The following is a 72,089-nucleotide window of genomic DNA, read 5'->3' on the forward strand; positions in this document are numbered from 1 at the left end:
TAAACAACACAAGGGGACAGACCCGGCGCCCGAACAAATCAGTTGGACGGGCATTTGCTTTCCATAGGCAGGCCCGTTTTTTTTTCACGGGACCACATATGTGTGCAGGCGCTAGCAACGTCCACAATTTTTTTAATGGGTGTAATTGTAAAGATCATAAGCAGCCCCTGAGTTTGAAGTTTGGGGAAGCTTCCATTTTATCCTACCCTTTTTTCTACCAATCTGTGTGGCCGTTATGATTATTTTAATATGCACATTTTGTGGAACAGTTCAATTTCAATAGCCTAATAATGTTGTCGCGTGGTTAATCCTACAAATTTGAAGTCATTTTATAAAAATATAAAAGTTCAAATTAAACTATTAGCACTAGCCTCTGCCATATGGACACATTGATACACTGTGATCCATTGGCAGCTAAATAAACGAGAGAATAGAACTCAGAGAAAGCATATAGGCCAATGTAGCAGTAGGCCTATAACTTCCATCGTCAACTAAGTAAAATACACAGGCCAAAAGCCGACGAATAAAAACTGTAGAAAATATCCTGACGAAAAATCTGGTTCTTTCAGTCGCATTCATGTCTTCTCAGCCTGTCTGCCTCCCTTTCTATCTGTCTTGAGCTATTGGTATTGAAGTTCAACATTGAAGGGCCTCCCGGGTGGCGCAGTGGTCTAGAGCACTGCATCGCAGTGCTATGCTGCGCCACCAGAGTCTGGGTTCGCGCCCAGGCTCTGTCGCAGCCGGCCGCGACCGGGAGGTCCGTGGGGCGACGCACAATTGGCTTAGCGTCGTCCGGGTTAGGGAGGGTTTGGCCGGTAGGGATATCCTTGTCTCATCGCGCTCCAGCGACTCCTGTGGCGGGCCGGGCGCAGTGCGCGCTAACCGAGGGGGCGGGTGCACGGTGTTTCCTCCGACACATTGGTGCGGCTGGCTTCCGGGTTGGAGGCGCGCTGTGTTAAGAAGCAGTGCGGCTAGGTTGGGTTGTGCTTCGGAGGACGCATGACTTTCGACCTTCGTCTCTCCCGAGCCCGTACGGGAGTTGTAGCGATGAGACAAGATAGTAATTACTAGCGATTGGATACCACGAAAAATTGGGGAGAAAAGGGGATAAAAAAAAAAAAAAAAAAAAAAAAAAAGAAGTTCAACATTGTATTAAATCATCACAGGATCGGCCCTAAGCAGTCGCTAACAAACTTGCAACATTGTATCAACTAGCCTATTCCGGGCCCTCAAAGTTTCCTGCGCCAGTGAGCTCGGGACAGAAAGCATTTTCCACTCGATATATGGGATCATTAGATCATGATATTTTGCCCTTTCACACCGAGGCTTGATGATTATCGAGGCCGGGAGTGTTGAAAGATTTTTCAAATACTGAGGAACTATCATTCGCAATGGATGTTAAAAAAACACTTTGTTGACTTGTGTGAGGCGAAGAAAAAATGTGTTAAGACAATCAGAAATAAGACATTGACAAAAAGGGAACTTTCCTACATATGCATGTATTCTAGAGAGACACACCATATCTTCACCATACCCACTTCCCCTTCTCCTTGATGCAACATTTTACATTATACTCAAGACACGTTACCTTCACACATATTTTAGACACTTTTTACTGACAGCGACAACTCAATCAGCTTGATCTATTGCCATGCACACCACCCAAATTGCGGGCTTCCCAAACACACTTGTGATTTGAAACAATCCACAGCTATTTTTTAAAATAAGCTAAAGTATTTTGAATGATTTTATTTAGACAGAGTAATTATATAATTTTGGCGAAACATCAAATTACTTTAGTGCAATCCACCTTCCTAACAGTGCACCGGCCAACTTTCCTTTCCAATTTGCAAGAGGCTGAAACCAGAGATCTGTATATAATGATGAGATGCTCATGTCTCCGCCCTAACAATGGGAGTCTTTGTCCCAAAGGGTGGAAGGTAGGCGACAAGCTTATGTCTGCATATTATTCCCATAGAAAAGCATTGGGCTTACCCTGGACAGATTTTGGCGAAAGTGAGCCCTCTCGCTTCGCCTCTTCCTCTCTGATGAAACTATATCATTGGAGAAAGCATCAGAGCGAGCAAAACAACGCCCCTCTGTATGTAGTCCATGTACTGTATCTGATGCTGTCTGGACAGAAATAGTATGACATGCCATACTCTTTTGGTCCAGACAGCATCAGATACATGGTGTACACATACTGAGCCAGATGGGTGCTGTTTCACTCAGATGATTTAACTGAGATTGATGCGTCTTTCTGTCAGCGTGCATCTTGGTCAAATAAATGATCAATATTTCAATATTTTATTTGAACGTGCAAGGAGGTACAGTAGGGCAGGCCAGGCCCCCTAAGGCCCGCCAATAACGCTGACCCTGCAAGGTGTATTGTTGTCTCTACCTTCTTGCCTTTGTGCTGTTGTCTGTGCCCAATAATGTTTGTACCATGTTTTGTGCTGCTACCATGTTGTGCTGCCGCCATGTTGTGTTGCTACCATGTTATTGTCATGTTGTGTTGCTACAGTGGTTGCTCAACTAAAAGTTTTGAGATTATGCTGCGGGATTTAGAGGTAATTTGTGGTTTAGTACGGTACTCTGCGTCACTACTTCATTGCTCCAGACCAACACAAAGGGGAGTTAGAAAACTGATTATGCTTTTGGGTCCCAAGGCGCTACTGTGTCTCTAACTGACAATGAATGGGCGACATAAACCAAATAGAAACTGATAATTGTGCACGACTTCAAAATTTAATTTCAATGAACTGAATGATGAAGATGAAGAAGGTGATTGAATTTAGAACAATACTGTAAGAATTACTATTCCTCTGTCCTGTAGGCCCTGAGAAATACACTTCTTTTTTTGTTACTACTCGTCAGTGTTACTTACTAAAACTGTTGTTACACTAAGGTTTTTATTCTAAGAGAAACTAAAATGTTCAATTACAATCCATGATATGCTTAAGATATATGTGTTGACTGAATATAAGCAAGTGATGTCTGCTAAATAATCAAGTTGATGGCGCAGTCATATAGCCTCGGCACCTACATAAAGCTGAGTGACTCACTCATTCATGGCTTTGGATCAAAATAAATAAGTCTTTAATAAAGCAATGTTTTGGTTATCCTGACCTGGACACCATGTATTATAATAGCCCATTCTTGGCTATTAGCAGGACAATAGACTCTTGCCAACACCTCTCTTTATTTTGATACTTTGTGCAAGGCAATGGAACTTTGCAGATGGGGCCTCCCGAGTGGTGCAGCGGTCTAAGACACTGCATCGCAGTGCAAACTGTGTTGCTACAGATGCTGGTTTGATTCCTGTGCCGGCCACGACCGGGAGACCCATGAGGCGATGTTGGGCTTTTGGTTTCTCTCCCTCTAAAAACAGAAATCATTCTAAATAACAAACTGGCTTAATTTACAAATTAGTGAGAATGTCTCACCCCATGTTCAAGAACGGCCTTTTTCTCGCTCACTCTAGGTTATTTGAAAACGAAATAATCTCCAAAATATCGTTATTTTTTAAACAAAGCGATTATTATTATTATTAATAATTAATTTAAAATTATATAAAAGCCCCGTAGATATTCTCACAGATTAGATTTGCCCTATAGAAAAATGCCCCTTAGATATACATTTTGAATCCTCCAATTCTCTAAATCGAATTATTGGCGGAGAGTCACGTCATTGAAAAAATATTTTTCAATATACTGTAGGTCTACCGTAGGCGAAATGAGTCTCACTAGTGTTGAGTAATGTGCTGTTAAAAGTGGTGTAGGTCTTATTTATTTAGAAAGCATATTGAAGTTAGAAGCAATAGGATTTGAAGCAACTTTTGGTCAACTATTTCAGCGCCGTTTCGCGCTGCACTGAGACAAGCATGGGGACTGGTCTTGATAAATCAATGAGATTTTTATTTTCACTGAATCTCCGTTTGGGTATTGGTTAGACTACAATTAGGGTGTGGAAATGTTATGCTCTCAGTACTGTAGCCTACTCCCGACCGTCACATTGTACAGCGCCATATTTTCCTAATGGAAAAACCCCGAGGGTTTAATTTTTCATTTTTTCTTGGAATAGAAACACTATAATATTAATCTAATTAATTAAGCTACATTTCTTAAAATCAGTCCCATATACTATGTTCTTACAAAAAAAAGGTTTTAAATTCTCTAGTACAGCCAATATTGAAGACTATCAAATGCTTCTCAAAGTTGCCCTCTGGTGGTCAAACTAGCACTAACTAGCATTAATGGTAACAATGGCTGACAATTAAATAGCGTGCCATAGAATTCTGCGGCAGCCCGCAAGGTGTTAAATATATTGTTTTTTATAAAAAAAATAAAAGGGGAATGAACCTAGGTAAGCTTCATGTGAATATACTTAATGGTTCCCCCTAGTGAAATCCAACATGTATTGCAGTTTGCAATGAAAAGCGTTTGCACCAAGGTTATTAAAGTAAACAAAAATGTAATAGAAACTAAAATTGTAAAAACGATTTAGTTAACTGAAGTAAAATAATTAAGAAAAACATTTCAAAAATTAAAACTATAATGAAACTATTATATTTGACTGCAAAACAAACTAAAAATGAAACTTCTAAACTTTGGGCATAAATCTAATGGGATTTTCAAGCCCTTTTTCTAATGGGGTTTTCAAGCTTCTGAATCTGGCGGTTAAATGGCAATGTTTCAAATAGGCCTAGCTTCTGTATCACTATCACTAGCTAATAGAGAAGAAATCCAAGGGCGAGAGCGCAGAGCATGAGCCTAAACCATAGGTGTGAACAATGGCGGCAGCAAACCCAACACCAACAGTAGTCAGGCGCAAAAGGCAAAGCTCTTTATGAGATTATTTTGAGTACATTGCTGGAACGGACAAAAGCAAATGTATTGTAGTTTCAGAAGATGGCAGTGTGTGTGGAACAGAGATAAAAGGGGAAAACCCAACCAACCTCAAAGTTCATCTGAACAGCACCCACAAAGAATTTCAGGATAAAGACAAGGTGAGACCGCTATTATTTTATTTCTGCAAATTGGTCAGGATGGGGTACCATATGAACACACATAAGATGTGGAAAGTTTGTAGAATTGCAAGAAATTAGCTTTAAAATTCCAAAATGTTCTAGTAACACAATGGCATAATGTTTAGAATTGCAGAAAATGTATTTAAAACTGCACATTTTTCTCTCTGTCCACAAGAATGGTGTGAACATACCATGAAACTATATGTTGGAACAAAGATAAATTATATAAAGTATGATAGTAAAAAGCTCTGGAGTACCATAAATGAAATTCAAGGCAAAAAGAGCTAACTCAACTCCATCCTTCATTGAGCCAGATGGCTTGTTCATAACAAAACTCTTTGATATTGCTAACCACTTTAATAACTTTTTTGTTGACAAGATTGGCAAACTTAGGCATGACATGCAAACAACAAAACGCAGAGCCTTCATATTCATGCATAACAGACCAAATAATGAAAGACAAGCACTGTAGTTTTGAATTCCACAACATTTGTGTGGAAGAGGGGAAAATTATTGCTATCTATAAATAAGGACAAACCACCTGGTACCGACAACGTGGATGGTAAATTACTGAGGTTGGTAACGGAATACATTGCAACTCCTATTCGCCACATCTTCAATTTAAGCCTAGAAGACAGTGTGTGTGCATTCAGGCCTGGAGAGAGGCAAAGGTCATTCTACTACCTAAGAATAGCAAAGTACCCATTAAATTGTTCAAACAGCTGACCAATTTGCCTGTTACCGGTGATTAGCAAAATTTTGAAAACAATCGTATTCGACTAAATAAACTCAGCAAAAAAAATAAATGTCCCCTCTGTTGGAATCGGCTAAACTGAACATTGAGATATCAAATGAATGATAGGAAATGAAAGAGACTGGGTTATGTTAGAAGTTAATGGTTCTCAGAAGAAAGAAGGCTTTGGAATATGTTTGATGGAGGAGAGGAGAGCGATGTGTTGATACAGGGGAGACAGATGGACATCTGTGTATTGGATGAAAGAGGGGTTGAGGTCAGGAGGTGAGGATTGTAAGGAGGTAAGGATCGGAGAGAAAAGGGAGTGTCTTAAGTAGGATGCATATAAACTGTGAAGTCTGAAATCTTTTGCTGTCTTATTTCAGCTGTACAGAACCTTTAGGAAGAATAAACTTGGTTAAAGCTTCTCTAGTGTCCGTGGGTTATTTACTCTGAAAAATAAGAACGTAACACCTCACTGTCAACTGCGTTTATTTTCAGCAAACTTAACATGTGTAAATATTTGTATGAACATAATTCAACAACTGCGACATGAACTGAACAAGTTCCACAGACATGTGACTAACAGAAATGGAACAATGTGTCCCTTAACAAAGGGGGGGAGTCAAAATCAAAAGTAACAGTCAGTATCTGCAGTGCATCTCCTCCTCATGGACTGCACCAGATTTGCCAGTTTTTGCTATGAGATGTTACCCCACTCTTCTACCAAGGCACCTGCAAGTTCCCGGACATTTCTGGGGGGAATGGCCCTAGCCCTGACAACAATCTCAGTCTGATGATGCTGTGACCCACCCCCCCAGACCATGACGGACCCTCCACCTCGATCCCGCTCCAGAGTACAGGCCTGGGTGTAACGCTCATTCCTTCGACGATAAACACGAACCCGACCATCACCCCATGTAAGACAAAACCGCGACTCGTCAGTGAAGAGCACCTTTTGCCAGTCCTGTCTGGCCCAGCGACGTTGGGTTTGTGCCCATAGGCCGATGTTGTTGCCGGTGATGTCTGGTGAGGACCTGCCTTACAACAGGCCTACAAGCCCTCAGTCCAGCCTCTCTCAGCCTATTGCGGACAGTCTGAGCACTGATGGAGGGATTGTGCATTCCTGGTGTAACTCGAGCAGTTGTTGTTGCCATCCTGTACCTGTCCTGCAGGTGTGATGTTTGGATGTACCGATCCTGTGCAGGTGTTGTTACTCATGGTCTGCCATTGCGAGGACGATCAGCTGTCCGTCCTGTCTCCCTGTAGTGCTGTCTTAAACGTCTCACAGTACAGACATTGCAATTTATTGCCCTGGCCACATCTGCAATCCTCATGCCTCCTTGCAGCATGCCTAAGGCACGTTCACGCAAATGAGCAGGGACCCCGGGCATCTTTCTTTTGGTGTTTTTCAGAGTAGTAGAAAGGCCTCTCTCCTAAGTTTTCATAAGTGTGACCTTAATTGCCTACCGTCTGTAAGCTGTTAGTGTCTTAACGAACGTTCCATAGGTGCATGTTCATTAAGTGTTTATTGTTCATTGAACAAGCATGAGAAACAGTGTTTAAACCCTTTACAATGAAGATCTGGGAAGTTATTTGGATTTTTATGAATTATCTTTGAAAGACAGGGTCCTGAAAAAGGGACTTTTCTTTTTTTGCTGAGTTTACAATGTTATTTGACAGAAAACAAATGAACAATAGACTTTCAGCATGTTTATAGGGAAGACCACTCAACATGCTTGGCACTGACACAAATTACTGATGATTGGCTGAAATAAATTCATACTAAGAAGATTGTGGGAGCTGTTAGACTTCAGCGCAGCTTTTGATATCATTGATTATAACCTATTCCTGAAAAACACAAGTGTTATGGATTTGCATCCTCTGTCATATCATGGATTGAGAGTTAGCAATCTAATAGAACACATAGGGTTTTCTTTAATGGAAGCCCCTATAATGCAAATTCAGTTGAGTGTGGTGTACCGCAGGGCAGCCGGCTTAGGCCATTATTGTTTTGACTAATGACCTTCCATTGACCTTGAATAAAGCCTGTGTGTCTATGTACTCTGATGGCTAAACAGTATACACGTCGGCTAAGTTCCAAGTTCTGACTGTGACCTTTCATATCCAAAGAACAAGTCCTTTTAATGGCATCCACTTGCCCTACATTTCAGAGATGATTAGCTCGTCCAACCTTTCCAGAACTTGAATGCCGGAAACATCTTCATACATTTATGTGGAAACATTTTCTATATCGGTGTCTTTTTGTTTTTCTCATAATGTTTCTGCTGTTACCATCTGTTTGTGTATTTTTTGGGGAGCTCAGGTCGAGCGGAACCGTACCGTACGGCACTGTAAAGAGTAAACGGTAAATGGAGGGAAGAGAATGTGAAACATTAGGGTGTTTATAAGGCTTGTTTGTGTTGAGCCGAAGCAGGTGCAGGTCATGTCGCTAAACTGCTCCTGCTTTCCTCTCTCCTCTTCTCCTGCTCTTTCTCTCTGCCTTTTTCTTAACAGTCCTGCCCTAGCAGGTAGACAGCGCAGGATGTCTGGCCAGGACTTTATACACACCTCCCTTTCCTCCTCATTTCCCTCCCCACTTCAATCAGCTGTAATTTTATTTTGCTTGGCAAAATGTACACTTTGACAACAAACTCTGCTGGCCAGACACTTCCCTCTTATGTCCAGTACTCAGACAGACGTAGGAGAGGAGGGAGGGGAGAGTGGGGGAGAAGGGGGGGCGTTAACTGATATAAATAAGTATTTCCACTGCGTCGGGGCAGAGGCATGACAGGACAGGAAGATCTCCGGGGGTCATGTTTGTTTACACAGACAGCAGAGCTCTGTAAATAGGAGAGGTACAGCTGTACTAGAACTTCTGTCATCCACCGCCTGTCCTGCTCTATCGCCCCACTCCACAACTTTTCCAACTCCCCAACAACACTTCCAGTTACCAATTGTGCAATTGGGAGGATTGGAACTGGCAGTCATGTTTAATTGTTATACACTCATGTTTACCTCAACTAGGACTGCAGTTGTGTAGGTTACTAACCTATCGAAAACAGTGTAACAATGTTTAAGTCTCTTTTATTAAGACAGCTATTATGACTGATAATTTCATCTTTGTAGAGTTTGCCCAAGTTCTATGACCTGAATATGTCTCTGGGTTGGTTTATGATATGATGAATAGGGTTGGCATTGGCAATGACTTAAATATACAGGGTCCAAAGACTGAGGCCAGGTTCTCCACAGGATTGTGATTTGATTAGCTGTGAGAGGCAACCTTTTTTAGTCCGGGTTACCAGTTAATTAACTATTTAGTAGTCTTATGGCAATTTAGCATTGGTCCGTTGGTCCGAGAACCGATGCTCTGGTACCGTTTTCCAGGCGGTAGCAGAGTGAACAGTCTATGGCCTGGGTGGCGGAAGTCTTGGCAATTTTCTGGGCCTTCCTCTGACACCGCCTGATATGCCATAACATGCCATAATTTTATTTTCAAACTAGTGGTTGATCTGCATGTAAACACAAGCGTTGCATATTGCGAGTTCTTAAACCCAAATCATGAAGCAGAATTTGCAGACAATGGTGGGAAGCATGTTTGTGGCGACCAAAGGTTACACTGTGATAGATTAACATTCTGCCTCTCACCCCTTATGTCAGCTATAGGTTAGCAGAAACACACATTTCATATGGAAACTGTAACCTGGATTCAATCTACAGTGCTTTCAGAAAGTATTCACACCCCTTGACTTTTTCAAATTTTTTTTGTGCTACAGACAGATTTCGAAATGGATTCAATTGAGATTTTGTGTCACTGGTATACATACAATACCCCATAATATGTAATTATGTTTTTTCGAAATGTTTACAAATGAATAAAGAATTAAAAATGGAAACGTCTCGAGTATTCAATTATTCAACCCCTTTGTTATGGCAAGTGAAAAAAAGTTCAGGAGTAAAAATGTGCTTTACAAGTCACATAATAAGTTGCATGGACTCACTGTGTGCAATAATAGTGTTTAACATGCTTTTTGAATGACTACTTTGTCTCTATACCCCACATATACAATTATCTGTAAAGTCCCTCAGTCGACTAGTGTATTTCAAACACAGATTCAACCACGAAGACAAGGGAGGTTTGCCTCACAAAGAAGGACACTTATTGGTAGATGGGTAAAAATAAAATGAAAAGCAGACATTGGATATCCCTTTGAGCATGATGACTTGCCTAGTTAAATAACGGTTAAATAAAATGGTGAAGTTATTAATTACACTTTGGATGGTGTATCAATATACCCACTCATTACAAAGATACAGGCGTCCTTCCTAACACAGCTGCCAGAGAGGAAGAAAACCGCTCAGCGATTTCACCATGCCAATGGTGACTTCAAAACAGTTAGAGTTTTTCATTTTTAATTTCACCTTTATTTCACCAGGTAGGCTAGTTGAGAACAAGTTCACATTTACAACTACTACCTGGCCAAGATAAAGCAAAGCAGTGTGACACAAACAACAACACAGAGTTACACATGGAATAAACAAACATACAGTCAATAACACAGTAGAGAAAAAGTCTATTGCAATGAGGTAAGATAAGGGAGGTAGGCAATAAATAGGCCATAGTGACGAAATAATTACCTATTAGCAATTAAACACTGGAGTGATAGACGTGCAAAATATGAATGTGCAAGTAAAGATACTGGGGTGCAAAGGAACATAAAAATACAAATATAAATAAATAACAGTATGGGGATGAGGAAGTTGGATGGGCTATTTACAGATGGGCTATGTACAGGTGCAGTGATCTGTGAGCTGCTCTGACAGCTGGTGCTTAAAGTTAGTGAGGGAGATATGGGTCTCCAGCTTCAATGATTTTTGCAATATATTTGTTTATTGGCTGTTATTCGAGAAAACTGAGGATGGATCAACAACATTGTAGTTACACCACAATACTAACCTAGTCAACAGAGTGAATAGAAGGATGCCTGTACTGAATACAAATATCAAAAAACATGCATTCTGTTCGCAAAAAGGCATGAAAGTAATACCGCAAAAAATATGGCAAAGCAATTAACTTTTTGTCCTGAATAAAAAAATATATGTTTGTGACAAATCCAATGCAACACATTACTGATTACCATGCTCTATATTTTCAAGCATAGCTTTGGCTGCATCACGTTATGCGTATTCTTGTAATCGTTAATGAATGGGGAGTTTCAGGATATAAAAGAAACAGAATGGAGTTAAGCACAGGCAAAATCCTAGAGGAAAGCCAGGTTCAGTCTGCTTTCCACCAGACACTGGGAGATGAATTCACCTTTCCGCAGGACAATAACTTAAAACACAAGGCCAACTCTATACTGGAGTTGCTTAGCAAGAAGACAGTGAAGGTTCCTGAGGGGCTGAGTTGCAGTTTTGACTTTAATTTACTTTAAAATCTACGGCAAGACATAAAAATGGTTATCTAGCAATGATCAACAACCAATTTAACAGAGATTGAAGACTTTTATAAAGAATAATGGGCAAATGTTACAATTCCAGGTGTGGAAAGCTCTTAGAGTCTTACCCAGAAAGACTCACAGTTGTAATTGCTGCCAAGGGTGATTCTAACATCTACTGACTCAAGGGGTTGAATACTTATTTAATCAAGATATATAATTGTTCATGCATTTTTTTTTTTTTATGTTTGACTATATTTTTCTTCCACTTTGACATTTGACTATTTTGTGTAGATCGTTGACAAAAAATGACAATTAAATACATTTTAATCCCACTTTGTAACACAAGAAAATTTGGAAAAGTCAAGGGGTGTGAATGCTTTCTGAAGGAACTGTATATGGCTTAATATACAGTTGATAACTGAGTGATAAAATCTGTGCATGACCCTGTTGCCCATATTTCAAAGCATAATTCCATACCTGTAAGGCTGAGAACCAGGTCCTTGTGCTGATGCTCTGGTATGAGGGGTCTATGCAGCTCCTTGAAGAAGAGTTGAGCAGGGAGGCCACACTGGAAACATCCCCCTCCACTCCAAGATCCACCCTCTCTCCCTGTCCCACCTCAGCTATCTGGTTCTCACCACAGAGCCAGACAGATGGAATAGACACCTCTGCTGCACACCTGGAGGAAGGGCAGGGGATGGACCGTAAACAAACAAAGTTGCATGAATGCATACATACATACATACATACATACATACATACATACATACATACATACATACATACATACATACATACATACATACATACATACATACAGTGAGGGGAAAAAGTATTTGATCCCCTGATGATTTTGTACGTTTGCCCACTGACAAAGAAATGATCAGTCTATAATTTTAATGGTCGGTTTATTTGAACAGTGAGAGACAGAATAACAAACAAAAAAATCCAGAAACACGCATGTCAAAGATTTTATCAATTGATTTGTATTTTTATGAGGGAAATAAGTATTTGACCCCTCTACAAAACATGACTTAGTACTTGGTGGCAAAACCCTTGTTGGCAATCATAGAGGTCAGACGTTTCTTGTAGTTTGCCACCAGGTTTGCACACATCTCAGGAGGGATTTTGTCCCACTCCTCTTTGCAGATCTTCTCCAAGTCATTAAGGTTTCGAGGCTGACGTTTGGCAACTCGAACCTTCAGCTCCCTCCACAGATTTTCTATGGGATTAAGGTCTGGAGACTGGCTAGGCCACTCCTGGACCTTAATGTGCTTCTTCTTGAGCCACTCCTTTGTTGCCTTGGCCGTGTGTTTTGGGTCATTGTCATGCTGGAATACCCATCCACGACCCATTTTCAATGCCCTGGCTGAGGGAAGGAGGCTCTCACCCAAGATTTGACGGTACATGGCCTCGTCCATCGTCCCTTTAATGCGGTGAAGTTGTCCTGTCCCCTTAGCAGAAAAACACCCCCAAAGCATAATGTTTCCACCTCCATGTTTGACGGTGGGGATGTTGTTCTTGGGGTCATAGGCAGCATTCCTCCTCCTCCAAACACAGCGAGTTTAGTTGATGCCAAAGAGCTCCATTTTGGTCTCATCTGACCACAACACTTTCATCCAGTTGTCCTCTGAATCATTCAGATGTTCATTGGCAAACTTCAGACGGGCATGTATATGTGCTTTCTTGAGCAGGGGGACCTTGCGGGCGCTGTAGGATTTCAGTCCTTCACGGCGTAGTGTGTTACCAATTGTTTTCTTGGTGACTATGGTCCCAGCTGCCTTGAGATCATTGACAAGATCCTCCCATGTAGTTCTGGGCTGATTCCTCACCGTTCTCATGATCATTGCAACTCCACGAGGTGAGATATTGCATGGAACCCCAGGCCGAGGGAGATTGACAGTCCTTTTGTTTTTCTTCCATTTGCGAATAATCGCACAAACTGTTGTCACCTTCTCACCAAGCTGCTTGGCGATGGTCTTGTAGCCCATTCCAGCCTTGTGTAGGTCTATAATCTTGTCCCTGACATCCTTGGAGAGCTCTTTGGTCTTGGCCATGGTGGAGAGTTTGGAATCTGATTGATTGATTGCTTTTGTGGACATGTGTCTTTTATACAGGTAACAAACTGAGATTAGGAGCACTCCCTTTAAGAGTGTGCTCCTAATCTCAGCTCGTTACCTGTATAAAAGACACATGGAAGCCAGAAATCTTTCTGATTGAGAGGGGGTCAAATACTTATATCCCTCATTAAAATGCAAATCAATTTATAACATTTTTGACATGCGTTTTCCTGGATATTTTGGTTGTTATTCTGTCTCTCACTGTTCAAATTAACCTACCATTAAAATTATTGACTGATCATTTCTTTGTGAGTGGGCAAACGTACAAAATCAGCAGGGGATCAAATACTTCCCCCCTCACTTTACATGTTTAGCAGTGTGATCCTTACCATTTCTATCCAGAAAATCCCACCATGTGTTGCAGCATGTGGAGAACTCCAAAAATTAGCTGTTTATCTTTCCTCAGCTTCTAAGGGGTTACCCCAAAGACAGGACTGGTGTCAGGGCCTGGGTCTGGAACAGTTGGCACAGGGCTGACTTCACATTGTCCATTTGAATTCTCACAGCGGATGAGTGGGTCTGCATAGAAAAGACCAAAAAACATCAGGCTGTATGAATTTTTTTGTCATTATTATCATTATTTTCTGAGGCCTAATAGGGTAAGAGGCAACTGGATGGATTAATCAACACAGTATAAAAGTCAGGTATCCCACAGTTGTAATTCCCTAAATTGTAACTTTCTTCAAATCAACAGACATGTTAAAACCTCTTTGGGCAAGGCGTGCCGCTAGCGACCCACCTCGACAACATCCAGTGAAATTGCAGAGCGCCAAATTCAAATTGTAGAAATAGTAATAATAAACATTCATGAAAATACAAGTGTTATACATCGGTTAAAAGATAAACTTCTTGTTAATCCAGCCGCTTTGTCATATTTCAAAAAGGCTTTACGGCGAAAGCATACCATGCCATTATCTGAGGACAGCGCCCCGCTTACAAAAGCATACAAACATTTTCCAACCAAGTAGAGGAGTCACGAAAGTCAGAAATAGCGATAAAATGAATCACTTACCTTTGAAGATCTTCATCTGGTTGCAATCACAAGGGTCCCAGCTACACAATAAATGGTTGTTTTGTCAAAGGATGTTTATAATTAATCCTCAGGTTGTCAATTATCTAAGTAAACGATAATATTTCAACTGGAAAATAGCGTATTCAATAGAAAGGAAAAACAATGAAGAGTGCGCAAACCAGTACTGCATGATTCTATAGTCCCCTGACCAAAAGGTCTCATTCTTCTTCATTTTTCAGAAAACAAGTCTGAAACCATGTCTAAAGACTATTGACATCTAGTGGAAGCCATAGGAACTGCAATCTGGGCCCTAATCCATTAGATAGTCAATAGGCTTTCAATGGAAAACCACTCACATCAAAAAAATCGCACTTCCTGGATGGATTTTCCTCGGGTTTTCGCCTGCCATGTCAGTTCTGTTATACTCACATACATTATTTTAACAGTTTTATAAACTTCGGAGTGTTTTATATCCAAATCTACAAATTATATGCATATCCTAGCTTCTTGGCCTGAGTAACAGGCAGTTTACTTTGAGCACGCTTGTCATCCAGACGTCAAAATACTGCCCCTAGCCCAAAGAAACGTAATCTCTCTGGGTTACTGCTGTCTGCTGAATGGGACCAATTTGAAAATTTCACAAACTTTACTGTATTTCCTGCAATGTGCAACAGCTGATGCTGTTCGGGTGATGCATGCACTGAAAATGTCGTTTTTGCTTGCCTGTCGTTCATTCACTAACAAGCTATATTCAATACTGAATTGCACTGTAGAATTGCACTGTAAATTACTAAACTGTACACGAAGAGATATTGAGGCGCTTACTCCCATCAAGTCAGCAAACAGCAACACTCCATTTCTACGCATAGTTATTCTTCTTGGAAAGGCTCTTCAATTAACTTTACATATGTTTTCCATGGCCTGCGCGCGTCGATATGCACATACATTTAAGAAATATAGCTTTACACTGACATCAGACGAAATCAGACCTTTCACTGTGGACATTGGCTAGCTAATTAGACTTCTATGTTTACTTGTTTGTCATGTGACAAGTAGGCATACTGTAACTATGGGGATTCTTCGGATGATGCATTACATTTTCTGCCCAAGTCAGACTGCAGTCAGTTTTCTCCTAAACTGAAACGTTGTACTGTTTGTGTGGTTACACACCGGTTACACTAGCATAAAGCATCGTGGACCAAAGCGCTGTTATAGATCACTTTATATAATCGGATCGTTTTATTTTCTTCAAAATCTAAAACTGACAAGGGGTTTGCCATTTTCTTTAATAAAAGTTAGGTCTATAGCATGCCTTCTCATACACCCTCAATTTCAGTCCTTGTTTTAACTCAACAGCCCCTCACTGACACAGAGGTAGGCTATTTAAAGAGTGCATGGTGGGTGGAGGAATAGACTGACAAATCTATGGATATATCAGCCTCGGTCAAACAGGTATATAGACCTACAGTCTTATTTATTAAATAGGAAGAAATGGGCTCCAACAAAAAGCACCCTTGTTGTTTGTAGTCTAATTAATATTAAGAAGCTTGAAATGAATTATGTCTACTTTCAGCACCATGAGCTGTCATTTCCGATCGATTGTGCTGCGGCTGCTGCTTCAAGTTTCAGCACCACAATGTAAGTACCTAGAATCTGGATTATTGTCAATTCAATAACTATGATAAATACATAATGGGCAAGAAACATATTGTTTTGAATAAAATCAAACATATTGTTTTGAATAAAATCAATTACAGAAGTAACATGCTATCACAGTTGACCTCAGGTCCTCCTTTTCATCTTAGCCTCTCCTTCTCAAACTGAATAGAGTACCACAGTATGAGTTATGATACCCATAAAATCTAGCGGTCAAACAAGGAAATGGTCCCAATTGTTTCTCTACCATACAAGTGAAGATATGATAAAGGTCACCTGGTCCCAGAGAGATTTACGTGGTTATCAAAACGTCACGCCAGGGTAAATCTACACAAAACACAGCCCTTATGTTGAGTGTTTCTAAAATCCCCTATGGGAAAAATGAATGGTGGAAAAACGATTGGAACCATTTCCCTGTTTGACCGCTAGGTTTTATGGGTATTATGACACCACCACTGTGTGGCTCTATAGAACATAGGCTATAGGCTAGTCCATGAGCAAGATAGTGCAGTATTTTTTACTAGGCCTAAAAAAATTTTGGGGGAAGAAGCTGTTGACTCTCCTCCTGAACTGCCGCCATAGGCTTACACAGCACAGCCATTGGTTAGGCAGCACACAAAAATGTTCTTTGATCAGCAAGAGCAGAGCAGGCCGGGGCTCAGGGTTGGAATAGCCACTGCTCTGTGTAATGCAACCTAGTTGTATTTACACCATCCCAGCAAGAAATATTACTTTGCTCTGTGCTTCTCCGAGCACGCACTTTAAAGCCTATATATAGATCATTTGAATGAGATCACATTAAATATCCTATAGGCACATATGATATTGCGTGCCCAGTGGAGAATCAGAGATGAGGGACGGCATTGGGCACACCTCAATATATAGCCTAATAACCCTTGTCTAAAATGTAAAAGCATGACCCTCCCCCATTTCCCTCCAGGCAACCATTCTGTACATGTCGGTCCATCCCTAGGAGAATGTTGCACTGCCAAAGGACTGAATTAGGTCAAACTTTCCAAGGAGTGTCTAGAGTTTACATATGTGCTCACTCTCTAAATAGCACCAAAATGTTCGCCATATGTGCTGAAATCAAGAAGAAAGGTCTTCAATGAATCATATTTTATGTTAGTCAGACAAGCATTAAAAAACATCTAGAATCACAATATTGAATTTCATTTTCATTTATTGGAACTTTTTTGTTGAAAATAACGAAATAGAAAGAGCGAAATATTGCAAACATAAATACTGTAAAACTGACATTAAAAAAAGAATAAGACAGAGTGGTTCAACATCATATAAAGTGACAGTTCTACTGTTTCTAACCTTTTTGGATCACAGATATTTTGTATTTCATTTCAACCTTGTAAAAGAAAGAAGCTTGACTAAGAATAAAACAATATCCTAGTAGTCTTAGATTTGAGGAAGAATATAAACTGAAATAGGTTGTGGTTTATTTAACTTTTCTTTTTTTAAATGGGATCTTCAAGTGACTAACAAAGCAGGTATCACAATTATTATATTTCTTAAAAACATAAAATCATCATGGCAATAATGAATGACATCTTTACACACAATGCATATCTGGGACTCGTTCAGTGCATACTGTATACAAAGTTGCTTATAAACATTGACAGAGTTGAAGAAACGTACAAAATATAGTACTAAAAAAAAAACATAGAAAAACATGCACAGACGCCAAAAACACATTAAAACATTATGAATAGGACCCGCCTGGTGAACAAATGCAGGAAAGGGGTCATGCCACAAAGAACCAACAAACTAGTTTAAGGAACTGGACCATATTCCTGTACAGTCTCTGGTATTTGCACAGCATATTATTCAGCAAGTTCTTAGTCCGGTCAAGACAAAGTGAGGTGTTAAGTACCTCCTTAACTCAAACAAAACAAGTTTGGACAGTAAAATACAGTACAATGCCAATGAACTTAAAAAGCAAGACTTGTATTCATCAGGCATAACGTGTTGACCGGCATCCACCATCCTGGTGCTTTGGTAAGAAAGGGAAAAAAAGTTTGTGCGGCTAGAATTGAAAAGAGTACATTAAAGTGCATTCCCTCGTTTTTTTCCAATCCCTGTATTTTTTCCAGTAAATAACTGGGAAATTCTTTCGAATTTAAATTGTGCATGGTTATACATTTCAATATGCTGAGATATTTGAACAGCCTTTTGTGTTTTCAACCAACATCTTCACAGGCCATTGTTGGTTTGTATTTCTCCACAGGGTCACCAGAAGAAAATGGCTTTTCCATTTGACCCAAGTAAAGATCCATAAATGTAAAAAAACAGCATTTATTCTAAATAAACAATCTATTGTATTAATTTGTTTAGAAACAATTTTGTTGAATAGGCCTCTTAAAATGAGGCCGTCATTAAAATGTTCAACATAGGCATCCTTCAAAATTCTGTAGTTTAATGTAAGAAGTCTTAAAAACGCAATAAAGATGTATAGAAAAGGCCTACTTCAAAGCTCTTCTCAGGTACACATCTGTGAAATCTGGCACCAGGGATAAAGAAACCTCTTGAAGGGTATAGAGCTTATCAGCGAAAATCGCTGGGAGCACTGGAGAGCAAGGTCAATGTGAAAGTTAGTGTTCAGGCTACAGAGGCAACTTTGTCACAGTTGCTGGTGTACTGAATGTCGGGCCTGTCGATGTCAGCCTTCTTTTTGTCCCAGCAGGGCAGAGCACATAGAAAGAGCGTGACTCCACCCAGGAGCACAGAGCCTCCACTGAAGTAGAAGGCCAGGTCATAGGACTGGGTCCAGTCAAAGAACCACCCTGGAACAGGAAGAAGAGGAGAGAAAAAAAACAACAATTTCAGCAAAATCTCTCGACAATATATGAGTCAGCAAAAGACTAGCTAACGGCCAACATCCTGAGTTCCACATTCTCACTCACACATTAAGATTACATCAATTGTAAAAATGTTTTGACATATGGAAGAGTGATTCTCTGTAAAAGCATGAATATGAACCTGTACAAGCTCTACCCTAACAACTGTAAATGTGGACCACACACACACTCAGCAATGTTGACCAATGGTGTCAGAAGTGGGATCTTTCTTACCAACAACAGGGGGCCCAAGCATGATCCCGAATCCACCGAAGAACATGAGGATCCCATGGGCTTGGGTCAGTTTGTCCAGGCCCACGATCTTGGTAGTGATGTATGACGTTAGGGACCAGTTCCCAGAGAAGAAGCCCACCACGGCTGAGAGGACCTGCAGGCCTACGTAGCTCTTGGAAATGGGGATGAGGAGAAGGGCCGTCCCAGTCCCCAGCAGGGTGAAGGCGTACAGGAACACACTGTTGATCCACCTCATGTCTGCTAGCATGCCCAGGGTCAGCTTGCCCACACCGGTAGTGATGGCTACAATAGAGACCAGGGGGATGATTCTGACCTCGTCGATGAGGCCCTCACTCTGGGCCACGTCCTCCATGAAGAGGACCGGAGGGAAGGCTCCTAGGCTGAACAGGAATATAGCTATGCAGAGGGCCATGAAGTTTCTGTCATGCAGGAAGTCAGCCGTGGAGTGCATGTACTTTGAGTAAGCCTGACGCTTCTTCTTGATAATTTTCACAATGGCTAAACCTGCCATGAATCCCCCTTTGTTGTCAGGCGTGGTGATGTCTTTGGCGTCGATGGTGATCAGGTGATCCTTGACCGCCAGGTTTTTCTCGGCAGTTCCCGGTGTGGTCTTGAGGTCGTCAGCAGGCGGTTTCTTGAAGAGCGGCTCCTTTGTGCGCTCCAGAGCAGCCTTCTGTTTGAGGTAGTAGCCAGGCATGTTCAGGGGCCTCATGAAGCCGGCACAGGCCATGAGGTTGAGGGCCAAGGCCCCGATTATCAACAGACAGCCTTCCAGGCCAAAGAGAACAATCAGCTCATTCTGAGCTGTGGCATAGAGGAACCCTCCCACACTTGTGCCTAAATGAGAGAAGGGAATGATTTAGTGTTGGCATGCCAAGAATAAGCCCTTAGACATTCATTAATATTAATTAAATAAAAGCCTTGCTTAAATGGGACATCATTGCCTAAAGCTACCCTCCCTCAAGGGGACAAACACAGAATGCCCCAGAACTGTGATGTATTACCAGTGTTCTTCTTGTCACCAGTCCACTTCCCTAATCACAAGGCTACAGTGTTTCTAGACTAGAATGTTTACCTTGGCATTCCAAGACTCCCGGCTTCTGAAACATGAAAGAACTGAGCATGGAGACTTGGTGTGAACCCAGTGAGCGAAGAGGGGGGCTGAAGTACCTGTGGTGACTATGCCGAGGGCGAGGCCACGTCTCTTGTCAAAGTACTGACAGGTGATGGTCAATGTGGCAGCATAGACAAGACCGCAGCCAAGACCTGTGGACAACAAAAACAACAGAGGTATTTTCATTAGCACATTTTAGAGGAGCGTGTAGCTACAGTACCTTATTTTTTACCATGTTGAAGAAGACATTTAATGTTCTGAGCAAAGCCTTACACAGTAAACTGTGTACATTAATGTGAAACTGTGGGACTTGTGTAAGACCATCTTAGTCATGTAATAACATACAGTAAATTCACCATGTTTAAAATCTGTTGTTCTGTGATGAATGTTACATATTAACCATACAAATAACTTTTGTTTAGTGTAAAATCACCCCAATGGTAATTTGATCCGCAAAGGATGACTGGGCGGAAAAGTGATGAGAGAATACTGAGCCACACATGTGTGGCGTTTACGGGATGGTCTAAAAATAGACACCTTTCTTCAAATATGCATGGCCTCTCTCTCAGGCCAACGCCACAGGCAGTGGCCGTCTATTGGGCTCTTTACCCCTTAGCATGGCACAGCTGTCACTGGGTGTTAGATAATGAGCTGCGATGGGTGCATTCAAACTGTTGGGGGGAGGCATCAGTCACATGGCAATCCGACTCTACCATATTTTTATATCTCTGAATACATCCTACATATATCCTCATCCTACACATACCCTCACAGTGCATGTGTGGTGGAGCATAGACATTAACCTATTTTGAAAAGACATTAACCTATTTTGAATAGACATGAACCTATTCAATTCTTATGTGTCTTATCTATCATTGACTTGTGCTATTGCTTAACTGTGTAATAGTTTTATGTAATGATGATTTGAAAACACAATTCACTTCCAACAAAACCACAGAGTAAACAAGCAACTTCCTATAATTTTTATCACACTTGCAAGGCTAATCCTATATCTAATAGTGGATCACACAAACCACAGACTTGCTTCAGCAGAACAAGACCATCACGAGCTTCTCACTTACCGACGACAATCCCGTAAGAAAAGATGAGGAACTGGACGTTTGGGGCGAAGGCGCTGAGCATCAGGCCCCCTGCCACCATGACCCCACTGAAGATGCTCACAGGGCGCGCCCCAAAGTTATCCACACAGGCACTGCAGACAGGACCTGGGGGAGAAAATAGGGTAGAGAGGAAGTGCGAATTCAGTGTGTGTGTGTGGGAGAGTTGAGGGTACATTGTTGAATAGACTCAGTGAGTTAGGGAGTAGCAAAAATGAGATGACGACACACAAAAAAGACGCATGATGGAATTAATATGGTGCATTCAGGATACACGTGGTGTTAGAAAATATGCCTTTCCTAAACAATACAAAAGCAGCAAAAAGGAAAGTGATACCGGTCAAGGTGTACCGTACATGTTGGGCTATTTCATGGCAGGAAAACGTGATGTATCAACTTTAACCATGTGACATGGTCCCCTTTTCTGCCCTGATATTATTTTGACCTTATCGCTCCCTATATAGGACAGTGTTCGTCTCTGTTCCAAAGTCTCTATCATAGGCATTTGTTGGCTAGTCTTGTGACCCTATTCGTTCTCCTCATGTTTACAACGAGGTCCCCTTAAGCCTGAAAGCGGCACTAGCTAGTTATTAGACACCTGAGCAGAGGTAAAGGGTCAGGGAAAAGGACAGCCTGGGATGCTCGTTCGTCGTCATCCTCACACCATATCGAATTTAAAAGCACACCGAGTTACAGAAATATATCTTACAGTGCCTTCAGAAAGTATTCGCGCCCCCTTACTTTTTCCACATTTTGTTGTTTTACAAAGTAGGAATAAAATATATTTGTAATTTCTTTGTCAACGATCTACACAAAATACTCAAATGTCAAAGTGGAAGAAATGTAAAAAAAAAAAATAATCATAAAAAATAACTAATATCTCGATTAGATAAGAGTCAATACATGTTAGAATCACGTTTGGCAGCGATTACAGCTGTGACTTTCTGGGTAAGTCTAATAGCTTTGCACACCTGGATTTTACAATACTTGCATTATTCTTTTTTAATTGTTCAAGCTCTGTCAAGTTCGTTGTTGATCATTGGTAGATTTAAAAAAAAGTATTGCCATAGATTTTCAAGCCGATTTAAGTCAAAACTGTAACTAGGCCACTCAGAAACATTCAATATCATCTTGGTAAGCAACTCCAGTGTATATTTGGCCTTGTGTTTTAGGTTATTGTCCTGCTGAAAGGTAAATTTGTCTCCCAGTGTCTGGTGGAAAGCAGACTGAACCAGGTTTTCATCTAGGATTTTGCCTGTGCTTAGTTCTATTCCATTTATTTTTATCATAAAAAAAAAACTCCAGAGTCCTTGCCGATGACAAGCATACCCATAGCATGATGCTGCCCCCACCATGCTTGAACATATGAAGAGTGGTACTCAGTGATGTGTTGTGTTGGATTTGCCCCAAACATAACTCCGTATTCAGAACATAAAGTTAAAAATTTTGCCGCTTTTTTATTTATTTGTTCTATCTCTCAATTTCGTGATATCCAGTTGGTAGTTACAGTCTTGTCCCATTGCTGCAACTCCCGTACGGATTCGGGAGCCAAACATCCTCCGAAACACGACCCTGCCAAGCCGAAGTGTTTCTTGACACACTGCTCGCTTAACTTAGAAGCCAGTCGCACCAATGTGTCGGAGGAAACACCGTCCAACTGGGGACAGTGTCAGCATGCATGCGCCCGGCCCGCCACAGGAGTCGCTAGAACGCAATGGGACAAGGACATCCTGGCCGGCTAAACCCTCCCCTAACACAGACGGCGCTGGGCCAATTGTGCGCCGCCTCATGGGTCTCCTGGTCGCGGCCGGCTGCGACACAGCACGAGATCGAACCCGGATCTGCCTTAGACCACTGCGCCACTCCGGAGGCCATTTGCAGTTTTACTTTAGTGCCTTATTGCAAACAGGATGTATGTTTTGGAATATTTTTATTCTGTACAGCTTCCTTCTTTTCACTGTCAAAGACTCAATCATGGACACTCTTACTGACATTTGTGGCTGCTTCGAGTGATGTATTGTTGTCTCTATCTTGTTGCCTTTGTGCTGTTGTCTGTGCCCAATAATGTTTGTACCATGTTTCGTGCTGCTACCATGTTGTGCTGCTTCCATGTTGTGTTGCTACCATGTTGTGTTGTCATGTGTTATTGCTATACTATATTGTTGTCTTAGGTCTCTCTTTATGTACTGTAGTGTTGTGGTGTCTCTTGTCGTGATGTGTGTTTTGTCCTATTTTTTTTAAATGACTTGCCTAGTTAAAGGTTAAATAAAATAAATAAAATAAAAATCCAAAATGTAATTAATAACTTCAGCATGCTCAAAGGGATATTCAATGTCTGCTTTTTTAAATTGTTACCAATCTACCAATAGGTTCCCTTCTTTGTAATGCATTTGAAAATCTCCCTGTTTTTTGTGGTTTAATTGATGTTTGAAATTCACTGCTCAACTGAGAGACCTTACAGATAATTGTCAGTGTGTGGTACAGAGATGAGCTAGTCATTCAAATATCATGTTAAACACTATTTTGCATACAGAGTGAATCCATGCAACTTATTATGCGAGTTGTTAAGCACATTTGTATTCCATAACTTATTTAAGCTTGCTATAACAAAGGGGTTGACATTTCAGATTTTCATTTTAATAAATTTGTAGAAATGTCAAAAAACATAATTCCACTTTGGCATTATGGGGTATTGTGAGTAGGCCAGTGAGAAAAACATTACATGTAATTCATTTTAAATTCAGGCTGTAACACAACAAAATGTATAAAAAGTCAAGAGGTGTGAATTGTTTCTGAAGGCACTGTATATCCTGATTGATGGCACAAGGGAAATATAGGTCTGGTAAGGACAAATTTGATCCTTCAGTGGACATAAGGGCTTGAGTAAAGTTTTGGGAGACGGTACGGGCCCAGATTCACAGCGGGGAAAAGTTTAAACGTGTGCCCCCCCAGTTTTAGTTTTATGGCCTTATATAAAAATAGCAATAAAGTTCAAATGATTGAGTGACAGGTTGCTGAAAATCTGTATATCCGCTGAGCTGTGTCAGCACAATGGACAGAGTGCGCCGCGGTGTGTATATTGGGGGGCTATGGAAAGCCAGTGGGGTGGTTAGGTATGACTCCTTTGGTTTTCCATAAAAAGCGGGGGGAAACGGCTAAGTGAATAACGTGATACGCCCCCGCCAGTAATATTTTATTTTGTTTTATAAGGGCGGGATCAAGTTCACCATTGAAGATGCGTTACCCAACTCTGCCTCACCACTACAGAGTTTAGTTAGCCGTAAATGTAACGTTAGTGTTATTATCCTTGGCCTATTTAGCTAGCTCGAACCAGCTATTCTGCCACTGCCACGATGGATAAACCCAAACAAACAAAGCTAAATGAGAAGGGGACACCTTGGCTACTGTGTCAGTGGTTGTTAAAAGTTGACAGCATTGTGAAATTCCTCTATGACATGGAACGGACGCGTTCGTACAACACAGAAGTAAGACATGGAGGCTACAGGGCAGCTCCAAGCAATTACGACAACATTATGTAAGTACAAATCTCCAGCAATAGTGGTGGACAGTATGGAAGGCCAGCAGGACTGAGGATAGGAGACTGGGTGTAAAAGACTGTTCTTGGATGCTGTCAGTGGTGAAATGTACGAACGATTCAACGAACGCAACATCCAACTGGTGGCGGCCCTGTGTCCCCTTGACCCAGAGAGCCATGACTTTCTAGATGTGAAAAAGGTGAAACCACTGCTGGATTTAAGTAAAAGAGATTTGGTGGAAGCTGACTTTAGTGTCGCTCGCCAGTTTTTGCCGACTGAAATCGCCCGCTCCGTCTCCAAAGAGGAAAAATGGACCCTGCTTGATATACTGCAACGACTCTCTGCGTCTCTCTATTCCGACCGTGTTTACTGCACTGACACATGAATTGACTTTTGTACGATAACTATACGATAACTAATTTTCCACTTTGAAGAAGCATGCTATACCAGAGGAAAGCTCAAATAATCCACTTGGCATTTGAAGGGGATCGATCTTACAAGAAGATTTCGGGGAGAATGGAATGATCGATTATTCAGGAAGTTCCACAGAGCATCAAGGAGGCTGCTACTCTTCTGAAAAGGTAAGAAACAATCTAGCTGATTGCTTTTCATCAAAATATTGGTGGTATAGCCGGTCGCGTCATTTCAGCAAAAACCTAGGGTATAGAATGGCAAAATGACTTCCTTAGCCAGCCTAGGTTAACAACCTTGCTTTTGAGTGTAGGGCGCAGTCCATGGTGCTGATAGAGCGCAGTCCATGGTGCTGATAGAGCGCAGTCCATGGTGCTGATAGAGCGCAGTCCATGGTGCTGATAGAGCGCAGTCCATGGTGCTGATAGAGCGCAGTCCATGGTGCTGATAGAGCGCAGTCCATGGTGCTGATAGAGCGCAGTCCATGGTGCTGATAGAGCGCAGCGGAGATTTCGCGCCAACCTGTCACTTCTTGGTCAAAAGCCCTCAATGGTCTCGGCATTTGAACTTTTAGGTTTATTGTGGTATAGCGTGATATAAGCAGAATTTAATATAATTCCACTGCAATAACCCAAATGACGACCCTGGGTATTGCTACATGTCGGTATGTTTCATCATATAAATATATACATCCTATTATGGTTTTCTTGGCCGCCCTTTGGTTTTCGTGGTTGTAAATATAACTATGTATTGGAATTTGATCCACAGAAGTGTATTGTGCCATATCACAACGTGTTGCTTAACTCATGAGCACCATGGTTTTCCATGTTTGAAGCGGGGCCTATAGGCTTATTTGTTTGGCAAGATAGCTGTGCATGACTGCATCTCACTGTAGGCTGTTTTGGTTATTTGGATCTCAATTCACCTTTTGCTTACTGCGTTTGTTTACTGTTAATGTAACTAGCCTAAACATAAATGGTGTCATGCCTTTATCGATCTAATATTTTGTTTACTAGACCTACGTGCTAGTACCGCTGTTATGTTATGCTTTCGTTCGCAGTTGTGTCAGTATTCTAAGCCTAACTAATCAGTAGTTTTGTTTGCATGCATGAATAACTAGGCTACTACTTTCAGCATTTAGTTTGCACTATTTTGGTTAGACCGCTGTGTACACGGCAGCATTCACATAGGCTGTTTGGAATAGGTGAATTACCCTATCTTGTAGCTCATTTACATGACGAAATAGCCTTGCTTTAGTTTGTAGGACGCTGTCCATTGTGCTGATACAATGCAGCGATGATGAGAAGTCCCTGACTGCAGTGTGCAGTTCCGGGCCGGGCTCAATGTGGGCGGAGTCAGACGCGTTAAACCCGAACCCTTCCCATCTCCTTCAAGGTCACCGAAGTTGAGGTTCAAGTCGAAGGCATCAACGAAAGCGAGTCTTAATCGAACCTAACCTACATGGATAAAAGTAAACCATGGAAGTAAGTGAGACTGTCATTATGCATCATTTACTTTGCAATATTCACGTTATACTAGTGCAGTTGTATATTTTTATATAACCAACCACCGCACCGATGATAGCATAGCGTTAATTAGCACGTGAGCTAGCTAATTAGCAATATTACCCTTTTGCACGTGAGCTAGCTAATTGCTTACAATGAGGGAATTTGGACAAATTTGCCTACTTAAGCAGTAAGCCTAGGTTTACACGTACAGTTATGTAATCGATTTGATCGTTGGTTTTCTGTGTTCAATGTATGCCTTGTTGTGTTTGGCTGGCTGGCGCTAAATGTGTATCGTTGATGCCGACACCCATAACCTAAGTTACACATAGCGAGTCTACAGAGCCTACACATAGTATATACAATAATTAAATGCCTATTGCTTATTTTATGCCTTTCTAATTATCATTCATTTTATGTCTATGCTTATTTTCTTTGATGTATAGAGACACGTTAGTGTGTTATTGGAGGGTGAGAGTCCCAAAATAAAAAAATGCAGCAGCAGTCAACTTCATCACTGCCCCTAATGCACATATAAGGCTGAACAATATGGTCAACAACCACAAAGGTCATGCTTCAGTGAGACACAGAGGTACTATTTATTTCTTAATTTATTGTATATATTTGAAGTTAACGTTTTTTGATTTGCCCAATTTTATTCCCCAGTTACATCAGTGAATTTAATTGTATAACTTGTTACTTTACTGTTATTCCTCTCTTTCAGAGTTTACACTCATAAAGTGTGGCTTCAGTTGTAGAAATGTGACACACTTTCATTGTTGCTACTGTATGGCAACAATAATCAACAGAGCACAGTTTCTGAAGCACCTGACATACCATCAGCGTCCAGTGGCCCCTCAAGAGCACCTAGAGGCCCTTAAACAGTCCCCAGAGGCCCCTCAAGATCTTGTCCCCTGGACCTTGGAGGACTTTTGGTGTGGATGATGATCATGTTAGATATTTCTTTAAAATTATTACACTGAACGGTACCAATTGATTGTCATTCCTTTATTGAAAATTGTACCTTGTTCACACCACAGGGCCTACCAAAGCAAGGTTTCTCAAACAACTGTGGGGTGTTTGTTTTGATGGTAAGATTCTGGCTATTCAGTATATTAGTCCTATTTTCTGTTATAAACATATGAAACGTTATTATTTCTGTGCTTGCAGCATGCAAAGCACACTTGTTATTGCGCATACGTTTTCTTGTTTATTATTCTTGATACTTTTTGGTACCTATTTTGTACACTACATACACAATTCATACATCAAACTCCTGCAGAGCTGGACGCTGATGTGACATGCTCTGACTTCTTGGGGGGGGGGGTCTTCTACATCCTGAAATATATTCGGGGGGGGGGGGTTATTATGAACTTATTGTTATCATAACTATCAAACTGAACAACCTACTCTTAACTTACAGTACACTAGTAGATATCAGATTTTTTGGGATGCCCATCCGATTTTATTTCTCAAAGGAAAACATGCAGCAAATTCGGCGCTGGTGGTGCCTAGTTCTCCTGCAGAACTTTCCAATGCCGTAAGTCTTGAACATTATAAAAACGTTTTGCATCCTTAAAATCACTTGTTTCACTATAGCCAGGCTGACCTGAATATATTTTCATATTGAATGTGTCATTCACTCACTAAGGTCTGAGGAGAGGTTGAAAGATCAAAAAAGGCGGCGAAAACAAAGCGCACTACAGGTAGGTATCATATGATGAGTGGTATAGTCTTAAACCAATGTTTAAAGACTTAAACCCCCCCTACAATATTTCAGGATGATGTTGGAGGCGAGCCCCACCCCCAAGAAATCACAGCATGTTACATCAGCATCCAACTCTGCAGGACCAGGTACTGTATAGGCTATTAGCTAAAGTAAGGTGCATTCTTGTACACACATCCCTAGAGGTTCCCTTACATTACTTAATGACCACAATCTGTTATCTTTCTAGACGATACTGAAAACAAAATGCACTGGGAGCTGTGAACTGGGTATGTAGACTACTGTGTGTGATGCTGAAGGCTTGATGCATGGCAAGATATAATAGTTGTGATGACTTGTTGAGTAGTTATAGATATCACAGAAAACCCCTTTAGTAATAGTGGCTTTTGTTTGCATGAAAGTGGGGTGTAATTTGTCTTGATCACCCAATGAGGCACTATTAATATTTATTCTTCAAGGAAGCAGATGTTCTTCTAAGGGACACCCTAGAGGCAGCAAGGTGGTGCGAACGCTAAACATTTAAAGGCACTGTTTCCTTCCCTAGTGTAATTGGGATGGACGGGGAAGACCGCTTAAAGAACTACAGTTGTATGATGGCTTGGATGAAGAGGAAAATATTCTCCTTAAGGAACCATTCATGTTCCAGTTACAGAGAGATTATGAGATGTTCTATGTGGAGGCAGTTGACAAAAAGAAAATGACTGTCTTTGCCTCTTGAGCAGGAGTGAAGCCATTTTTTGAGGAGTGGTCAAACCTTGTTTTTGTCTGCTGTGTTAATTGTTTCAATTGTTAATTGTGTTGTTTCGTAAAGATGACGTAGAAGTCACCCGAGTCTCTGATCTCTTTACTGGAGCTGGTATAACTTAATGTACAAAGCACATTCAGCTTGTCAGTATGTCTATATGGTATAGTCTGTCTCCATTCTAATGAAGAAAGTAAATAGCATTATAAATCAGGATAGGTAGTAACTGTGTGTGTATAATAACATTTATCAACAATTTTAACAGTACATGACATAAGTCTGTTCACTGCAACAATATCAGTGGCTCGTCTCATAGCATGAAGCAAAAAATGTTACAACATGTTCTGGTACCACTTTGAATAATATGTCTTACGGTCTTCAAAAATGAAATGCATTTGTATTCAACGTGTGCCTTGCACAGACGTGTTTGTATTCAGTGTGTGACTGTCAAACCTCAGATGGACAACAAAAAAACAGGTGGGTGGGGTAAAACGTGGGCGGAGTCAAGTGTTTAACTCTGCCCAGCCCAGAACTGCACACTGCAGTCAGGGGTACTTGGCAGAGATAGGTTGACACGAAATCTGTAGCATGTCACTTCAAAAGCACTCAATCAATGGTCTGAGTCTCGGGATTCAAACTTTGTTTGTGGTATAGCTCGATACAGGCAGAATTCAATATAAAAATGTTTTGCCCTCTCACCGATTTCAACTGCCCCCTTAGTCACTTTATCCTGGCGTCGGGCCTGAGTCGGTATCACCTCACTAACCCGTAATCTGCTGCCAACTCATTAAAGACTGCTATGATTTCCTAGCATTGTGTCAAGTCAAATGCAGCCCAATCCATTTAGTTTCCAAAGCTATACACCACTGTTTGTATAGGTCCTCGTGTGTCTGATGCACAATGAATTGACTACTTGTTGTAGTACAGTGAATCAGTCAGTCTCTGGATAGAGACAGATGGTGATAAACCTGAGTCTTAAATGTGACCGTCCTTGTTATGCATGTCACTTGTTGTGTGGAGAAATATCGAATTACCGATCAGACAACTGACAACTCAAGGGTGTGTGTAAAGAATAGCCAATCACGTCTTGTTGAACCCCGTCTCCACCTTTCCGTTTCACCACCAGTTAAAACAGCCCACGGTGTAAGGCTGCGTAAGCCCAGCTGCCAAGTCCCACACGTGTACTGGGAGCAATCTGTCTATTCATGACATTTCACTGACCTCTGGAAAGGCGACAAAGTGAAGGGAGGCTTAGCCTGGTGGTAAATGTAAACCAAGACTGTGATCTCTGATCTATGAATACAGCTTGCAGACATGCAGTGAACTGAGTCCTCCTGTGTCCCCTGGTCATTCCAAACGAATGAAACTGTTCAAAGCTTTATTATCCTTCCTATTATCATTTTCTCTTTCCCACACACACCCTCTGTATGGTCACAGCTACGTAAGGGCTCCTCCTGCAGGTATGACAGGGCTGACTGTGGGGCGGCAGGTAACCTAGCGTTCAAGAGCATTGGGCCAGTAAACGATAGGTCGCTGGTTCGAATCCCTGAGTCGGTGAGGTGAAAAATCTGACTGTGCCCTTAGTCCCTAATTGCGCCTATAAGTCGCTCTGGATAAGAGCGTCTGCTAAATGATATAAATGTAAATTACTTATCAACCAATAACCTCAACTGAGTGTTAAGAGCACCAAAGTGCCACCAATATTGCACAGTTTTCTTCATCTACCTAGGACAAGTCAGCACTGCACTTTCACAACTGTTGATATGTACCAGGTAAAATACTTATTTTCCCATCTTGTGTGCCACTCTACCCTCCAAACAAGATAACTTGGTTAGATAAAAATGGGTCTGTTACTTTACCCATAATGCCACATAACTGTATGTGTTTATGGAGACATTGGACCATTATTTTGTCTGGTTCTGTATCAGTGACATCATTAGTTATACAACAGCAACAGGTGCATACCAGGTGAGACTCTAAAGGAGACAATGTAGCTGCAACTGTAAAGTGCATAGATAACCACTAACCACAGGTGTAACCACTGACATGCTGTTAAGCATATCAATTCATAGCCATGCCAAGTAAATCAATATGGAATTCTTGAACAGATGTTCAGATACTGAGTTGAATAAATGTATGTTAAAAAATCTACATTTTATAATATACAGAATTCTGCAGGTAAGCACAGTGAGCTCTGTCTTTGGATGAGAGCATTAGCCTATACCTATACAGTATCTAAATCTATAAACAAAGGTGTTTGGAGAATACTCACTGGCTATGAGTCCCACTCCAGAGACCAAGGAGCCGACCCATGCTGTCATGCCTTTCCCCTCCTGGAAGGCGTGGAGCCACTCTGGGTACAGGATGCCCACCGACTGGGGGGAGCCGTAGGCCAGGAACTGGGCCATGAAGCAGGCCACAATGATCACCCATCCCCAACCTCCATCCAGCGCTTTCTTTGAGGTATGAGGACTCATGCTGTCTGCTTGGATCTTACAACTTCAACAGGAAGGGTTCCTGGGGAAAACAGAAAAATTGCAAAAAGTTTTAAAAACAAGCGCAATAGACAAGCAATTGACCAAATGCATGAGAATACAGACTAAATAAATCACATGCCAGTTTGGAAACAGGAATCATGATCAAGGAAGAGATACATGTCATAAGTTGAGTTCTAAAGTAGTAGATAAATTCCAAATGCACACTCATGTCTTGATGTTGATGCTGCTCTTGCCTGGTTGGTCTACCAGGCAGGTCACCTGTTTTACTGTACTTCCTAAACAGAGTGCAACCTTCCCATCCTGCGCTGCCAGTTTTGTGCCCTCGCAGACCACACCTTGGAGGAGGAGAGTTTGGTGTCTGGACTGCCTACTTTAACCTGCCTTTTGTCTATTTCTCCTAAATTCTGGCACGAAACACTGACCTTTTAGAGGCGCACCCTGTTTCCTGTGCTGAAGGAAACATTTTTTATCTTTCATGAATAATTTGTGCCAGAGAGCAAATTGAGCTGTCGGTGCAGTACTGCGGCATCCTCTCTCTCCTAGTTTATAAAAACAAGGAGCGCGACAAAAGTTGCGGATCTATCAATTTCCAACAAACATCATTATATGGAGGAACACCGTGCCAACTACACATAGCTACCTATTTTCTTTATTAAACAATGTTTTTTGCTTGCATTTACGAGATATTCGTTGGCACTTAATCACCCATTACATAGCCTACAAAATATATTACGCTGTATTTAGCCATAGCCCTATTATGTTATAATGTTGTGCTATATATAGTAGCCGATTGTTATTTTATTAACACAAGGAAATACATGCGACTTACCTCAACATAAAAAATAACAGCCACAAGCGAAACAACATGCAACTGCAGGATACGTGCGCGTTTGCCTACAGGGAGTTGCCATGAAGGATGGTTGGTATCCCGATAATAACGGTATACAATCGAAATCGAAAAAAATAAATACGACAACACAGGCGGATGCCGAGCGCCCGCTAGGCTATATCTGAGGTCCGGTGAGGCAGACCTGGGTCCCCCAGCAGCATTAGCTACGAGCACAGTATTCGTTTTATAGCCTATAGCTTTGTTGCCGGAGACCAAACCGGTTCAAAGCTGTTTTTGCTGGTCCGGATTTGTGTGCTACCAACGTTGAGGAAACCCTGCTTCCTCTTCATCATGTGCGCCTGTGTGGAGCTAGAGAGCGTACACTACACACCACAGAGTAAACGCAACTGAATACGGATATGTTTTCTTCCATCAATTCAATAATGATAGGCTACATTGTATGCATCGTGATAATAGTGGACATAGGTGGGGTGGGGGACATGTTCTTCAACTGCATGCATAGGCTATCAATTATAAAAGTTAACATTTGCAATTAGCCTACCTGTGATGCTCAGAAAGCGCTTCAAATAATTTCAAGTCAAAGCAGATTGAATGTTTCTTCACAAATAGTGGAAAATCACCTTTGAATTTGTAAAAACTAAACGGAGTAATTATTTGTTATCGCAATGAATAATAGCTGTTTCTTTTCTCTTTACAGTGAATACAAGTTTTATATATACACTTTAATCTACACATAATAGACCTACTCTAAACGACAAGTAAATGGATCCTCCGGAGTTAGCGCAGAAGGAAGTTATTTTGCCGGTGATGCTTGAGTGTGAAGTCTGAGCAATATTTACCAGATAACATTGTTAATATTGCGTCTGGTCCAGTCAGAACTGGTTAGTTGTTGGCAAGTAGCCTAACATCAATTTGCACGGAGCGCGTGTTAATGCTGGAAGCTGATGGTGATCAAGCCTGGGCTCATAGACTTGACGTAACATAGTGAACGTATATCCGGTCACTCAAATGAATATGATCGGTTACATTTGATTTGGTTACATATGACATCGTTACTTCAGGCAAAAACGAAGGTAGGGTGGTTGGTCAGGGTGGAGGGGTGGACTTATAATGTGAACATCAAGTAACCAAGGTTGCAAGTTCAAATCTCACCAAGGGCAACTTTAGCATTTTAGCTAACCCTTTTAGCTAACCCTAACCTTAAACCTTTCAGCTAGCCCTTCCCCTAACCTTAATCCCTAGCCTAGCTAATGTTAGCCAGCTAGCTGTGTTAGCCAGTTAGAATTCATAACATATCAAATCAAATGTATTTATATAGCCCTTCTTACATCAGCTGATATCTCAATGTGCTGTACAGAAACCCAGCCTAAAACCCCAAACAGCAAGCAATGCAGGTGTAGAAGCACGGTGGCTAGGAAAAACTCCCTAGAAAGGCCAAAACCTAGGAAGAAACCTAGAGAGGAACCAGGCTATGAGGGATGGCCAGTGCCTCTTCTGGCTGTGCTGGGTGGAGATTATAACAACATGGCCAAGATGTTCAAATGTTCATAAATGACCAGCATGGTCAAATAATAATAATCACAGTAGTTATCAAGGGTGCAACAAGTCAGCACATCAGGAGTAAATGTCAGTTGGCTTTTCATAGCCAATCATTAAGAGTGTCTCTACCGCTCCTGCTGTCTCTAGAGAGTTGAAAACAGCAGGTCTGGGACAGGTAGCACGTCCGGTGAACAGGTCAGGGTTCCATAGCCGCAGGCAGAACAGTTGAAACTGGAGCAGCAGCACGGCCAGGTAGTCCTGAGGCATGGTCCTAGGGCTCAGGTCCTCCGAGAGAGAGAAAGAAAGAAAGAGAGAAAGAGAGAATTAGAGAGAGCATACTTAATTTCACACAGGACACCGGATAAGACAGGAGAAGTACTCCAGATATAACAGACTGACCCTAGCCCCCCGACACATAAACTATTGCAGCATAAATACTGGAGGCTGAGACAGGAGGGGTCAGGAGACACTGTGGCCCCTTCCGATGATACCCCCGGACAGGGCCAAACAGGCAGGATATAACCCCACCCACTTTGCCAAAGCACAGCCCCCACACCACTAGAGGGATATGTTCAACCACCAACTTACCATCCTGAGACAAGGCCGAGTATAGCCCACAAAGATCTGCGCCACGGCACAACCCAAGGGGGGGCGCCAACCCAGACAGGAAGATCACGTCAGTGACTCAACCTACTCAAGTGACGCACCCCTCCTAGGGACGGCATGGAAGAGCACCAGTAAGCCAGTGACTCAGCCCCTGTAATAGGGTTAGAGGCAGAGAATCCCAGTGGAGAGAGGGGAACCGGCCAGGCAGAGACAGCAAGGGCGGTTCGTTGCTCCAGAGCCTTTCCGTTCACCTTCACACTCCTGGGCCAGACTACACTCAATCATATGACCTACTGAAGAAATTAGTCTTCAGTAAAGATTTAAAGGTTGAGACCGAGTCTGCGTCTCTCACATGGGTAGGCAGACCATTCCATAAAAATGGAGCTCTATAGGAGAAAGCCCTGCCTCCAGCTGTTTGCTTAGAAATTCTAGGGACAATTAGTAGGCCTGCGTCTTGTGACCGTAGCGTACGTGTAGGTATGTACGGCAGGACCAAATCGGAAAGATAGGTAGGAGCAAGCCCATGTAATGCTTTGTAGGTTAGCAGCAAAACCTTGAAATCAGCCCTTGCCTTAACAGGAAGCCAGTGTAGGGAGGCTAGCACTGGAGTAATATGATCAATTTTTGGGGTTCTAGTCAGGATTCTAGCAGCTGTATTTAGCACTAACTGAAGTTTATTTAGTGCTTTATCCGGGTAGCCGGAAAGTAGAGCATTGCAGTAGTCTAACCTAGAAGTAACAAAAGCATGGATACATTTTTCTGCATAATTTTTGTACAGAAAGTTTCTGATTTTTGCAATGTTACGTAGATGGAAAAAAAGCTGTCCTTGAAACAGTCTTGATATGTTCATCAAAAGAGAGATCAGGGTCCAGAGTAACGCCGAGGTCCTTCACAGTTTTATTTGAGACAACTTTACAACCATCAAGATTAATTGTCAGATTCAACAGAAGATCTCTTTGTTTCTTGGGACCTAGAACAAGCATCTCTGTTTTGTCCGAGTTTAAAAGTAGAAAGTTTGCAGCCATCCACTTCCTTATGTATGTAACACAGGCTTCTAGCGAGGGCAATTTTGGGGCTTCACGATGTTTCATTGAAATGTACAGCTGTGTGTCATCCGCATAGTTAACATTATGTTTTCGAATGACATCCCCATGAGGTAAAATATATAGTGAAAACAATAGTGGTTCTAAAACGGAACCTTGAGGAACACCGAAATTTACAAAAAAGTTAACATTATGTTTTCGAATGACATCCCCGAGAGGTAAAATATATAGTGAAAACAATAGTGGTTCTAAAACGGAACCTTGTGGAACACCGACATTTACAGTTGATTTGTCAGAGGACAAACCATTCACAGAGACAAACTGATATCTTTCCGACAGATAAGATCTAAACCAGGCCAGAACTTGTCCTTGTAGACCAATTTGGGTTCCAATCTCTCCAAAAGAATGTGGTGATCGATGGTATCAAAAGCAGCACTAAGGTCTAGGAGCACGAGGACAGATGCAGAGCCTCGGTCTGACGCCATTAAAAGGTAATTTACCACCTTCACAAGTGCAGTCTCAGTGCTATGATGGGGTCTAAAACCAGACTGAAGCATTTCGTATACATTGTTTGTCTTCAGGAAGGCAGTGAGTTCCTCTGCAACAGCTTTTTCAAAAACATTTTAGAGGAATGGAAGATTCGATATACGCCGATAGTTTTTTATATTTTCTGGGTCAAGGTTTGGCTTTTTCAAGAGAGGCTTTATTACTGCCACTTTTAGTGAGATTGGTACACATCCGGTGGATAGAGAGCCGTTTATTATGTTCAACATAGGAGGGCGAAGCACAGGAAGCAGCTCTTTCAGTAGTTTAGTTGGAATAGGGTCCAGTATGCAGCTCGAAGGTTTAGAGGCCATGATTATTTTCATCATTGTGTCAAGAGATATAGTACTAAAACACTTGAGTGTCTCTCTTGATCCTAGATCCTGGCAGAGTTGTGCAGACTCAGGACAACTGAGCTTTGGAGGAATACGCAGATTTAAAGAGGAGTCCGTAATTTGCTTTCTAATGATCATGATCTTTTCCTCAAAGAAGTTCATGAATTTATTACTGCTGAAGTGAAAGCCATCCTCTCTTGGGGAATGCTGCTTTTTGGTTAGCTTTGCGACAGTATCAAAAATAAATATCGGATTGTTCTTATTTTCCTCAATTAAGTTGGAAAAATAGGATGATCGAGCAGCAGTGAGGGCTCTTCGATACTGCACGGTACTGTCTTTCCAAGCTAGTCGGAAGAATTCCAGTTTGGTGTGGTGCCATTTCCGTTGCAATTTTCTGGAAGCTTGCATCAGAGCTCGGGTATATTCTGTATACCAGGGAGCTAGTTTCTTATGACAAATGTTTTTAATTTTTAGGTGTGCAACTGCATCTAGGGTATTGCGCAAGGTTAAATTGAATTCCTCAGTTAGGTGGTTAATTGATTTTTGTCCTCTGACGTCCTTGGGTAGACAGAGGGAGTCTGGAAGGACATCAAGGAATCTTTGGGTTGTCTGAGAATTTATAGCACGACTTTTGATGCTCCTTGGTTGGGGTCTGAGCAGATTATTTGTTGCGATTGCAAACGTAATAAAATGGTGGTCCGATAGTCCAGGATTCACATCAAGATTATGATCAGTGATAAGTTCATTGACTATAACTGCCTTTGAAGTGAGGGATCTAACATTAAGTAGCCCTATTTTGAGATGTGAGGTATCACGATCTCTTTCAATAATGGCAGCAATGGAGGAGGTCTTTATTCTAGTGAGATTGCTAAGGCGAAAACTGCAATGTTTAGTTTTGCACAACCTAGGTCGAGGCACAGACACGGTCTCAATGGGGATAGCTGAGCTGACTACACTGACTGTGCTAGTGGCAGACTCCACTAAGCTGGCAGGTTGGCTAACAGCCTGCTGCCTGGCCTGCACCCTATTTCATTATGGAGCTAGAGGAGTTAGAGCCCTGTCTATGTTGGTAGATAAGATGAGAGCACCCCTCCAGCTAGGATGGAGTCCGTCACTCCTCAGCAGGCCAGGCTTGGTCCTGTTTGTGGGTGAGTCCCAGAAAAAGGGCCAATTATCTACAAATTCTATCTTTTGGGAGGGGCAGAAAACAGTTTTCAACCAGCGATTGAGTTGTTAGACTCTGCTGTAGAGCTCATCACTCCGTCTAACTGGGAGGGGGCCAGAGACAATTGCCGACACATCTTTCTAGCTAATTTACACGCTGAAGCTATGTTGCGCTTGGTGACCTCTGACTGTTTCATCCTAACATCGTTGGTGCCGACGTGGATAACAATATCTCTATATTCTCTACACTCGCCAGTTTTAGCATTAGCCAGCACCATCTTCAGATTATCCTTAACGTCGGTAGCCCTGCCCCCTGGTAAACAGTGTATGATCGCTGGATGATTCGTTTTAAGTCTAATAGTGCGGCTAATGGAGTCGCCAATGACTAGGGTTTTCAATTTGTCAGAGCTAATGGTGGGAAGCATCGGCGTCTCAGACCCCGTAACGGGAGGAGAAGAGACCAGAGAAGGCTCAGCCTCAGACTCCGACCCGTTGCTTAATGGGGAAAACCGGTTGAAAGTTTCTGTCGGCTGAATGAGCGACACCGGTTGAGCATTCTTACAGCATTTCCCTCCAGAAGCCATGAGAAAGTCCGGCTGCGGGGACCGTGCGAGGGGATTTATACTAACGTTACTATCTGTACTTACTGGTGGTACAGACGCTGTTTCATCCTTTCCTACACTGAAATTACCCTTGCCTAACGATTGCGTCTGAAGCTGGGCTTTCAGCACAGCTATCCTCGCCGTAAGGCGATCGTTCTCCTGTATTTTATGAGTACAGCGACTGCAATTAGAAGGCATCATGTTAATGTTACTACTTAGCTTCGGCTGTTGGAAGTCCTGACGAACCATGTCCAGATAAAGCGTGATAAAGTTAAAGCGTCCAACTTTTTTCAAATTTGCATGATATTGTAAATTTTTCCCAAAATCTTAACATATTGCATATTTTGAAAATTCGTAACATATCATACATTTAGCAAATTCTTAACATATTGTATGTTTAGCAAACTCGTAACATATAATTCGAAATGTACGAAATGAGTGATGAACGTCCACAAATTAATACATACCATACAAAATGTATCATATCATACTAAATTCAGTGTCTCGGATTTACGTACAGAATAATACGAAATGCTCTGAGGCCAGGTTGGATGGGGATGTACTTTGAGATGAACTGCAGCTCACACATTCTATCCTGAACAAAAATATAAACGCAACATGTAAAGTGTTGGTCCCATGTTTCATGAGCTGAAATAAAAGATCCCAGAAATGTTCCACATGCATAAAAAGCCTATTTCTCCCCCCAAAAATGGCACACAATTGTTTACATCTCTGTTAGTGAGCATTTCTCCTTTGCCAAGATAATTCATCCACCTGACAGGTGTGGCATATCAAGAAGCTGATTAAACAGCATTATCATTATACAGGTGCACCTTGTGTTCAAATCAAATCGTATTTGTTATATGCACGGAATACAACAGGTGTAGACCTTAGTATAATGCTTACTTACAAGCCCTTAACCAACAACGCAGTTGAAAAAATATAAATGAGAACGTGTTCTCAGTAAACTTACCTGGTAACATTATTTATTTATCCATTATTTTACCAGGTAAGTTTACTGAGAACACGTTCTCATTTACAGCAACGACTTGGGGAATAGTTACAGGGGAGAGGAGGGGGATGAATGAGCCAATTGTAAGCTAGTACAGTAAAATAACAATAGCGAGGCTATATACAGGGGGTACCGGTACAGAGTCAATGTGAGGGGGCACTGGTTAGTCGAGGTAATATGTACATGTAGGTAGAGTTATTAAAGTGACTATGCATAGGTAATAAGAGAGGAGCAGGGGGGCAATGCAAATAGTCTGGGTAGCCATTTGATTAGATGTTCAGGAGTCTTATGGCTTGGGGGAAGAAGCTGTTTAGAAGCCTCTTGGACCTAGACTTGACGCTCCGGTACTGTTTGCCGTGCGGTAGCAGAGAGAACAGTCTATGACTAGGGTGGCTGGAGTTTTTGACAATTTTTAGGGCCTTCCTCTGACACCGCCTGGTATAGAGGTCCTGGATGGCCCCAGTAATGTACTGGGCCGTACGCACTACCTTCTGTAGTGCCTTGCGGTCGGAGGCTAAGCAGTTGCCATACCAGGCAGTGATGCAACCAGTCAGGATGCTCTCGATGGTGCAGCTGTAGAACCTTTTGAGGATCTGAGGACCCATGCCAAATCTTTTCAGTCTCCTGAGGGGGAAAAGGTTTTGTCGTGCCCTCTTCACGACTGTCTTGGTGTGCTTGGACCATGTTAGTTTGTTGGTGATGTGGGCACCAAGGAACTTGAAGCTCTCAACCTGCTCCATTACAGCCCTGTCGATGAGAATGGGGTGTCCTCGGTCCTCCATTTCCTGTAGTCCACAATCATCTCATTGTTAGGGACAATAAAAGGCCACTCTAAAATATGCATTTTTGTCACACAACTCAATTGCACATGTGTCTCAAGTTTTGAGGGAGTGTGCAATTGGCATGCTGACTGTAGGAACGTCCACCAGAGCTGTTGCCAGAGAATGTAATGTTAATTGCTCTACCATAAGTCGCCACCAACGTTGTTTTAGAGAATTTGGCAGTACGTCCAACCGGCCTCACAACCGCAGACCACGTGTAACCATGCCAGCCCAACTCCACATCTAGCCTCTTTGTGTAATACATCAACAACATCATATCGTCATTGTAGGCCTAGGCTACATCATATTGCCATAGGCCTACAATAGGTTACATAGGCCTACTCAGCCTGGTCTCATAGACTAGAGCAAATGCTTTCCAACCCTGTTCCTGGAGAGCTACCATCCTGAAGGTTTTTACTCCAACCCTAACTAACATAAGTTTAGCAAATCCGCCACAAATTGTACGAATTGCAATTCGTAACATATTGCAATTCGTAGTATATCATACGAAATCATACGACAACCACAAATTAATACGTACCATATGAAATGTAACATCTCATACGGATTTGTTTTCCGCATTTAAATTGACCATGTTACATGTAGGTGGTATAGGTTGCCATACTGGGCTTTTTAAAATGTAATCTCTTTCTTTTTCTCTTAGCTGCCATATAACCCAGTGAATTTTTTTTTATTATGGGGAATGCAATTTTATTGTAGGCTGTTTTATTGGTTGAAGGCTATTTCTTGCCCTTACCATCAACATTACATCAATAGATTACCTGATGGGGATTTCCTCCATGCAGTGGACCAGCCTCACACCTGAATGGAGTAATTTGTCTCAGGTTTAAAAAAAAGAAACATCCAGCAAACATTTAGATTGACATGCGGTGTACTTCAAATGTAACTTTAGATGTTTGAAGTTAATTGCAAGCAACTACGTTACATTTGATTGATGACAATTACAGTTGAAGTCAGAAGTTTACATACACTTTGGTTGGAGTCATTAAAACTCGTTTTTCAACACTCCACAAATTTCTTGATAACAAACTATAGTTTTGGCAAGTCGGTTAGGACAACTACTTTGTGCATGACACAAGTCATTTTTTCCCACAATTGTTTACAGACAGATTATTTCACATATAATTCACTGTATCACAATTCCAGTGGGTCAGAAGTTAACATACACTAAATTGACTGTGCCTTTAAACTGCTTGGAACATTTCAGAAAATGATGGCTTTAGAAGCTTCTGATAGGCTAATTGACATAATTTGAGTCAATTGGAGGTGTACCTGTGGATGTATTTCAAGGCCTACCTTCAAACTCTGTGCCTCTTTGCTTGACATCATGGTAAAATTAAAATAAACCAGCCAAGACCTCAGAAAAAATAATGTAGACCTCCACAACTCTGGATTATTCTTGGGAGCAATTTCCAAACGCCTGACGTTACCACGTTCATCTGTACAAACAATAGTACGCAAGTATAAACACCATGGGACCACACAGCCGTCAAACCGCTCAGGAAGGAGACGCGTTCTGTCTCCTAGAGATGAACATACATTGGTGCGAAAAATGCGAATCAATCGCAGAACAACAGTAAAGAACCTTGTGAAGATGCTGGAGGAAACAGGTAAAAAAGTATCTATATCCACAGTAAAATGAGTCCAATATCGACATAACCTGAAAGGCCGCTCAGCAAGGAAGAAGCCACTGCTCCAAAACCGCCATAAAAAAGCCAGACTACGGTTTCCAACTGCACATGGGGACAAAGATCGTACTTTTTGGAGAAATCTCCTCTGGTCTGATGAAACAAAAATAGAACTGTTTGGCCATAATGATCATTGTTATGTTTGGAGGAAAAAGTGGGATGCTTGCAAGCTGAAGAACACCATCCCAACCGTGAAGCACGGGGGTGGCAGCATCATGTTGTTGGGGTGCTTTGCTGCTGGAGGGACTGGTGCACTTCACAAAAAGATGGCATCATGAGGAATTAAAATTATGTGGATATATTGAAGCAACATCTCAAGACATCAGTCAGGAAGTTAAAGCTTGGTCGCAAAGGGGTCTTCCAAATGGACAATGACCCCAAGCATACTTCCAAAGTTGTGGCAAAATGGCTTAAGGACAACAAATTCAAGGTATTGGAGTGGCCATCACAAAGCCCTGACCTCAATCCTATAGAACATTTGAGGGCAGAACTGAAAAAGCATGTGCGAGCAAGGAGGCCTACAAACCTGACTCAGTTACACCAGCTCTGTCAGGAGGCATGGGCCAACATTTACCCAACTTATTGTGGGAAGCTTGTGGAAGGCTACCCGAAACGTTTTACCCAAGTCAAACAATTTAAAGGCAATGCTACCAAATACAAATTGAGTGTATGTAAACTTCTGACCCACTGGGAATGTGCTGAAATAAATAAAAGTTTAAATAAATAATTCTCTCTACTATTATTCTGACATGCCACATTCTTAAAATAAAGTGGTGATCCTAACTGACCTAAGACAGGGAATTTTTACTAGGATTAAATGAGAGGAATTGTGAAAAACAGAGTTTAAATGTATTTGGCTAAGGTGTACGTAAACTTCCGACTTCAACTGTATGTTTTATTGTGTCCTTCAAGAGAAAATTATTTCCTTAGCTCACTACGATTTGAATGCACAATAGTGCAACTATTGTACCACATCAGAGGCCAGTAGGCTTACAGCTCCATTCTGTGTTATAGAGCAACTGTATTTATCAGATTTATAGTTAATACAGTCCTGACTCCTGAGGAATTTGGGAAGAGTGGAGCTATGCCTTTCATGTCTGACAGATCATGCCCTTCTGTTCTGTACTTTTGGAGAAATTGTTTTATTATTTCTGAGTCCTGGACTGAGGAAAGGACAGGCAGGGTTTTTCACACTGTGGTACCCAATGTTCCCAAGGAACTTTGATACAGTTTCCCACAGTCAAACTCTGAGGGATCTTACAGGACGACTTGGAATTCGTAATCCCCTTCTTGAAAAGAGAGGGAACCACAGAGAGTGAAATACAGTTAATTGCATTCTTCTATGGTATTGCAATGATACAGTATGTTACTTCTGACCAGGGTTTCCTGAAAGAGCTAACTGTACTGACTTAATAAACGATATCAATGAGTTCAATAAAGCTTTAAAATATATGTTTTATGTATTTCTATTCAGCAATAATAAAATCAAATCATGTTATACTCAAAATTCATCTCTGACTAGCCTATAGGTATGAATGGAGAAATATTGATGGTTACATAACCCATATCATACAAACATAGCCTGGGTACCAGTCTGTTCAGCTATTCTACACCTTGTACTCCGTGTAATATGCATGTTTGGCATCTGACACAGACTACAAGGAGTTTAATGTTAGCAGAAACAAACTGGTAACCAGGTTAATAGAAACGCAGATACAGTGCATTTGGGAAATTACTCAGACCCCTTGACCTTTTCTACATTTTGTTACATTACAGCCTTATTCTAAAATGTATTCAATAGTTTTTTCCGTCATCAATACACACAATACCCCATAATGACAAAGCAAAAACATAATTTTTTTAACATAAGTATTCAGACCCATTTCTCAATACTTTGTTGAAGCCCATTTGGCAGCGATTACAGCCTCTAGTCTTCTTGGGCATGACACTACAAGCTTGGTACACTTGTATTTGTGGAGTTTCTCCCATTCTTCTCTGCAGATCCTCTCATGATCTGTCAGGTTGGATGGGGAGTTTCGCTGCACAGCTATTTTCAGGTCTCTCTAGAGATGTTCGATCGGATTCAAGTCCGGCTCTGGCTGGGCCACTCGAGGACATTCATAGACTTGTCCCGAAGCCACTCCTGCGTTGTCTTGGCTGTGTGCTTAGGGTCGTTGTCCTGTTTGAAAGTGAATTTTTGCACCAGTCTGAGGTGCTGAGCGCTCTGGAGCAAGTTTTCATCAAGGATCTCTCTGTACTTTGCTAGGTTCATCTTTCCCTCAAACCTGACTAGTCTCCCAGCCCGTCGCTTTGAAAAACATCCCCACAGCATGATGCTGCCACCACCATGCTTCACCGAAGGGATGGTGCCAGGTTTCCTCCAGATGTGACGCTTGGCATTCAGGCCAAAGAGTTCAATCTTGGTTTCATCAGACCAGAGAATCTTGTCCTTCAGGTGTCTTCCGGCAAACTCCAAGCTGGCTGTCATGTGCCTTTTACTGATGAGTGGCTCTACCATAAAGGCCTGATTGGTGGAGTGCTGCAGAGATGGTTGTCCTTCTAGAAGGTTCTCCCATTTCCACAGACGAACTCTGGAGCTCTGTCAGAGTGTGTGGGGTTCTTGGTCGCCTCCCTGACCAAGGCCCTTCTCCCCCAATTGCTCAGTTTGTCCGGGCGGCCAGCCCTAGGAAGAGTCTTGGTGGTTTCAAACTTTTTCCATTTAAGACTGATGGAGGCCACTGTGTTCTTGGGGACCTTCAATGCTGGAGAAATGTTTTAGTACCCTTCCCCATACCTTAGCCTCGACACAATCCTGTCTCTCTCTGAGCTCTACAGACAATTCCTTTGACCTCATGGCTTGATTTTTGCTCTGACATGGACTTTCAACTGTGGGACCTTATATAGGTAGGTGTGTGACTTTCCAAATCATGTCCAATCAATTGAATTTGCCACAGGTGGACTCCAATCAAGTTGTAGAAACATCTCAAGGATGATCAATGGAACCACGATGCACCTGAGCTAAATTTAGAGTTTCAAAGCAAAGGGTCTGAATACTTATGTAAATAAGGTATCTGTATTTTATTGTTTATAAATTAGCAAACATTTCTAAAAAAAACAACAGTTTTTGCTTTGTCATTATGGGGTAGATTGATGCAATTTTTAAAATACATTTTAGAATAAGGCTGTAACTAACAAAATGTGGAAATAGTGAAGGGATCTGAATACTTTCTGAAGTCCTTACATATGGGCAGTGTTAAGGAATAACTGATTACATCTGATAAGTTACATGTAGTCTGAAATTGCAAAAAAACGAACTGTAATCAGTTACATTATCTGCTAAAAAAATTGTAAACAGATTACAGATACACTATATATACAACAGTATGTGGACACCCCTTCAAATGAGTGTATTCAGCAATTTCAGCCACACCTGTTGCTGACAGGTGTATAAAATCGAGCACACAGCCATGCAATCTCCATAGTTAAACATTATAAGTAGAGTGGCCTTACTGAAGAGCTCAGTGGCTTTCAACATGGCACCGTCATAGGAGGCCACCTTTCCAACAAGTCAGTCCGTCAAATTTCTGCCCTGCTAGAGCTGCCCTGGTCAACTGTAAGTACTGTTATTGTGAAGTAAAAACGTCTAGGAGCAACAACAGCTCAGCCGTGAAGTGGTAGGCCGCACAAGCTCACAGAATGGGACCGCTGAGTGCTGAAGCGCGTAGCAAGTAAAAATTGTCTGTCCTCGGTTGCAACACTCTACTGAGTTCTCTGGAAGCAACGTCAGCACAATAACTCTTCGTCGGGAGCTTCATGAAATGGGTTGACATGGCTGAGCAGCTGCACACAAGCCTAAGATCACCATGCGGAATGCCAAGCGTCGGCTGGAGTGTCGTAAAGCTCGCCGTCATTGGACTCTGGAGCAGTGGAAACACTTTCTCTGGAGTGATGAATCACGCTTCACCATCTGGCAGTCTGACAGATGAATCTGGGTTTGGCGGATGATAGGAGAACTCTACCTGCCCGAAGTCATAGTGCCAACTGTAAAAATTGGTGGAGGAGGAATAATGGTCTGGGGCTGTTTTTAATGGTTCCAGAGAAGGGAAAACTGAACGCTACAGCATACAATGACATTCTAGATGATTCTATGCTTCCAACTTTGTGGCAGCAGTTTGGGGAAGGACTTTCCTTTTTCAGCATGACAATGCCCACATGCACAAAGCAAGGTCCATACAGAAATGTTTTGTAGAGATCGGTGTGGAAGAACAATATTCCAAAAATCTAGTGGAAATCCTTCCCAGAAGAGTGGAGGCTGTTATTGCAGCAAAGGGGGACCAACTCCATATTAATGCTCATGATTTTGGAATAAGATCTTCGACAAGCAGGTGTCCACATACCTTTGGTCATGGAGTGTACTTATAAAAACCTAGATGATTACTTCTTGGATTAGTTTTAAATTCAGAAAAGATGTTGGACACAAAAATACATGAAACCTTTCTGCTTTATCAATGACATTCATTGAAAAAAATTGCAAGTTTTCTTTTTGTAACCTAAGGCCTCTTAAAAGGAAATTAATCTAAAAGTAACAAAGTAATCAGATTCCGTTATTTAGTTTGAGAAATCCCAAAGTTACGTTACTGATAAAAAATGTGGACAGGTAAGTAGTAACTGTAACAGATTACATTTAGAAACTAACCTACCCAAGCCTGCATATGGGCCATATACAGTATGTAAGGACTTGATATTTGTGGTATGAAAAACAGAAATAGCTACATACAGTACCAGTCAAAAGAGTGGACACACCTACTCATTATTTTTTTAATACTTTCTACATTGTAGAATAATAGTGAATACATCAAAACTATGAAATGACACATATGGAATCATGTAGTAACCAAAACAGTGTTAAACAAATCCAAATATATTTTATATTTGAGATTCTTCAAGTAGCCACCCTTTGCCTTGATGGTATCTTTGCGCACTCTTAGCATTTTCTCAACCAGCTTCATGAGGTAGTCACCTGGAATGCATTTCAATTAACAGGTGTGCCTTATTAAAAGTTAATTTGTGGAATTTCTTTCCTACTTAATGTGTTTGAGCCAATCAGTTGTGTTGTGACATGGTACAGTGCCTTGCAAAAGTATTCATCCCCCTTGGAATTTTGTTGCATTACAATCTGTAATTTAAATGGATTTTATTTGGATTTCATGTAATGGTCATACACAAAATAGTCCAAATTGGTGAAGTGAAATGAAAAAAATTACTTGTTACAAAAAATACTAAAACATAAACAACGGAAAAGTGGTGCATGCATATGTATTCACCTCCTTTGAAGCCCCTAAAAATATCTGGTGCAACCAATTACCTTCAGAAGTCACATTATTAGTTAAATAAAGGCCACCTGTGTGCAATCTAAGTGTCACATGATCTCAGTATATATACACCTGTTCTGAAAGGCCCCAGAGTTTGCAACACCACTAAGCAAGGGGCACCACCAAGCAAGCGGCACCATGAAGACCAAGGAGCTCTCCAAACAGGTCAGGGACAAAGTTGTGGAGAACGGATCAGGGTTGGGTTATAAAAAAATATCAGAAACTTTGAACATCCCACGGAGCGCCATTAAATCGGTTATTAAAAAATGGAAAGAATATGGCACCACAACAAACCTGCCAAGAGAGGGCCGCCCACCAAAACTCACAGACCAGGCAAGGAGGGCATTAATCAGAGAGGCAACACAGAGACCAAACATAACACGGAAGGAGCTGCAAAGCTCCACAGCGGAGATTGGAGTACCTGTCCAAATCAAATCAAATCAAATCAAATTTTATTAGTCACATACACATGGTTAGCAGATGTTAATGCGAGTGTAGCGAAATGCTTGTGCTTCTAGTTCCGACAATGCAGTAATAACCAACAAGTAATCTAACCTAACAATTCCACAACTACTACCTTACACACACACACAAGTGTAAAGGGATAAAGAATATGTACATAAAGATATATGAATGAGTGGTGGTACAGAACGGCATGGCAGATGCAGTAGATGGTATAGAGTACGGTATATACATATGAGATGAGTACTGTAGGGTATGTAAACATAAAGTGGCATAGTTTAAAGTGGCTAGTGGTACATGTATTACATAAAGATGGCAAGATGCAGTAGATGATATAGAGTACAGTATATACATATGAGATGGGTAATGTAGGGTATGTAAACATTATATTAAGTGGCATTGTTTAAAGTGGCTAGTGGTACATTTTTACATAATTTCCATCAATTCCCATTTTTAAAGTGGCTGGAGTTGAGTCAGTATGTTGGCAGCGGCCGCTAAATGTTAGTGGTGGCTGTTTAACAGTCTGATGGCCTTGAGATAGAACCACTTTAAGCTGTACACTCGACAGAGCTGGGCTTTACGGAAGAGTGGCCAGAAAAAAGCCATTGCTTAAAGAAAACAATAAGCAAACACATTTGGTGTTCGCCAAAAGGCATGTGGGAGACTCCCCAAACATATGGAAGAAGGTACTATGGTCAGATGAGACTAAAATTTTGCTTTTTGGCCATCAAGGAAAACGCTATGTCTGGCGTAAACCCAACACCTCTCATCACACCGAGAACACCATCCCCACAGTGAAGCATGGTGGTGGCAGCATCATGCTGTGGGGATGTTTTTCATCGGCAGGGACTGGGAAACTGGTCAGAATTGAAGGAATGATGGATGGCGCTAAATACAGGGAAATTCTTGAGGGAAACCTGTTTGTCTTCGAGAGATTTGAGACTGGGACAGAGGTTCTGGGGAGGTGGGGATGTTTTTCAGCTGCAGGGACTGGCTGACTAGTCAGGATCGAGGGAAAGATTAACGGAGCCAAGTAGAGAGATCCTTGATGAAAACCTGCTCCAGAGCACACAGTACCTCAGACTGGGGCAAAGGTTCACCTTCCAACAGGACAACAACCCTAAGCACACAGTCAAGACAATGCAGGAGTGGCTTCAGGACAAGTCTCTGAATGTCCTTGAGTGGCCCAGCAAGAGCCCGGACTTTAACCCGATTGAACATCTCTGGAGAGAACTGAAAATAGCTGTGCAGAGACGCTCCCCATCCAACCTGACAAAGCTTGAGGGGATCTGCAGAGAAGAATGGGAGAAACTCCCCAAATACAGGTGTGCCAAGCTTGTAGCGTTATACCCAAGAATACTACAGGCTGTAATCGCTGCCAAAGGGGCTTCAACCAAGTACTGAGTAAATGGTCTGAATACTTAAGTAAATGTGGTTTTTTTATTTTTAAAACATTTGCAAAAATGTCTAAAAACGTGTTTTTGCTTTGTCATTATGTGGTATTGTGTGTAGATTGATGAGGGAAAAAAGCTATTTAATCAATTTTAGAATAAGGCTGTAACATAACGAAATGTGGAAAAAATACAAGGGGTCTGAATAGTTTCCGAATGTACTGTATGTGTGTTTGTTCTGGACATGATGTAGCCTACCAATGTTAGACCAAACCGGCTATGGAGAACTCCACTATGTTGCTGACATGACCCTCCAAAAGTCAAAGGGGAAGTGGTGAATGATATTTCAGCAAATGTATGCCTCATTACTTTAGTTGGAAAAGATACTAACACACATCTCCCAGCTGCTCTGGGAAGATGTCCAAGACTGACACCTTTAGGGAGGCTAAATATTTTCCCTTTCTCGCAGCATCATCTGTCCACATTCACACCAACAGAGACCTCAAGAGCAGGAACCAGCTGTTCAGTTGCATGAAACCAATCAGGGTGAGAGGGTCTGTTGTTGAAAACAGAGCTGCCCCACGGGTGAATAAACGCCAGTGTTTGCTCTGCCACCAGGTTCCGAGAGCCCCAGATTAAAGGGCACAGAGTCTCACAGCATGACTCCTTTCAGAGTCCAATCTGGATTCCTGCTTGGATTAGTTTGAGTTGCTTAGCTCTGCAACAGCATGCTGTATGATGAAAAATTACACGCAGAGGTGTCTATCATATCACATCTGAAAACAGCTCTTTCAACATGGCTATCGCATACATTGTTTTAATGGTTGTTCTTTTGACTCAAATGTGAGTCAGTCTCTCCGGTCTACCCCTGACCTGAGGCCTACATTTCTGTAGGATCAAGTTCCCACCCAGTTCTTGGGGTTATTGTAATGACATTATAAACATTATAATCTCCATGATGAGTGGAGTCATGAAAAGCCGCTCTCCTGACTGGCTTGAACCAGTCCGAACCAAGTGGACTTGACGTTTGGTTATGGGTGCACAGCCAGGGGCGAGAGGTGAGCTATTAAGAGAGCTACTTAAAATGAAATATTTTTGAAGCTAGATTAACATCAGTTCAGGGTGTTAAGGGGTAACAGGAGAAAGCCGGGCAAGGCTATTTTTATGTAGCTAGTATCACACGCACAGCGGCTAAAAGAGAAAAGGGGATTACTGAACAGTCTGTGAAGTGGTTCTGATATTGGGAATAACATAGTTCCTCGCCAGAGTAGGATAGCATTTGGCTGAAGCCAGAGTAAGATTTAGGTTCTCTGCCACCAAGAAAACACTGGAATGTTGGAAGTGAAGGTGTGTTTTTAGGACTCTGATCTGGAAACCATCATGGAAATCAAAGGGCAAGACATTAAGGACATTACAGACAATAACACATTCACACCTTTGAACATGTCATTTCCAGTCAATTACTTTATTAGTGCCAAAAGTTCATCTTGCGTAACTTGTGTGAAGTTCAGCTCAGGCTTATGCCAAAAACAAGTGTGACTGGAACACATGATTTTACAGAACAGTGCATGCTTCAGATAAGCCACGGTTATGTGTGTATTCAATGCTGGTATTCAAATAAAAAATAGAGCAGAATGAAGGATAAACACTGTCAGTCTTTCACTGGTTCACACATGACAACCTCCAGTAGAACTGAAAACATTACCAACAGTCAGTTGCCACATTTTGTAAAAACAAAGTACAACACACTAAAATTAGAGTCATCTTCTTAAGAGCTTTTAATCATACATAGAAATGTCATTCAACAGTACCATTCATTTAGAATGTTATATCAGTATATTTAGTGTAAAGAGCATTACATTTTTGTCTGATGAGGAATATCCATAGGGATGACAATCTTTTATAACCACACCAGAGATAGAGCTGTGGAAGAGAGAAAGAGACGCAAGAGTACATGACTACATATATTGGAACACCTCAGACTACATTTGAATACCTCAAAAGCCAACATTTATCTGTGGTTTATGTACCAGTGTCCATCCTTTTTTTATTTTTTTTACGAGCAGTGTGGCAAGCAGTGTCTTTCAGAATCAAAATGTCAACATATCTCTGCGCTAGCTCCCTCCCATCATCAATGCCCTATATCTAGGTTACTCCTAAAGCTGAGCTTTCTTTTACAATACATCTTACCGACTTAAGCGATTCTTACTGGGATGCAATTGATTAAGTTGCTTTTGAACTAGGGGGTGGGGTGTGCACATTACTGCAGTTGGAATGTGGTATTGCAGACATGGAAGGGATCCAACACATCCAGCCCACAAACACCACTACAAGACATTGTTACCATACGTGTTGGTTGTTAGCGCCACAATAATTCCAATCGTCAACAGTTCCAAGCAAAAAACAAACATGTACAAGACAAGGTGAACAGATATCAGCCTACAAATCCCAGAAGAAGCGCAGTTAAAGTCAGTAAATTCCTTAGAACGCCCCATGTTGCTTCAGGTCTTCTGCCGGCTCGTAGAAACTTGCTCTGTGGGGTTTCAACTCCCTGGTTGTCGAAGTAGTGTAGCATGGCATAGCACATGTTAAGGCTGGGAGGGGGGATGCGCTGCATGCTGCGACATAGCTGCAGGAGAGGACATGGACTGGACCATTGGCTGGGCTGGCGGGGGGAGCGGGTGCAGAGGCTGCGCCCCTGAGTGCGTGTTGGGGGAGGGCGGCGGTGTCGGACGTTTGAATTTGTCTGGGCTGGTGCTTCTTCTTGGGGAGGGCCTCTGTTTTGAAGAAAAGAGGGAAGACAGAGGGCGATAAGAAACACTCAGTCACGTCAATTCTCATTTAAAAAAAAGACCCCATTCTCAAAAAGCTTCTATTATAAATCGAACACCTTCAAATACCTTTCCGTAAACAGTTCCCCTTCTTACGTGAGCATTGGTGAGTCATAAACAAATACTGCTGGTGCCAAAGCGCTGGCGAATACACCCTGGCTTTGATGAGTGTCTGGGTGGCTGGCCTGATGCACCTTGTCACCACCACTTACTACTGATAAGCTCTAGGATCTCTAATGACGGCTGCCACCCAGAAACCAACACACTTCAGAGGCACATACGGACAAAAAAAGTAATGCTCATCTCTGGAGCACTCAATGTTACCATGGAAACACACAAAAAAGAGTGCTTGTGTCACTTTTTCAAAGGGCGATCGCAAGTCACTGAAAAGAAGCAGAGTGTTCAGCTCACAAAGTCATCTCTGAGCTGAAAACTGTTTCAACCCTGAGGGTGGACCTGGTACCTGATGAAAGGAGGTTGAACTCTTGTGACTTCTCCCAGCAGCCAGTCAGACAGGAAATCAATATTACCTAACCGGTCTCCATAACCACAGGGAATGGCTTCACTGTACAGAGACACTAGGCTCCCACATTTCCATCCACAGTTTTTATGCAAGTAAAGTCCTACTCTATATTTAAAAAAAAAAAATCACGGCAGCTGTGATGGAAACAGGAATTTCGGTACAATTTTATAAATGCCGACAGAATTTGTTCGTTCGACATGGTAGGATCTTTTTGTGACTGTAAAATGAATTATGCGAGAGATGGCGTTAAATGCCTTTATGACCAAATATTGATATAACAACCATCATATCAAAGTAAACTTGGAGTCACGCGATGATATGTTGTGTGGTCCTCCCACTACAACTCGGAAAACCATGCAGTTTATTAGGCTACAGATGAAATAAATAAACTTCACAGGGCGGTGAAAGTGCACAGTGATCTTGATGCTCCTTTCCAATAAATATTGAGGGTCGTATTCTGGTGACATGATGATCGATCATTGACTGTTGTTTGACAAATATACATTTTCTTGCTGTTATCCATAATAATCTCATCATGTAGATTAGCCTTCCCCCACTGTATATGCAAGCTGTTGGCTAGAGCGCACCTGCTAAAACCAGAGGGAGCACATTTGATATTTAACGCAACAGTTTTTGGACAAAACTATGGGTAGAGTTGAAAATGCAATGGAAACATACTCAACTTTAGATTTTTATTCTGTACATGAAAACATAAGCGAAAAAGTAAATTGTGTGTGCACTACATCATCACACACTGATTTTTATCCGCAACAAATCCATTTGGTGGAAACACCACTGGTGGGAAAATGTGCATATTTTCTTAATGCAGATTCTTGAATATTTGCATGAAAACTGGTCGCCAATTGGATGGAAACCTAGTCGATGTTGACACGGAGCCGGAGGCGTCTGCAGAAGACAGTCACTGATGTAATTACAAAATGTTCTACTCAGTACTCAGACTCAGAACTTGGGTATATTTTAGTGTCCATTTGCAATTAATAGGTTCATATATATTGCCTTAGGCTGCTCCCAGGTCCTATTGCGCAGCAATGGAATGAATGATGGGACAGAGTGACCCGAACAGCGGTAACAGGAAAGTGAGAGGGAATGGAATTTCCTAAAGCCTGTGGTAATGAGTGGTTGAACGGGAGACACAGGTCACAGGGAGGAGCTGTGTCAGATTGGGCTGATCCCTGCCGCCACCACAGTCATTACCACCCTGATGGCACTGGGAGAGGACCTCCTAAGTTGATAACAGGCACTGGGAGGACAATTAAACACAGGCAGGGAGGTCCCACAAGATTGTGCCAAACGGTGTGAGAACTGAAATACAAGCTTTTAAATGAAGAGCATTCTTCAATTCCACAAGCAATGAATTTAGCAGTATTGATTGTTATTATGTTTGAGCATAAGAACACAGCATTAGCCATGGTAAAATGCATAAAATTGCAGGAAATTAGCTTTAAAAAGGGCAACATTCTCTTAGCTCATGGCAGAATATGTAGAATCGCATTAAATTAACTTTAAAATGCAAACAATTCTCTGCTCCGCCATCGAGAAATTCAGCTGCGCAGACCTCACCCATTACCACGCCCATCACCTATGCCCCTTTTTGATACAGAAAAAAAAACTCTGCACACCATACAAATCTGCTTGCTCAGACTGACTCCTGGACTGTTTATTGAAAAGACCTCATTTGATAGAACATTCATACAGTCTAGGGATCATCAACTACATTCAGCAGGGGACAATTTTTTTCTTGAGCGCATGGTCGGGGGTCCAGAACATAATTACAAATAATTTGTAGATTACAAATTGACCGCAAGAATCCCAAACAGATATAATATTTGACTAAAACAATTATTTCAAACCTTGCTATATGATCACACGACTCTATTATGCGTGGGAATATAACTTGGAGCTGATTTTCCAGTGTTTTTACAGTCTTATGTCCAACAACAATTTATTTATTCCTCAGAAAACTTGGGGGGGGGGGGGGGGAGACTAATAAAACTACCATACGTGGAATACCATCAAGGCTAGTCATGTAAGATGACGGACACAGGAGCTTTATACTGTACCAAACAAATGAAGATGTGACCCAGATTAGATACTCATGAACACACCATAAAGATTAATGGCCCACTTACACCAGCACTTCTCCATGGTATTGGTAGGAGATCCATTCTTCACTATTGCTACATCTCAGCAAGGATCAATGTACACAACAACACTCCCATGATATCTAGATCCGGGACATTTTGTGTTAGTACCATCTGATAAAGCTGTCTGCGCCATTTAGAGAATAACTGCCATTCATCCATCTACATATCAACCCCATTATTTTTCATGGTGCAGCTTATATAGCTTAGTTTTGCTAGTTCAGATGCCCATTGGTGGTCTGATAGGAGTGAAGCAGACTCACCGCTACGCCGTGGGAGGATCCTCCGTGGATGTGCAGGGCTGGGGCGTTGAAGTGGGAGATGGCGGCTCTGGACAGAGTGGCCGGGGGAGTGAACCCAACTGTGTGACTACCGTATGACAGACCTGGAAGAAGACAAAACCATTTAGTTTGTAATGTATTTTATGTCTCTGAATTCCATGTACAGTTGCAGCCAAATATATTGGCACCCTTGCACTTCTGTTGAATAATTCCCTATTTCTTAAAAAATAATGTAAAAAAAAAATAATACAAAAAATTGTTTGGTCCCCTCACCTTGTTATTGGATTTTCAACATTGCAGAACCAATTGTATTTTTGTAAACCTAAGTTTACATTTTTTATTTAGACAAATAGCATGGACAAAATTATTGGCACCCCGGAGCTTGTACTTGGTTGAACAGCCTTTGGCCAAGATAACTGCAGACACTCAATGAGCTTGTTGCCACTTTTTAACTGGCAATTTTGCCAACTTTTCTGCAGCAAACTGCTCTAATTCTTCAATTATTAAGGGGTGCACTCCAACTTCTGTTTTCAGCTATTGCCATAGGTTATGGATGTGATTCAGATCTGGACTCTTCGCTGGTCACTCCAGAACCTCTTATTGAAACATTCCTTTTTGATGTGTGTTTGGGTTGTCTTGTTCTAAGACAGACAACCTTCAGTGGAGACTCAGTTTTGAAGAACACCTTGCTAATCTGCTGATTTAATGAATGTCTTCCACACGTTCAAGGCTCCCAGTACCAGAGGCAGCAAATCAAGGCCACAGCAATATCGAACCTCCCAGATGTTCTTTTCATTGAACGCTTAATTTGGTGATCATTAAACACAGCGCTGATCTGTATTACCAAAGAGCTCTAATTTTGTTTCATTAGTCCACAGAACATTTTCCCCAGGATTTAGGCTTGTTAAGGTGGGTTTTTGAAAAGTTCAAATCAGGCTTTTTTTGTGTCTCCTTCAGCAGTGGGGTCTTCTTAGGTTTACCAATGACCGGCCTCCCGAGTGGTGCAGTGGTCTAAGGCACACTTGCCAAGAGAACATCCCTGGTCATCTACTGATCTGGAGGACTCACTAAACACAAATGCTTTGTTTGTAAATTACGTCTGAGTGTTGGAGTGTGCCCCTGGCTATCCGTAAATAAATAAAAACAAGAAAATGGTGCCATCTGGTTTGCTTAATATAAGGAATTTGAAATGATTTATATATATTTTTTTACTTTTGATACTTAAGTACATTTTATCAATTACATTGACTTTTGATACTTAAGTATATTTAAAACCAAATACCTTTAAACTTTTACTCAAGTATTATTTTACTGGGTGACTTTCACTTGAGTAATTTTCTATTAACGTATCTTTATTTTTTACTGAAGTATGACAATTGGGTACTTTTTCCACCACTGCAATTGAGTGCAGGAAATGCAGAAATTATAAAAGTGCTGAAATTTGTTTTGGTTGAAGTTGAATTGAACAGTATAAAACAATCGGAATGGAGAAAGACTCATTGAAATCACTTAGAATGTATGTGTTGCCACCCTAGGATCACTCACTACTCATAAAGCAAATGTAGAACTTTTATTATTCAAAAACTAAAAATACTGTCAAATATAGTCATACCGTCCAATAAAATAAAAAAATACCGTGATATAATAAACGCAGCAAAAAAAATATTTCAGGACCCTGTCTTTCAAGGATAATTCGTAAAAATCCAAATAACTTCACAGATCTTCACTGTAAAGGGTTTAAACACTGTTTCCCATGCTTGTTCAATGAACCATAAACAATTAATGAACATGCACCTGTGGAACGGTTGTTAAGACACGAACAGCTTACAGACGGATGGCAATTAAGGTCACAGTTATGAAAACTTAGAACACTAAAGAGGCCTTTCTACTGACTCTGAAAAACACCAAAAGAAAGATTCCCAGGGTCCCTGCTCATCTGCGTGAATGTGCCTTAGGCATGCTGCAAGGAGGCATGAGGACAGCAGATGTGGCCAGGGAAATAAATTGCAATGTCCGTACTGTGAGACGCTTAAGACAGCGCTACAGGGAGACAGGACGGACAGCTGATCGTCCTCGCAGTGGCAGACCACGTGTAACAACACCTGCACAGGATCGGTACATCCGAACATCACACCTGCGGGACAGGTACAGGATGGCAACAACAACTGCCAGAGTAACACCAGGAACGCACAATCCCTCCATTAGTGCTCAGATCATCTGCAATAGGCTGAGAGAGGCTGGACTGAGGGCTTGTAGGCCTGTTGTAAGGCAGGTCCTCACCGGCAACAACGTCGCCTATGGGCACAAACCCACTGTCGCTTGACCAGACAGGACTGGCAAAAAGTGCTCTTCACTGACGAGTTGCGGTTTTGTCTCACCAGGGGTGATGGTCGGATTCGCGTTTATCGTCGAAGGAATGAGCGTTACACCGAGGCCTGTACTCTGGAGCGGGATCGATTTGGAGGTGGAGGTGGAGGTGGTCCGTCATGGTCTGGGGCGGTGTGTCACAGCATCATCGGACTGAGCTTGTTGTCATTGCAGGCAATCTCAACGCTGTGCGTTACAGGGAAGACATCTTCCCTCATGAGGTACCCTTCCTGTAGGCTCATCCTGACATGACCCTCCAGCATGACAATGCCACCAGCCATACTGCTCGTTCTATGGGTGATTTCCTGCAAGACAGGAATGTCAGTGTTCTGCCATGACCAGCGAAGAGCCCGGATCTCAATCCCATTGAGCACGTCTGGGACCTGTTAGATCGGAGGGTGAGGGCTAGGGCCGAAATATCCGGGAACTTGCAGGCGCCTTGGTGGAAGAGTGGGGTAACATCTCACAGCAAGAACTGACAAATCTGGTGCAGTCCACGAGGAGTAGATGCACTGCAGTACTTAATGCAGCTGGTGGCCACACCAGATACTGACTGTTACTTTTGATTTTGACCCCTCCTTGTTCAGCGACACATTATTCCATTTCTGTTAGTCTGTGGAACTTGTTCAGTTTATGTCTCAGTTGTTGAATTTTATGTTCATACAAATATTTACACATGTTAAGGTTGCTGAAAATGAACGCAGTTGACAGTGAGAGGACGTTTCTTTTTTTGCTGAGTTTATTTTGGCTATATCGCCCAGCCCTACCAATTGGATACCACGAAATTGGGGAGACATAGGGGTAATTAAAAAAAAAGAGTAAATAAATAAATTAAGGTTTACCAATGACCAAATGAAGCATTCAAAGAAAAGAAGACCCTCCCTACAATCAAACGTGGAGGTTCGATAATGCTCTTAGGTTGATTTGCTGCCTCTGGTACTGGGGGCCTTGAGCGTGTGCAATACATCATGAAATCAGAAGATTATCAAGGTGTTTTGGAGTGCAATGTTCAACCCAGTGTCAGAAAACTGTCTATTGAAGGTTGTGGGTCTTCCAACAGGACAACAACCCCAAGCACACATCAAAAGCACCCTGGAATGGTTCAAGAAGAAACACTGGACTGTTCTGGAGTGTTGATTGAAATGTATTGATTGAAATGACCATGCTGTAACATGGTCAGCATGTTTCAACCAGCCTTTAGGGTGGCAATATATTTGCCTGCAACTGTATTTCTGTGGCATGTACTTGGTATGAATGTGAGTAAAGTAAGTTTAAGGATCTCTAGGTGACTGGGAAACACCATAATGGCTGGTTGAAACATGCTGACCATGTTACAGCATGGTCATTTCAATCAATACATTACACGGGCATTTGGGGCTGCTGCACTCACTAGGTTTCCACAACTGGCATTATACATACACTCCTAATTGGGTGCACGCCACAGTGATCATCCAGCCAGCTACTTTGGGTCATTAGCGTCAGAAGCCTTACACAGTGTAGCTTGGTAACCTTGCCTGCTTAGCGTTTCTAGGGCCATGTCTAGCAGAGCTATCAGCCCACGCTAACACTCGCTCATTATGTCTCCAGCTGTCTGACACTGCAGACTGTCAGAGATAAACAGACAAATTACCATGATGGAGTCTTATCAAACCCCATTACCCTATTTTTGGTCATTCCAGGGAGCATCCTTACGCTTACTTCTCTGGAGCAGCTTTAATGTAAAATGTTGCTCTTTGGAGAATGGGAGATACACAACTGGATATTGGCAGTGGTTTGTCTCAGAGTGTTGTAACGTAGGCCTAATTGGGTGATACAAGGTGAGAGACTAATCCTCAGGGGCGGTTGCAGTTATTGCTTGTGATCAATGTAACCTTTCAGTCAGTTAATTTCCATGGGTTTCCATGGTGACGTCACCAGGTGGGAAATTAGTTAGAACAATAAGAGTTGCAAACCTCTGCCAATAACAGCTAATTTTCCGTTTTCCCCTCCATACTCAGACCCTCCTAGACAGTGCTAGCAGAATTCTTGTTTGAGAAATAGCCCTCCGCTAAGAAACTATTTTTGTATCTTTTTGACCATTTAATTGAACACAATAAGGTACTTAATTGTTACCCAGAAGTGATTTGATACTGACATAAAAATGGCTGCATTGGACCTTTAATTATACCCCTGAAAACATTTCCTGGACAAAACAAACAAACAAACTCCATCTGATCTGTTAACATGAACCATGGTTTTTAGGAGATGCCTTGTACACTGAGCCTGGGTGTTTCAGGAGCTCTCTATCTGCATAACAGGATGTGCTAAGAAGAAAACTCAAAAGTAACTTGCTGCAGGCAAAGGACGTCACCCAAAACAAACAAATTTCTCCCTCAATTGGTATTAACTTTAGAAGCTGTCAAACTTTACATGATGTCTGACATTTTCAGAAGGAAAAATGTGGTTAGGGATTGGGGATAGGGATATAAATAGGATTGAATTGAACTAATTTAAGAACAGAGTTATTGTTTTGATATACCTGTTAACCCAATGTTCAAAACAAGTGGCAACCAAGACAGGACTTGTACCAAGGTGACCTTAAATTCACTCAATTATCAGTAAGGATATATCAAACTGGAACAGAGAGTTCCTGATACACCGATAGATAGAATATGACTTAATGAGTAACTAAATATAAACGAATACACCTATTCATATCACACTATATTATACAACAACTCTGTCAGAGTCAATGGTGCTCTTTATGGACGTGGTTCTTTCTCTTCCTTCAACCAGTGACATAATAGATATTCATAAAACAGGGTGTAATTATGAGGTGTTGGACGTGGGCCACGGTATTCCTGTACTGTACGTACCAGGTGATATGGGTCGGCTGGAGCTGGGGGAAGGAGTGTATGGGATGGGACTGGATACCGTCCTTGCTCGCAAGCCTTGAGCTGACATCTCATTGAAATACCTGAGGGAGGAAAAGACCAGTTTAGACAATCATTTTATGTCTCCAAATATCACTCCCAATCCCTTGAGCAATGGTTTGCTGTCTGAAACAGAAAGTACTAGCATTGGAGTATCAAGTGTGACATTGAGGAAGTGAGAGTGTGGGGTTGCTTATTTTACTTTTGGCTATGCATGGCTGACCGTAGAATAGAAATTAAACATAGGTTGGAGATGGTGAAGTTGGAACAGAGTGTTTAATGGGTTGCTGTTTCATGTCTACCTCTCGTCATCCATCTCCAGACTGGACTCGCTCTCAGATAACTGTCTACACAGGGCCTCGCGGCGCTCCATCTCTCTCTGCAGCTTCCTCTGCAGACGGATGTTCTCCTCACGCATGTGCCGCTCCTCCTCAATGTACTGGGCCCGCTTCTCTGTGTCTGGGAGGGGACAGACAAATAAAGTTGCATTAAAAACTAAATGCATCATCATTACACAGAAATGAGTCATTTCACAACTATGTATTGTTCTGAGAGAGCAAAGACGCAAGTTTTTAGACAATATTATAATTAACGTGCTTACCAAAAGTACTTTTCTATAATGCACCACTTCAATAGTTGTTTTCCTTAGCCTTTCATTGGTGTTTTTTTATGTGCTTTTTATTGCTATAGTACAGCAGCTATTGCACCTAAATCCCCTTTGTTCATCTTGTTTCAAAGTAACACTAGCCCCATAGGTGAAATAGGTCAGGTATGGTCTCTAATGACAAAACGGGTTATGAGGTAACAAAGCCCATGATTTCATCAGCTTCTTAGTATTATTTTTGCCACAGCCCTGGTCCAAGAAGGCTTTAGAGCGAACAAAATATTGGTCTGACGGCTCCCTCTAGTGGCTGAAGCGGCAACATAATTACAGCCATTTCTGACTGAATAGTTATGTTAAAGAATTACCTAAATTGTTTAGGAAAAACATTCCCTATTCCCTCAACCCTTGCTCTCTTTACGTGACACATGTATGCATCGCATGCACGTGACCAATAGGGCCTGACCTATAGCATATAATTATCACAAATAAATTGGTTATAGCAAACTCTGAACACATGTGACAACAAAATGGATGCAGAGGACATGAAAAATAAACTTGAAACGGGGGAATGTTTACTGGTTGCGCAGGAGGTAAAGGGGAAGTCTGATGTGTGGAATAAATTTGACTAGTGGAAAATACAAGAGATCAAGAAAAAGAAGGTATGGCGCAAGCTTTGCGTGCATATTATGTGTGCCAAATAGGTGCTGTTAGATTACAAAAGAAAATCTGTTTGGAACAATGTAAACAACACATTATAAGTGTACCATAGAGTCTGTTGTAACATAAGTTTCGTTTTTTTTTGTAAATCCTTTATTAAAGTAAAGACTAAAAACAGTCACATTCATTCGTGAATGCAATTTTCAAAATGAAACAGTTTAGGCCTATTTATTGTTAACGCTAATTATTCAATGGTCATTTTGTTATTTTAAAACTAAAATGCTTGATTGCATTTTACATCATGAATGACTCGTATTCTGTGTGATGACATGAACAAATGAATGATTGATTGATACAGTAGCCTACAGTATATGAGTATTGAAGTATACACCTAAGTAAGTTACGGTATTAAGACCATAGAGGATGCGCTCTTAGGCATACAGCTGGTGGTTATACAAGGCTGCTATACTTAGCCTACTAATGATGATGACATTACTTTGTATTATGATGACAATAATAATAATTCAAATAATGAGATCACAGAAAGATGGTTATTATTATTATAAATATAATTTGACAATTTGGAAAACTGTAAACACTAAATAAATTATAAATAATACCATGGTCTAAAATATAAGTGTAAAGCCTTTATTACAGCATAGCAAAGATTAAAAACAGCTGAATTTGTGAAATTGTTGCCTGAGGCTCGGTGCTCACGGAATCAGTAGGCTATTGAGTGTTTAATCAGGCAACAAAAGCAGGATCTGTCTCATTTCTGTAGATACACAGTACCAGTTAAGTTTGGACACCTACTCATTCCAGGGTTTGTATTTATTTTTCGCTATTTTCTACACTGTAGAATGATAGTGAAGACAAACTATGAAATCATGTGGGAACAAAAAAAAGTGTTAAATCAAAATATATTTTAAATTTGAGATTCTTCAAAGTAGCCACCCTTTTCCTTGATGACAGTTTTGTACACTCTTGGCATTCTCTCAACCAGCTTCATAAGGTAGTCACCTTGAATGAATTTAAATTAACAGGTGTGCCTTGTTAAAAGGTAATTTGTATAATTTCTTTCCTTCTTAATGCGTTTGAGCAAATCAGTTGTGTTGTGACAAGGTAGGGGTGGTATACAGAAGATAGCCCTATTTTGTAAAAGACCAAGTCCATATTATGGCAAGAACAGCTCAAATAAGCAAAGAGAAACGACAGTCCATCATTACTTTAAGACATGAAGGTTAGTCAATAGGTAAAATTTCAAGAACTTTGAACGTTTCTTCAAGTGCAGTCGCAAAAACCATCAATCACCATGATGAAACTGGCTCTCATGAGGACCGCCACAGGAAAGGAAGACCCAGATTTACCTCTGCTGCAGAGGATAAGTTAATTAAAGTAAACTGCACCTCAGAAGCAGCCCAAATAGATGCTTCAGAGTTCAAGTAACAGACACATCTCAACATCAACTGTTCAGAGGAGACTGCGTGAATCCGGCTTTCAAGGTCGAATTGCTGCAAAAAAACAACTACTAAAAGACATCAATAAGAAGAAGAGACTTGCTTGGGCCAAGAAACATGAGCAATGGCATTAATCTGTCCTTTGGTCTGATGAGTCCAAATTTTAGATTTTTGGTTCCAACCGCCGTGTTTTTGTGAGAGTGTGCAAAGATGTCATCAAGGCAAAGGGTGCCTACTTTGAAGAATCTAAAATATATTTTGATTTGTTTAACACTATTTTGGTTACTACATGATTCGTGTGTTATTTCATAGTTTTGATGTCTTCACTATTATTCAACAATGTAGAAAATAGTAAAAATGAAGAAAAACCTTTGAATGAGTAGGTGTGTCCAAACTGTTAACTGGTACTGTATATGGATGATTTCTAAAGCCAGGCACATTTAACAGTTAGGCTGTTGATTGATTATAGACCTAATTAAGTTGGGGTTTCGTCTCTCCTCACTTTTCATAGACAATCAAGGCAAGGGCTGTTTTCTCGTCTCCTAACTATGCTGCTGCCGCATTGTTCTCAACACCAATATGCTGGTTAATTTTGTTATTATGCACACAGCAACATGGTCTAGGAAAAGGCGCCAATTCAACAGCGTTTCAGAATCGCAGACAGCGACCACTATCCAATGCGGGAGAAAGCGCATTTTTATAAAATAATATTATTTTTATTTGTGTTGCACCATTGTTCTTGCATAATATAGCCACCACATACAATTTCTGCAGCACATTTCTTAGACTGATGGACTCTGCCATCCCTACGGCCCGAGTGTGTCCACATCTGTTTGAGTGGTAGTAGAACTAATCGTTCCCAAATTGAATTAAATGAAAGTGTATGAACCTTTCAAACACATGATAGACATGTATCTGTAAAAAGAGGAGTACTCTACGGTGACCTACCACTGGTGTTCTAAGATCACGTGTAACAATTAGTGAACAAATTGAAAATAACTGGCTGTAGATCTTGAGCACCAAAGCTTTTACGAATTTTTATGGGTTATATGAAACTAGGTCACGTCATGATGAGTTCACCGTTGACCATCGGCCTTTGACACTCACGCTGCAGCTCGGTGGTACGGAGGCTCTTCTTCAGTCTCTCCACCTCGTCCTTCAGGAAGCGGATATGCCGCATCATGTTCTCCGGAGAGTCGATCTCCATGGAAACATCCCTGGGAGAGGGAGGAGCAGACACAGGCTGGTCCAACTTCTCCTGGAGGATTCTGTCAAAGTTAACAGATCCGCCAGTAAGGGAAGATGGAGAGAACCATTCGATATATTATTACTACTTTCCTCATAAAAGATCATCACTGAAGAGCATACAACAGTAATATGATGCTTTATTTTGTTTACTTTCAACCATTCACTGAATCCAGCACCGAGGTTTCTCTAGATACTCTACTCCTAAAGAATATACGGTTACATAATAAAATCGTACCTTTTCTCTGCCTCCAATTTGTCCATGCGCTTCCACAGTCTATTGACAAGAGCCTCTTGTTCTTGCTCTAATGTGTTTTCGAGGTCAATCTTCTCGCGCCTTAGCTGGAAAGAAAGGGAAGACAGAAAAGAGATATTCAGTTTCAGAACATCTTGCACAAAGAAATGCACACCCACACACAAAAAACATATATACATCCCCAGCACGGTAATGGCACTTTCTCTTAAGTGGCAGTGCTGACGTGATGTTTAAAGTATGTCCTCATAGAATAGACTCAGCTGCACCAAGACGATGTCATTGCGCATGGCGTCATTCACAGGAGGCTGGTGAGGGGAGGACGGCTCACACAAATGGCTGGAATGGTATCAAAACCATGGAAACTATTGTGTTTTGATGCATTTAAAACCCTTCCATTCATTAATTTCCAAACAACACTATGAGCACGTACTCCCCAATTAAGGTCCACCAGCTGCCTGTGGTGTCATTATAATGTCACTGTACCTGCTCCAAGGTGAGCTGCTTTGATATTGTGTCGTTCTCCATTTTCTTGATCTTCTTCATCAGTTTGTTGACCTGGAACTCCTGCTCCTGCTCCAAGTGCTGTTCCAACTCAGCCTTCTCATGTTGTAACTGTGGGAGGAAAAGGGGAGGAGAAATCAATGCAAGTAATTCCAACCACTGAAAAGATTGGCATTAGAGCACTGTGGCTACATGTTGATTGGTCCGTGTTATAGAGATGGTAAAGGGTTGGTACTGCTTGTCTCTGATTGTGATCTGGTGAAGAATGTCTTGTGAAATGGCGACGGTGTAGCTAGATATTGCCCAAAGCAGCCAAAGTAACCACCTTTGGCAGTATACCAATAAAAAGGGTGCGGCTCATAGCTTGTTAAAAATAAGACGATTGTGTGATGGATTATGTAGATGGTTTTTTATTAGGGCCAATTCGCTAATAACTAACAAATACTGACCAATCATCAGGTCAAAATAAAACAAACAAATGAATAAAACAGGGGGCTGAGCTATTTTAGTTGAGTGCTAGACGCCATTTGACAGCCTAACCATAGCCTATTACTACAGTACAGTGGACCCTAACTTCAGAAGAACAGTCAGTTAGTGTACACCCTGCAGAGACTGGCCTATTTCATCGAGCCACAGACTTTAATCATAATTTGGTGGGTGTTTAGATTTGTTGTATTTCACATATGTATAAGTGTGTATTAATTTGCATGTGTGAATTGGAAATGTGTTGTTTTTTTTGCATATCCCAACTCCCCCTAAGACACCGTCACGGCCAGGGTCTGTCAATATCAATGGCGACCCTGGAGCAATCAGGGTTAAGTGCCTTGCTCAAGGGCACATCGCCAGATTTATTTTCACCTTGTCAGCTCGCGGATTCGAACTAACAACCTTTCTGTTACTGACCCTACAGTCTAACCACTAAGCTACCTAGGCCACAACATAGAAACACCACAACAGAAAGGACTGGAGTGTGCAGCCAGTATTCCCAAAGATGATCAACAGCTTCAGGCGACATCGAATGTCAACAACTTTTCTCTTAACTTCTTTGGGACAGGGGGGCAGTATTGAGTAGCTTGGATAAACTGCCTCAGGTGCCCAGAGTAAACTGCCTACTTCTCAGTCCTAAAAGCTAGAATATGCATATAATTAGTAGATTTGGATAGAAAACAATCTGACGTTTCTAAAACTGTTTGAATGATGTCTGTGAGTAGAACAGAACTCACATGGCAGGCAAAAACCTGAGATAAAATTCTACCAGGAAGTGGGAAATCTGAGGTTTGTAGTTTTTCAAGTCTTTGCCTATCCAAGATACAGTGGAAATGGGGTCATATTGCACTTCCTAAGGCTTCCACTAGATGTCAACAGTCTTTAGAACCTTGTTTGATGCTTCTACTAGAGGGGATTGAGTCAGAGGTCTGGCAGAGTGCCACGAGCTGGTCATGCGCATTCACATGAGAGGTAACTTGCGTTCCATTGCATTTCTGAAGACAAAGGAATTCTCTGGTTGGAACATTATTGAAGATTTATGATAAAAACATCCTAAAGATTGATTCTATACTTAGTTTGACATGTTTCAACGAACTGTAATATGACATTTCGTCTGAACTTTCGCCTGGACCTGCCAGCGCGTCGTCAGTTAGGATTGTGTACTAAACGCGCGAACAAAAGGAGTTATTTGGACATAAATTTACTTTATCGAACAAATCAATTTTTTTTTGTGGAACTGGGAATCCTGGGAGTGCATTCTAATGAAGATCATCAAAGGTAAGTGAATATTTATAATGCTATTTCTGACTTTGTTGACTCCACAACATGGCGGATATCTTTTTTGGCTTGTTTGGGCTCTGAGCGCTGTACTCAGATTATTGCATGGTGTGCTTTTTCAGTAAAGCTTTTTTGAAATCTGACACAGCGGTTGCATTAAGGAGAAGTTTATCTAAAGTTCCATGCATAACACATGTATTTTCATCAACATTTATGATGAGTATTTCTGTAAATTGAGGTGGCTCTCTGCAAAATCACCGGATGTTCTGGAAGCAAAACATTACAGAACGTAACGCGCCAATGTAAACTGAGACTTTTGGATATAAATATGAACTTTATCGAACAAAACATACATGTATTGTGTAACATGAAGTCCTATGAGTGTCATCTGATGAAGATCATCAAAGGTTAGTGATTAATTTGATCTCTATTTCTGCTTTTTGTGACTCCTCTCTTTGGCTGGAAAAATGGCTGTGTTTTTCTGTGGCTATGTACTGACCTAACATAATTGTTTGGTGTGCTTTCGTCGTAAAGCCTTTTTGAAATCTGACACGTTGGCTGGATTCACAACAAGTGTAGCTTTAATTTGGTGTATTGCATGTGTGATTTCATGAAAGTAAAATGTTATAGTAATTTATTTGAATTTGGCACTCTGCATTTTCACTGGATGTTGGCCATGCGGGACGCTAGCGTTCCACATACCCCAGAGAGGTTAAATTGGCCTGAAAACCCACTGGATGCCATGCATACCATCTTACTTACTAACAACAAGAGCTAAGAGTTTTGTTTGAAGATAAATGTGACTTATGAAGCCTCATAACAGTTTAGAAAGGGGCAGCATCATAAGCGGCATTTACACAGGCGGCACAATTCTGATCTTTTGCCCAATTACTGGCAAAAGAGCTGATCTGATTGGTCAAAAGACCAATTAGTGAAAATAAAAATGAGAATTGGGCTGCCTGTTTAAACAACCACAGAGGCCTGTATTTGAAGGTTGATACAGGACTTCTAGGGCAGTGGCTCTCAAACCTCTCAATGGGGACCCCCAGACGTTTCAGAATTTTGTTGTAGCCCTGAACTAGCTCACCTGATTCACCTAGTCATGGGCTTGATAATTAGTTGGCAAGTTGAATCAGGTGTGCTAGCTCTGGAATAGTTCAAATAAACAGAATGTGTCCCAGAGGAGAGATTTGAGAACCACTGATGTAGGGGTTATGCTAGGGGGTGGGCAAACTGCGGCCCGCATCCAGCCCGCCAAGCCGATTAAATGTGGCCCGCACGGGACTTCAAAAATCCACTCTGGGTGACACTTGAAAATGTAAAACGAGATACAAAGTACAATACCAGTCAAAAGTTGACACACCCACTTATTCCAGAGTGTTTCTTTATTTTTACTATTTTCTACATTGTAGAATATTAGTGAAGACATCAAAACTATGAAATAACACATAAGGAATCATGTAGTAAACAAAAAAAGTGTTTAACAAATCAAAATATATTTTATATTTGAGATTCTTCAAAGTAGCAAACCTTTGCCTTGATGACAGCTTTGCACAATTGGCATTCTCTCAACCAGCTTCATGAGGTAGTCAACTGGAATGCATTTCAATTAACAGGTGTGCTTTATTAAAAGTTAATTTATGGAATTTCTTTCCTTAATGTGTTTGAGCCAATCAGTTGTGTTGTGACAAGGTAGGGTGATATACAGAAGATAGCCCTAAAAGAACAGCTCAAATAAGCAAAGAGAAATGACAGTCCATCATTACTTTAAGACATGAAGGTCAGTCAATACAGAACATTTCAAGAACTTTGAAAGTTTCTTCAAGTGCAGTCGCTAAAACCGTCATGTGCTATGATGAAACTGGCTCTCATGAGGACCGCCACAGGAAAGGAAGACCCATAGTTACCTCTGCTGCAGAGGATCAGTTCATTAGTTAACCACACCTCAGATTGCTGCCCAAATAAAAAGTAACAGACACATCTCAACATCAACTGTTCAGAGGAGATTGCGTGAATCAGGCATTCATGGTTGAATTGCTGCAAAGAAACCACCACTAAAAGGACACCAATAAGAAGAGACTTGCTTGGGCGAAGAAACACGAGCAATGGACATTAGACCGGTGGAAATCTGTCCTTGGGTCTGATGAGTCTAAATTTGAGATTTTTGGTTCCAAAGGCCGTGTCTTTGTGAGACACAGAGTAGGTGAATAGATGATCTCCACACGTGCGGTTCCAACCGTGAAGCATGGAGGAGGAGGTGTTATGGTGTGGGGGTGCTTTGCTGGTGACATTGTCTGTGATTTATTTAGAATTCAAGGCACACTTAACCGGCATGGCTACCACAGCACTCTGCAGCGAAACACACTCCTGTTTGGTTTGCGCTTAGTGAGACTATCATTTGTTTTTCAACAGGACAATGACCCAACACACCTCCAGGCTGTGTAAGGGCTATTTGACCAAGAAGGAGAGTGATGGATTGCTGCATCAGATGACCTGGCCTCCACAATCACCCGACCTCAACCCAATTGAGATGGTTTCGGATGAGCTGGACCGCAGAGTGAAGGAAAAGCAGCCAACAAGTGCTCAGCATGTGGAAAATCCTTTAAGCATTCCTCATGAAGCTGGTTGAAAGAATGCCAAGAGTGTGCAAAGCTGTCATCAAGGCAAAGGGTGGCTACTTTGAAGAATCTCAAATATATTTTGAATTGTTTAACACTTTTTGGTTACTACATGATTCCATATGTGCTATTTCATAGCTGATGTCTGCACTATTCTTTTTTATGTAACCCGGTAAGTTGACTGAACACATTCTCATTTACAGCAACGACCTGGGGAATAGTTACAGGGGAGAGGAGGGATGAATGAGCCAATTGTAAACTGGGGATGATTAGGTGACCATGATGGTATGAGGGCCAGATTGGGAACTTTGCCAGGACACCAGGGTTAACACCCCTACTCTTACGATAAGTACCATGAGCTCTTTAGTGACCACAGAGTCAGGACACCCGTTTAACTTCCCATCCGAAAGACGGCACCCTACACATGGCAATGTCCCATATCACTGTCCTGGGGAATTGGGATATTTTTTTTTAGACCAGTGGAAAGAGTGCCTCCTACTGTCCCTCCAACACATCTTACAGCAGCATCTGATCTCCCATCCAGGGACCAACCCTGCTTAGCTTCAGAAACAAGCCAGTAGTGGGATGCAGAGTGGTATGCTGCTAGCCAATTATGCTACACAATGTTGAAAAACCCTTGAATGAGTAGGTGTGTTCACACTTTTGACTGGTACTGTATGTAGAGATTATAATGGACCTATCTATTTTAAAATAACTGCCCTTTCTCTGGCCCGCAAATAGACTGACTAACAAATCGGTCAAAGAAAAATCTGTGCGGCCCTCCGTTGAATTTCGAAATCCCTGTGGCCCTCTTCCAAAAATTATTGCCCACCCCTGGTATAGAGGCAGCCCTGTCCTTATAGTAGTAGTAGCCTATACCACTGAAAATACTAACACTATGAACCACTATTTACTGTTGAAGCCTGGGGTGTGGTAGAACAGGGTTGCTAGTTCAAATCCACATTAGCATTGTTGTTCTAGCCTGGTGCAGGCCACTGACATGAAATTCATGGGAAAAAGTATGTTAGACAAGTCCATGTTTTATGACGACACTTGGTGAGGGGAACATGTGCTAAGGAGCGTCCGTCGACACTAAAGTATAGGAACAGAAGTGGGCCTGTTTTATGTTATGAAACAGGCCAGATAACAAGAGCCTCTAGACTGTCTGACCTTTAACCTGGGTTTGTTAAAACATACGAGTGGTCCAGTGAGATTCATGCTTCTTCTTTGTACATCAAACCATTAGTCAGTACTACAAAGGTCAATAGCTCATATTAGTAATGGAGCCGAGGCAAAATATGGGTCAGTTGCAAATGAGACCAAATAGCCTAAACCAGGAATAGGAGTAGTCAGTCGAGTCATTTAGAGTAGTGATGAGGTCGGTTAATAAAATAACTTGAGTCAAGAACCAATGCTGTTGGTTCTTGACTCAAACACACAACCTTAGGTTGACATTGAGACAAATACTTGGCATAAGTTAAATGCCCCAGAGTCAGTTATTTTCCAGATGTCACTCACTTGCATGAGTTTTCTTGACAGTTCATTGGTGAGAAATTCCTCTTCTTTCTCATAGTTAACGGCGAGGGTCTCCTTCTCTTTCTGCAGGGCCTGGATCTTCTTGAACAGGGTGTTGCTGATGAACTCCTCCTCCTGCTCAGCCCTGGCTTGCTGCAGTCACAGAAGACAAAATGTACCAAAAATAGCGGCATTCACAACAAAATGGCTCACTGAATACCTGACATAAATGTGTTATGGGATGCTTAACATTTTTTGCACTGGGTAACAATGGCAACATATGAAGTGATTTGTTTTTGCCAATCGAATGTCAGCTTCTACCACACTGCTCAGCTCACAGCTGTCTCTGCTAAAATATGGGATTCTTATTCATAAAGCTGATGGCTTTCTAATTGGCGCAGTAGTATCTTAACAAAAACAAGGAATAGCACTGTGGAGATTTGCTGCATTAAAGGTCTGTCAGCTAGAGAGGAAGCAGTTAGTCCACCCCCCATATCAATGACTCAAGAAGTAGCCTATTGCACTAACCGAATGAGTGACTGACGTTGAGGAACTACCTATAAAAAAATGTGTACTGTCAACTGTCATGGCGAGGAAAACAGAGACAGAAAAAGGGGTGGTGGAGGCACAAAACAGGGGAACGAGGAGAAAGGAAATCAAATCCATGTCAGTCTACTGATGCTTAAACAGAGACACTAGGTGTTGTTGAACTAGCTAGGTTATGATTTATTATAAATTCAACGTTTGTGTCAAGGGGTATATGTAACGTTAAGCACAAAAATAACGTTGAGGACCCAAAGCCTCATAATAGCGGACTAGTTGGCTAGTTTAGATGACACAGCTAACATTCTAACGTAAGTTAGATACAAACGTCAACTTCTTGGTCACCATTTGTCAAATGGATTGGTGTTTGCAAATTAACAACGGGACATTGGCTAGCAAGCTAATAAACTACATTAGTTATCACCTAAACAAAACGGGTTACCAAGCTAACCAACTAGCTATGCTAACTCACTAAACTAGTTAAGTTATCTAGCTAGCCTCTTAACAAGCATAACTACGTTGCCTTTATTTCGCTACTAGGTAGGCAGCTAGCTAACGTTAGTTGGCTAACCTAGTTGCAATTTCGTATGTTTAACGTGCGTGTATAACGTTAGGTGATTTTTTAATGTAGCTAGCTAGGCTAACCAACAAAAACCACC

General features: G+C 41.5%; 2 protein-coding genes and 1 long non-coding RNA gene across 10 annotated transcripts in view; 1 reads left to right on the plus strand and 2 right to left on the minus strand.

Annotated features, from left to right (window-relative positions):
• Window positions 1-17,156: 17,156 nt before the first annotated feature.
• Window positions 17,157-33,385, minus strand: LOC139570937 (monocarboxylate transporter 9-like). Of its 4 annotated transcripts, none has more exons than XM_071393287.1 (6): window positions 33,137-33,385; window positions 31,520-31,764; window positions 21,292-21,435; window positions 20,266-20,361; window positions 19,075-19,932; window positions 17,157-18,786 (listed from the first exon to the last, which is right to left on the minus strand). In XM_071393287.1, the coding sequence occupies exons 2-6, from the start codon at window positions 31,722-31,724 to the stop codon at window positions 18,602-18,604; spliced, it is 1,488 nt and encodes a 495-aa protein (XP_071249388.1). In that variant the 5' UTR covers window positions 31,725-31,764; window positions 33,137-33,385; the 3' UTR covers window positions 17,157-18,601. The 4 variants fall into 4 exon arrangements, with proteins under 4 accessions (XP_071249388.1, XP_071249386.1, XP_071249387.1 ...); XM_071393285.1 differs by lacking the exon at window positions 33,137-33,385 and adding an exon at window positions 32,575-32,907; XM_071393286.1 differs by lacking the exon at window positions 33,137-33,385 and adding an exon at window positions 31,864-32,028.
• Window positions 26,592-29,652, plus strand: LOC139570938 (uncharacterized). 5 transcript variants are annotated; one of them, XR_011674199.1, is made up of 9 exons: window positions 26,617-26,758; window positions 27,226-27,371; window positions 27,504-27,714; window positions 27,820-27,870; window positions 28,203-28,319; window positions 28,431-28,485; window positions 28,560-28,633; window positions 28,735-28,774; window positions 29,050-29,652. It is a non-coding gene; the product is annotated as an uncharacterized lncRNA (long non-coding RNA). The 5 variants fall into 5 exon arrangements; XR_011674198.1 differs by having other exon boundaries at window positions 26,620-26,758; window positions 28,258-28,319; XR_011674197.1 differs by having other exon boundaries at window positions 26,610-26,758; window positions 27,820-28,319.
• A 17,255-nt stretch (window positions 33,386-50,640) lies between the features above and the next one.
• The window catches only part of LOC139570970 (coiled-coil domain-containing protein 6-like), a 21,987-nt gene continuing 538 nt past the window's right edge, over window positions 50,641-72,089 (minus strand). Inside the window, exons 2-9 of the mRNA XM_071393356.1 lie at window positions 70,891-71,040; window positions 64,973-65,101; window positions 64,472-64,575; window positions 64,096-64,256; window positions 60,573-60,729; window positions 60,214-60,314; window positions 54,974-55,095; window positions 50,641-51,971 (exon numbers count right to left, since the gene is read on the minus strand). Coding sequence (XP_071249457.1) covers window positions 51,783-51,971; window positions 54,974-55,095; window positions 60,214-60,314; window positions 60,573-60,729; window positions 64,096-64,256; window positions 64,472-64,575; window positions 64,973-65,101; window positions 70,891-71,040 — 1,113 coding nt within the window. The 3' untranslated portion in view covers window positions 50,641-51,782. The remainder of the gene's footprint in view (window positions 51,972-54,973; window positions 55,096-60,213; window positions 60,315-60,572; window positions 60,730-64,095; window positions 64,257-64,471; window positions 64,576-64,972; window positions 65,102-70,890; window positions 71,041-72,089) is intronic.

The sequence above is a fragment of the Salvelinus alpinus genome, chromosome 3 (assembly GCF_045679555.1).
Source record: "Salvelinus alpinus chromosome 3, SLU_Salpinus.1, whole genome shotgun sequence".
NCBI lineage: Eukaryota > Metazoa > Chordata > Actinopteri > Salmoniformes > Salmonidae > Salvelinus > Salvelinus alpinus.

Excerpts from the sequence above, each read along its gene's own strand:
- LOC139570937 (XM_071393287.1), bottom strand. The coding sequence starts at position 31,724 with ATGAGTCCTCATACCTCAAAGAAAGCGCTGGATGGAGGTTGGGGATGG. Across the intron at positions 21,436-31,519 it reads TGGAGTGGGACTCATAGCCA|GTCCTGTCTGCAGTGCCTGT; the intron begins GTGAGTATTCTC and ends TTTCTCCCCCAG. Across the intron at positions 18,787-19,074 it reads GCTTGGGCCCCCTGTTGTTG|GGTGGTTCTTTGACTGGACC; the intron begins GTAAGAAAGATC and ends TTCCTGTTCCAG.